Here is a 72,089-nt window from a genome sequence, read left to right as displayed (position 1 = left end):
AGGTCACCGTCGATTGCCCCTCCTATCGTTGACCTCGTGGGAGGCAGCAACCCTATGAGTACCGTCCTGAACTCCACAAGCCCTACTTCCTTTCAACCTCAGGTTGCCTAGGAGGAACGTGTTGTTGGCCCTTATACCTCGGACATACCTCGCTTCATCCCGAATGTTGAAGTCTCTGTGATTGATCGTCTAAATGACCCGTATGTAGCTCTTCGAATGGGAAGGGGCATGCTGCTTCCGGAAGATGTGCGGTATTACCATGGTTTGGACCTAGTCAACGTTGGAACTTGGATGACTCATTGTATACTTCAGGTTTGTTCTCTTTCGAAGCTTCTGTCTTTTGGTTATGTGATTCTTGTTTTGATCATAGCTTTCTTCTTTTGATAGGTGAACACCATGGGGCAGGTACTACTGGATCGGGTCACCTTGGAATAGAGAGAGAAAGTAGAGCTGTTGTCTAGTGTTGTCGTGTTGCAGTTGCAGATGCAGAGCTTTTGTCTTTTGGTTATGTGATTCTTATTTTAATCATACCTTTCTTCTTTTGGTAGGTGAACACCATGGGGCAGGTAATATGGGATCAGGTCACCTTGGGCTAGAGAGAGAAAGCAAAGCTGAAGTTTAGTGTTGACGTGCTATAGTCTTAGATGTGAGAAATCCAGTTCAGTGCTAATGAGGACCGTCAGCGATTTATCGAGCTGAGCGGAAAGATGTAGCGCAAGTTGGACGAGGCCAGGGAGACCATTGCCGCCAGGAGTGCCGACTGGAAGAGAGGCGGACTAAGTATACCGAAGACATCCGCCGAGTAGAATTGGTTGTTTGACAGTGTATGCCCTTAGCTCCAATCAGATTAATGTACATTATGTCATTTATTGTAAATGAATAAAGTACATATATGATTCATGTTATTATTAGTGTGTTTCTGTGTGATACCCTTAATTTGGACACTTATGAGACTTGTATTAGTTCATAATTTTCATAGCCATTGGATAGATCTGCGGAGATTTATCCTGCCAAGGCTGACACTGATGTGCCGCCAAGTTGGTTGGGGTGGCTTGTCTCAACAACTAGGGTGAGAATTGAGGTGCACGCAGTGTGGGTTTTCTTGAAACCCTGAACTAGACCAAATTCTAGTATTGCCTTGGACCTTGGAGATAGATGGACAAACCTGGAATGTTACACCTGACCCCTACACTCAATTATGGTACTGCACTAGGTGTCAGATTGGGCTGTATTTGATATTCCAATTAGTGAGATCCTTAGAGGGGGTCAAAACCTAGGTATGTTGGGATAGTCCGAGAATTTACTTGAGTAGGTGATCATAGTGATAGGATCAACCCCTTTGTCGGACAAAGTGAATAATTGGGGAATGCACTCTCTCTGGTGGAAACCTAAACTGTCGTAGTGGATTTCAAAAGTGTTTGAAATTTGTTTTTGCAATATATATATACGGTTTCAAATTGTTTGCAAAAAGGTTTTAATTCCCAGGATCCATGTGAGTAGAGAGTGCAACACTGTACCTTGTAGCCGAGGGAGAGGTCCTCTCTTGTCGGGCAGTGTTTGATCATTAAGGGTTGAGCGGTTAAGTGTAAGACCATTGAGGGTAGTACCTGATGGGCTAATCTTGCATATGCCCACTGTCCTTGGGTTTTCATAAGGTGGTTGGACCTAATGACCATTTAGTGTAAATGTTGGGCCCATTAAGAATCCATGGTGATGGACTCAGGGGTTCACTATGTCCTACAGTGAATTCGACCTGGCCTTGTAACAAAGGCTGGTCTGAACCCATGTGGCTGATGTCTAGATCGATGGTCGGGTCCCATGCGATACAAAGAGAGCCAAGTTAGATAGCATATTAAAGGGTAAGTGAGCAATATGACTTAATGGGCCTAAATCCCATTTCGAACTGGGCTTAAGTCAGTTAATTAAAAGGGGGCGAAATCTGATTTATAACCTGATTAGGATTAGCTGAAGGATAAGATAAGTGTTATCCATTTAAGAGTCTAGATCCAATTATCAGATCTGGATCAAGAAACTCTCTCCTAATTGGATTAGGAGGCTGATCCAAAGAAGTCTATAAATAGGGGAAGAATTCCTCAGTTTAAACTCACTCAGCAACCTGCAGAATTCTCCCTAGTTCTTGCCGCCCCTACCTAGTTCAATTTCCACCTGTGAAACTGATCAAGAAAGGATCTTCATATTGTTTCTTGCTAGAAGAAACAATCTGAAGTCATGCTCACCAGCCCTTGTTCGATTCTTACTGAAGAATTCAAGTTCTTGTTGAAGAACCATCCTACTGATCCTGCTTCACCATATACTGTGTCATCTGAAAGAATGGTAGGATCCATCGTATGGATGCCAAAAAGGTTGCGAAATGGGTGGCTGAATTTAAAAAATTTCCTACCTCTCTTCCAAATGAGAATCGCATTCCCTTATTTTAGAATCTAATATTCAAGGATCTACTCGAACCAAACCAGACCAGATTTGGACCAAAGATCAGGGGAAGGGTTATACCTGATACAAAGAATCAAAATCTCCCAACATCGGTGTTCACGCCCAAAGAAAGATCCAAGATCTGCTCCCGCTGAAGATGACACAGCGATAGTGGCACAGAACCAATAGTGTACGTCTCACGTACCGAACTCTTCACAAGAACTCATTGGAGGCTTAGAGCACCAAACCAAATCAGCCTTTCAGCAAAGACTGATATCAAGAACAGACTTCTTGATTCTCCCTTCAATGGAGTTTGAACTATGCAGCAAGGTGGCGACGGCTGGAGGAGATCCCTATGCTGAAAGTGGCATGAATGCATTTTTCAGCTTAAGGAGGATGAGATCCTATCTCAGATTGCAAAGAGTGTTCACTGCAAAACCCTAGGTCGAATTCTTGTAATTCTCTGTAGGGTTTTCTCTACCTAGTCGCTGGTGGGAAGGGGCCAGTATGTTAATTCCCCATTATACAAACGGGCATGGACTAGTAAGGTATTTCAGGTCGGCAGTTGGTTGGTGCAAGATGTTGGCATGTCGCTGACATTTGTCACAATTTCATACGAGCTCGATTGCATTTTCCTTTACCGTGGGCCAATAGTACCATTGTCGTAAGGCCTTTTTAGGCGAGTGCCCTGCCCCCAAGTATCCTCCGCAGAGCCCTTTGTAAATCTCGTGTAACACTTGGTCTGCTTCATCTTAGTGCAGGCAATGCAGGTAGGGGAGTGTGAGTGACCTTCTATATAGATGCTTACCTATGATCATGTAGCAAGCTGCTTGTCGTTCCATCCTTCATGCCGCATTTCGCTCCTTTGATAATATTCCATGGCGTAGATAATCAACAAGCGGATCTATCCAGCTCGGTTCTACTGTCATCACTTGGATAACCTCTTTTGCTGCCCTTTTCTATAGTTGGGTGTGGTAGGTCTTCTATGTAGACTGTCCTTCTCATCGAGTTGATTGCACTATCCAACTTGGAGAGTGTGTTGGCCTCAGTGTTTTATGATCTTGGGATCTGTTGGATGTACTAAGAGTGGAAGATGGGTTGAAGTTCCCTTACTTTGGCTAAGTAGGCTGACATGGCGGGCTCCCAAGCCTCATACTGTCCATTCACTTGGTTGAACACAAGTTGCGAGTCACTGCATACTACAAGGTATTTAGCCTCGACTTCCTTTGCTAGTGATAGCCTAGCTATGAGTGCCTCATACTTGGCTTCATTGTTCAAAGCTCAAAATAAGAACCAAAGTGTGTATTCCATCATTACTTCACTAGGTTCGTAGAGGACTAACCAGCTCTGCTTCCGCTCTGGTTGGACGAGCCATCCACGTGGAGGATCCAAGGCTCCTCGCCCTAGGCAGAGCTCTCCCGAGCTTGGGCGGGTGCCGTGCTGGTTGAGGCCTCCGAGGTGGTTACTAGGTCAGCAACTTTAGGGGTCAGTTAGCTGAAGGTACACTTGGTGATGAAGTCATCTAGGACCTGCGCCTTGATTACTAGTCGTGGCTTATACCAGATGTCATACTCATTGAGCTCGATTGCCCACTTCGTAAATCCCCCTGAGACCTTGGGCTTTTGAAGGATTTGCCTCAAAGGCCAGTCGGTCAAAACTACGATAGTGTGAGCCTGGAAGTAGAGCAAAGGAAGAATTCCAAATCGTCAGCCTGAACCGGAACTCTAATGAGGAGACTTGCTTTTCCTTATTGGCGAGTTGCTTCGTCGGCTTCTCTATGATTGACTTCTCTTTGGCGACTTGCTTCTCTGCTTTGACTTACTGCTTCATGCTTCTTCTTTTACCGTTTTCTCTTTCTAGACAACTTTGACCGGATCCCATGGCTTCTTCTGCTTTTATGAATTTATATGCTACTGTGAGGAATTTTTCCGTAGTAGCCGAGGGTTTAGTTCCATTTCCTAGCATAGGTCTTGGTGACGTAAGCCATTCTTGGCCGTGGTGAGTTGTATTGCTGGGTCTATGGGTGAATTCGAGCCGAGTTGTATTGCTGGGTCTCTTAGGTTGGTTATTAAATGGAGCTTGTGAGACATCTCCCACTACTCCTGAGCTCTCCTCATCAAGAACAACTTCCTGACGGTGATTGTTCAGGATGTAATATTCTTACAAGAAATGGGCATTTCGACTACAAAACACATTCTGTTCTCCTGGGTCATAAAATAAATACCTTATAGAGCCTTTTGGGTAACCTACAAATAGGCAACAGTTGGTCTAAGATTCCAATTTGTCAGCACTTATTCTTTTAACATGTGTCGGACAACCCCAAATCTTCAAGTGTCTTACACTTGGTTTCTTATTGGTCCAAAGCTCATAGGGAGTTTTCGGAACGGATTTGGTTGGAACCCGATTCAGCACGTATATCGTACTCTCTAATGCGTAACACCAAAAGGATGTGGTTAATTCCGAGTGTACGAGAAGTGATCGGACCATATCCAATAAAGTCTGGTTCCTCCTTTTTGACACACCGTTTAATTGTGGTGTAGTAGGAGGAGCTAGTTGTGATACTATCACATTTTCCTTTAAGTAGTCCCTGAATTCGTCAGAAAGATATTCGCCTCTTCGATTTGATCGAAGGGCCTTAATGTGTCTCCCTAACTTTTTCTCGACCTCTTGCCTGAACTCTTTGAACTTTTCAAAGGATTCAGACTTGTGTCTCATTAGGTACACTTAACCATACCGAGAGTGATCATCGGTGAATGTTATGAAATAAGCATGCTGGTTACGTGCCCTAACATTCATGGGACCACATACATCAGTATGTATAAAGTAAAGTGTGCCTGTTGATCTTTTAGGCTTACTGTTAAATGGCCGTTTCGTCATCTTAAGGTTCACAGGTTGGAAGATCTTCTACAGTTAGAAAATCCAAAGGACCATCCTTTACCAACCTTGTGATACGATCTATATTAATGTGGCCAAGTCGGTAATTCCACAGGCACGTGGGATTAACTGTATCACGAGTTCTTTTCTTGGGGGGTTATTATCCGGTGAAGTTTTGGTTTTATTTGTTTCTAGAGAAGGATGGAGAACATAGAGACAATTCTCAAGTTCTCCATATGCGTGGAATTTGTTATTTCTTTTGATAGTAATCATATTACTAAAGAGAACAAAATATCCATCTACACACAGTTTTGGTTTTAGTTGCAACGCTTGCAGAAGTCCACAAGTAAAGAATCACTTCACCGTCACTCAGTCTTCTGCTTGTCCTGAACCCCGACAATGTGTTGCATGCATGAGTAGAAGCCCCAGAGTCAATACACCAGGAAGCAAAAGTCACTAACATATTGGTTTCTATGACAAAGGATTTGAAATTATCTTGTTTCTTGGTCTCTAGGTATTGACAGTTGCTCTTCCAGTGGCTGGCCTATTTGCAGAAGTGACAAGCATCTGATGCTTGTCCTTCCTCTGCCTTTTAGGCTTGCTAGTTTTCCTCTGAGGTTTATTCTTTGCCTTCATCTTCTTCTTGCCTGATTTTCCACCTTCAACAAGCATGACAATGGGCTCATCCTTCTTTATTAGTTCGTTAGCCCTCTACAACATATTGCTGAGTTTTTGGATGTTAATATTTAGCTTGTTCATATTGTAATTCATGATGAACTGATTGAAGGAAGGAGTCAAAGAGTTCAGGATGACATCAACTTTGGTGACATGATCTAACCCAAATCCAAGAGCCTCCAGTTCATTGATGTACCTCATCATCTTAAGACAATGGTCATGAACTAGTTGGGTCTTAGACATTTATGCGGTCACAAATTGTTTTAGGACCTTCTGATGAATAGAATGAGTCTGCTCCTCATACATTGTCCTTAGACTATCCAAGATATCTTTGGACAGTTCGATTTGATCGAATTGTTGTTGTATCTAATTGTCTAAGGAGACTATGATATAGCACCGGGCAAGAGAGTTCTTCTCCTCCCATTCTTGATATTTCCTCTTGCGAGCCTCAAAGCCTATCACCCGAACGATCCGGAGTAGGGTTCTTAGCAACCTTGTCCAATTTCTCGAACGTTAGGACCAGCATAAGGTTATGATACCAATCAGCATAATTTGGGCCCTTAAGCCTATTGTCGTCCAACAGTTTGGCGAATTGTTCGTTTGCCATTTATGATAAAGTCAAATCAAATATTAGTCAACAACCTGATTTGATTCATGCTATCTACATAGATGTGGCTTTTAATTTATGTTCCATTTTCATTTGTTCATCTCTAAGATTTCCCTCCTATCTCAGAGACAAAGACTACAAACTTTGTCTCTGGTAATGTGGGAAACCACATAGGGTGCATGGAGCCAACTGTTTCAATTGTATAACCCCACTACCTTCTACAAAGGATCACATCCACTCATCTCATGAGCTTTCCCTTTGGCCTCTGTCAAAAGGTTCATTGCCATTTTAGGTTAAACCTTTCTGTCAAATGAGTGTTTACCCATCATATCCGTGAACACCAAGGTACCGTGAGAGAGTTTTCCATTTTAGGATAGGCCCTTCCCACATCGGTCTATGACGCCCCTATCATCTTATGAAACAATCCAACAGATCCAGAAACAAATGGATATCCCAATTTTATGGTGCATTTCCTTATTACTGAAGGACCCATTTTCATGTTAATGATGGAAGGCCTTTAGAGAGTTCATCATATGAATCTCCCTATCACATGCACTCATATTTTAGTGGAGGGAATGAAATATTATGCCTTAGTTTTATTTAGGTCAAACCAAAGTCGCTCTCACTGACTTTCTCAAAGGTAGGTTTAAATGGGCCCTAAACGGTTAGGATTCCACACGGTTCCTCTTTGGGAGGCATCTGATGTAAGGCCCACCAAATGGGGAGATCGTCCAATGATCTTATGGACACCATGGCAATGATGTGCATTCAGCCATGGTGTGCAAAAGAGACATTATCGGAATAATCATGGATCACAGCACATCACACATCCATACAACACTTGCATGAAATAAATTGATCCAATTAATTAGAATATCTGTAAAACCTTAATTAATTAGATTAAATCAGTATCAGCCCAACAGAGCCCATAATGTTATCATATGACATTATTTAGGTACATGGGCTGTACTGCAAAAGGCAGTTCGGCCCATGTAGCTAATTTAGGGTTGATTCAGTCATTATCATATTAAAATTAGGTTTTACAGAGGTGGGCCGAATTAAAGATTGAAGTGGGCCATCAACTCTCTGGCCTGAATCAAAATAGGGTTAGAAAAACCAATCCCATCGAATCAACAATTCGGTCCTACCAGTTTGGACCAAATCTGGTGTAAATCGGCCCAAGTTTTGGTGTCCAGTTCAAGATTTAATTCAAGAATAATGATATGAAAATAAATTAATTCAAGATAATCAAATTATCAAGAAACTAAAATCAGAGGGATGCACTGTGATTTTCTTGGATATCTTGCAAACTTGCAAAGCATAGTTAATCGCAGATTGCAGAATCGATATCTACAAAATCATAGATCGCAGAACTTGTTTCTGCAAAAATTTCTTCTTCTCTGTTGCGCGCTCCAGCGATCTCCAAATGGAATTAAAATAGAAAAACCTAATTTTTCTATTATTACATCACCTCAAATTCCTATATAATTTGTCTAAAATAAAAAAAAATTATTTACAGACCAGAATTGAATAGAGTAGAAATCGTAGGGTGTACCAATCTTGGCACCATAAAGATTCATTCTCCATCACGTGTGCAACCCAAAAATTCAAGAAAAATTCATAGAACAATTCTATAAATATCAAAGAATAAAAAAGATTTATTTTGCAGATCATCTGCCCATAATCTGGGAACCAATTCCCAGAAAAAGCGCTAACTACGCAAATCGGGTAGAACACCTTCTGCCCATATGTGCAGGTTAAGATATTTAGAAATCTTCATATTTTCAAGGTTCGTTCTTGTAACCATACCGGACTAAATCTGAAACCATATTAAGGGAGGGATATACCTAATACAGAATCCACGCAAGAATGCTCCACCCAACGTAGGTGTTCACGCCCAAAGAGAGTACCAAATGCTCCCTCCACTAAAGATGGCACAACTTAGGGTGAGGCAGGATCAGCAGGTAGTTCTTCACCAAGAACTAGTGATTCTTCAACAAGAATCGAATAGGACAGTGAGCACAACTTCTAGATTGTTTCTTCTCACAAGAAACAATATCAAGATCCAATCTTGATCGAATCCAAGAACTAGAGATCGAACAGGACGGGGTGGCAAGAGCAGGAAGAAAAAAAGCAGAAGGCAAAAGCAGTTTAACTGTGTTGTCTTCTCTCTATATTCAGCAAATGTGTCTTTGGAGGTTCACCCTACTCTTTTATTTATAGCCTTAAAGAGACAATTTCCTAATCCCATTAGGAGTTTCCTAATCCAAATCTTTTATTTGGATCTGCACTCTTTAAGTGATAAGGATAATCCCTTATCTTATCTGCAGATAAAGATCAGCCTTCCTAATGAAATTAGGAGTTCCTTTGATCCAAAATATTTATTTGGATCTGGACTCTTTAAGTGAATAGGATAATCCTTTATCTTATCTGCTGATTCAAATCCCAGATCCGCCCCTATTTAATTAATCTAATTAACCCAGTTCGAAATGGGCTTTTAGGCCCATTAAGCTTTTAGGCTTACTTCCTATTTATTGCTGGCTAGCTTGGCTCTCTTTGTTTAGCGTGGGACCCTATCATTAATCTACACATCAGCCACATGGGTTCAGCCTAGCCTCTATTACAAGGCTTGACCAAATTTATTGCTGAGTATAGTGAACGCCTGAGTCCATCACTATGGGCTCTTAATGGGCCCAACATTTACACTAAATGGTCCTTGGGTCCAGTCATCTTATGAAGGCCCAAGGACTGTGGGCAGATGCAAGATTAGCCCATCAGGTATAATCCTCAATGGTCTTACACTTAACCTCTCAGCCCATAATGATCAAACATTGCCCGACAAGAGAGGACCTCTCCCTCGGTTGTAGGGCGCAATGCTGCACTCTCTACTTACATGGATCCTAGGAATTAAAACCTTTTGCAAATATTTTGAAACCATATTATATATATATGTATATCTCTATATAAATATATTGTGCAAAACAAATTTTAACGGTTGAAATCAACTGCTGTCAGTTTAGGTTTCCATCAGAGAGAGTGCATCCCTAATCATTCACTTTGTCCGACAAAGGGGCTGATCCTGTCAATATGATCACCCACTCAGATGAATTCTCGGACTGTCCCAACATACCCAAGTTTTGACCCCCTCTAAGGATCACACTGATTGGCATATCAAAGACAACCCAATCCGACACGTAGTGCAATATCATAATCGAGTCTAGGGGTTAGGTGTAACATTCCAGTTTTGCCCATCTATATCTAGGGTCTAGGGCGATACTGGAATTCTGGTCCAGTTCAGGGTTTCAAGAAAACCCACTGCATGTACCTTAGGTCTCACCCTGGCAGTTGAGACAAGCCACCCCATCCAACTTGGCGGTACATCAATGTCAGCCTTGATAGGATAAATCTCCCTAGATATATCCAACGACTGCGGGGATTCTAAACTAACATGAGTCTCATCTGTGTCCAGTTTAAGGGTATTACACAGAAACACACCATAATAACACGAATCAAATATATACTTTATTCATTTACAATAAATGTCATAATGTACATCATGCTGATTGGAGCTAAGGGCATACACTGTTTAATAGTTTTTAGAGGGTTGGTTGCATGAGGAAGCCATAGGTATCAATATATGAAATTATAGAAAGAACGAGAACTTAGCTTTTTGTATCGTTGTTCCCACAGATGACACCAATTGATGTAGCACGATCTGGCTGCTCTCGCGTGTCTGATGACTTGGATGCTTGCCTTGTTAGGGGCCAAGTTGTGCTAGGCTGGGCTGTTTTGTTCTGCAAGAGAGATAGAGTTAGAGTGCTCGGGTTGTTTTTACCCAGGGTGGGCACTTTGATGCTTAAGTTAGAGAGTTGTTTGAGAATTCTTTTGGAGATAAGAGAGTTTGATAGCTTAATCGTGTGTACCTTCACTGGTAAAAAAGAGGTCTTTATATAGATGTGAGAGACCTAGGCCTTCTTACAACATGCCTCACATTCTTATGGAGCCGTTTCCGCTCTCAGGAGAGTAATTACATCGGTTACATATTCTATGCGGGGGTTACGGTCGTCTGAGTAATTTTGATGCGTGCGATGCGGTAGGCCGACCTAACGGTTGATTAATAAATGCTCTAGAGATCTCGGGTTGATAACGTATCTATGAGACAAGTCAGTTGGCTTGTCTTGTAGGTCGCCACAGGTTCTTACAGCTCGGCCACTCTGAGGTAGGTCGACATATGCTTGGAGACCTGTTAGCCCGACCCGGTCGGGGTAGTAGAGGTCAACCTGCACGAGGTGTTTTAGGCTGACTTGCCGAGTTGGTTTGCTTACTCAGTGCTGAGGTATCGCTTGAAGCGCACGCGTTGTGTAATTCAGAGGACCAAATTACCCCTCATCAGAAGACCGCGTGTCTTGCTGATGTGGTGGGCTGTAATTGTGACAAAACAAAATGATAGCCTATGCATCTTCACTTAAGAGGAGACATTGCTTTCGTCCTCACAAAGGCGCTGCTTCGCACGACACTGCTGTCCACAACCGGTAAGTCCGCCGTCAACACCACTAATCTTTTGTTTGAAACTGAAAAGTTTGTTCGTTCGTCATCGATTTCTCAACTGATGAAACTGTGGTTGTTTTTGCAGACCTATATCTTGTTACTACTTCTTTGCACTGCGAATTTCTTTTGGTCATCAAAGGCATGTATGCCGGTTACTATTCATTGTAAAGCTTCCTTTTCGCTAGAAAAGGGATGGTGAGGAGCTATGGTGGTGGTAAGAAGGCTTAAGCATCGCAAGGTGTGAGAAGGGAATGAAAGGTGGTATTTCCAGAGTAGATGAAGTTGATTCTTGATTGGGTGCCTTACATTGAAAGAGCAGCCTTTTTGTAGGCCAGAACTGCTTCATGAGCAGTGTCGAAGGTCCCCATCTAGTGCCTCTCCTTGGTCATAGGGTTTTTGATCTCAGTGGCATATCGGCCCCAAGCTGGTGCCTGAGACCGTGAAACTTCCTAGCTCCACTTGTTTCCTAAGGCCTCTCAACTCAGTCAATTGAGGTGTGGATCGTTAGACTTGACACTAGCGTAGAGAGAAGAAACCCATTTGAGCTGACCCAGTTTCTTCGATTTTGAAGGTTTGTCCTAGGTTTTGCCCATCAACATTGTGGAAACAATTAGCAGTGAAAGAAATGTGGTTTAGTAGGTGGGTTGGGGATGTGATAAGGAATGTGAAGGGAAAGGGTGATCCATTATATGGATGGTTGAACCATACAGGGAGGATGGGCAAAATTTCAAAAATTTCCTTTCACCCTTATGGGAATCCTATTCTCAGTTTTAGAAACTACATTTTCTTGGAATCATTCTTGAACAAAACCAGATCAAATGTGAAACCAAACATTAGGGAGATGAATACTTGATACAGAATCCATGCAAGTAGCTCCCAACGTAGGTGTTCACACCCAAATAAGTCACCAAATCCCGCCTCCACTAAAGATGATAGCTTAAGATGAGGCAGGATTAGCAAAGAGGTTCTTTAGCAAGAACACCAATTCTTCAGCAAGAATCACGCAAGGGATGTGAGCACGACTTCAAGATTGTTTCTTCAAGCAAGAAACAATATCAAGACTCAATCTTGATCACGTCCAAGAACTGGAGATCGAACAGGGTAGGGGTGGCAAGAGTAGAGGGAGAAAAACTGCAAAAGAAGAATTCACCTACTGAGGAATTCGCCCCCTCATTTATAACCTTTTTAGGATCAACTTCCTAATCCAATCAGGAAGGGGTTTCTGAATCCAAATCTGTATTTGGATCTTGACTCTTAAGTGGATAAGACTTTTTTTATCCTATTGCTGATCCTAATCAAATTATAAATCAGATTCATCCCTTATTAATTAATCCAATTAAACCTAGTTTGAAATAGGCTTTAGGCCCATTAAGTCTTAAGGCTCACTTCCCTTTTAATTGCTGGCTAGTTTGGCTCTCTTTGTATGGCGTGGGACCCTAACATTGATTTTCACAAAAGGCATATGGGTTCAGCCTATCCTCTGTTACAAGGCTTGGCCAAATTCACTACTGAAGACAATGAGCCCCTGAGCCCATCAATATGGACTCTTAGTAGGCCGAACATTTACACTAAATGGTCTTTGGGTCTAGCCACCTTATGAAGTCCCAAGGACTATGGTCTTAAGTGAGATTAGCCCATCAGGTAAAAGCCGTAAGTGGTCTTACACTTAACCTCTCAGCCCATAATGATCAAACACTGCCCGACAAGAGATGACCTCTCCCTCGACTACAAGGTATAGAGTTGCACTCTCTTCTCACATGGATCCCGGGAATTAAAATGTTTTGCAAACATTTTGTGAAACCATTATATATATGCATATCTCTCTATAAATATATTTTGCAAAACAAATCTCAACAAGTTTGAAATCAAGTATTGGTAGTTTAGGTTTCCATCAGAGAGAGTGCTATACCCGATCATTCACTTTGTCCGACAAAGGGGCTGATTCTGCCACTATGGTCACCCACTCAGATGAATTCTCAGACTGCCCCAACATACTCAGGTTTTAACCCCCTCTAAGAATCTCACTAGTTGGTATATCAAAGACAACCTAATCTAGCACCTAGTGCAGTACCATAATCGAGTCTAGGGGTTAGGTGTAACTTTCTAGTTTTGCCAATCTATCTCCATGATCTAGGGCATAACTAGAAATTTGGTCCGGTTCAGGGTTTCAAGGAAACCCACACTACATGTGGTTCAGGTCTCACCATGGTAGTTGAGACAAGCCACCCCAATCAACTTGGTAGCACATTAGTGTTAGCCTTGGCAGGATAATGCTCCGTAGGTCTATCCAACAATTGAGAACATTATAATCTAACACGAGTCTCATTAATGTCTAGTTTAAGGGTAATACATAGAAATACACCAGATATAACATGAATCAATTATGTACTTTATTCCTTTATAATAAATGTCAAAATGTACATCAATCTGATTGGAGATGAGGGCATACATTGTCTAATAGAACGAGAAAAAAGAGACAGAGGAATGCCAAGGAGATGTTGTCGAGGGCGTAGAGAAGTGATAAAGAAGGAGATAGAGAGAGGGACAAAAGAAGTCATTCTACTCCGAATGTGTGAATGAGAGTTGGTGGGACTTTTTAAAGACTTTGATTTGACCATGGAACACAAGGAAAAGGGTATTTTGCAAATGTCACTCATTCAAATAAGATTAATGGGTTAACCAGAACATACTTTGTAAGAGTTACAGTGGATTTCTTCCAAGTCTCCAATGATTTTTTGGTTAACTAGAACATACTTTGTACAAGGATTGCTTAGGGACACCATTGTTAACACAATTGGTAGAAATAATAAGCTACAATGGTACAAGACTGCAGTAAAAGAATGCCAAGAAACAAGAAAAAAATAACAGAATATCTGAAACTGGAAGCACAAGTCCAGTATGGCCACTAATAAATCTTGTGAAGATGTATGTTAGTGCCAAAACTTGGCTAGTGATGGGTAGGTGAGTGCCACTAATAAATCTTTGTCTCAAATATTATCATACATCCTCAAGCTACCTTGGCAAGTCCAGTATGGCATCCACTAATAATTCTCAGATCATTGTAGCAATACATTGATCTGTTGCAGCTAGCATAGAGGTGAAGTGAACAAAACAGAACCACATGCTGCTCTTGCATGTAGGTTTTCAAAAAGAGAATTATAGATATGTACTTGTGAAATCAACTTCTCTGATCTAGCATGTAGATTTTCAAAAACATCCATATTTCTGCTATTCCAAATTTACCTAATAGTCTATATTTCTTTCTCAGTAGTTTGAAGAAGTCCGTGATTTGACAACCAGTCCTCCCCTATTTTGTTTTGGAACTTCTTCATGAGTAATCTCTATTTGAGCATGACACCATATACTATCCTTTCAAATTAGACAGTGGAAAAAAATAAATGATGGAGAGCCTATTTGGGCTTTGAAAGGTTAATGTTTGATTTATAAGGTGAGAAATTCTTTTTTTTTTTTATAACTTTTTATCTGTGCAGATAAATCTGGTAAATCTGAAGGCTGTGGAAGGGGCTGGATATGGGTATAGAAGATTAATCTAAGCATGGCCTTGGACTCTGGAGGCTACTAGAGTTAGAAAAGCAGCTATTTATAGGCTTTTGGACTGTCTCTCCATCTTAAATTCATCAATACATGCTTTTTTTTTGAAGAAAGTAAAGTGAATTTCATTAGAATAGAACCAAATTACATAATACAAGAGGCCCCGAAACCATAAATCTGGGGACCAAGAAGCCAAAAAACAATACAATTAGAAACTGCCAGTGTTCAGCTGGGCTCTCAATACCCTTGGTTGAACCCCTAAAGCAACAGCATTCCAAGAGATTAGTTTTTCCACCCATGATAGCTGCCTAGAGGAGAAGAAGTGGTTCCAGATTTTATTGGAGATAGGACAATGCAGAAATAGGTGGCTGCTGTCCTCCTCCCCTTGATTACAGAACACACAAGTAGAATCCTGCAGCTGCATACCTCTCCTCTCCAGATTTTTCTTGGTAACACACTTATCCAGAGCCACAGCCCAGATCAAAGCATTGAGCTTTAAAGGGACAGTCTGGTTCCAGACTTTATCAGCAGGGAAATCAGCAAATTTATCAGTTGAAAGGATCCTGGCAAACGAAGTAACAGACCATCTGTGCTCCATGACCAAACCCAAGAACCTTCTTTTGATAATTCCAGAGACTGATTAGATAACTTCTCCAACAGCCCTGAAACTTGATCTAGTTCCCAGTCCTGGAAATGCCTTCTGAAAGAAGGGCCCCAAAGGCAAGTGTTGTCTCTAACCTCATAGCAGTCAGCAACCAAGGTTTCTTGGTTTTCTGCCATGACTGTCTCTGTGGAGGCTACTGGAGTTAGTGGAAGACCTTTCCGATTTCTTAAATTCACAATAAGGAAAAGCTTGTCTATCTATCATTTTTGACTATAGAAACTGCTGCAATCTCTTACACCTTGCCATATAATCAAGAATCTCTCAAATACCTAAAGCTTTTGTTTTGACGCAAAAGTAATCTCACTACTGATTAGGTTTTACTGTTAATGATGGACTATTTTTGTTCTTGGAGGACATCTCTGTAAACAGGTAATGAAGAAAAGCATTTTATTCTCACATTAGTATAACAGGTTTTAGATGTTGTATATGCATGAGCAGGGTATGAAGAAAGTAATTGAAGGATAATAATAATCAGATTATTTTGTGCTTTGAATCAAATTTGGGAATGGTGTATTCTCTATTGTAATTCTTGCGTAGCCTGAGGCAGAATTCAAAAAAAAAAAAAAAAAATCAATACCAGAATACTCTAAAAGGAGCCCATTTGATTCAGCCCAGCTATGACTGTTATCATTTAGAGGTTGCTTTTTTTTAGGAAATTACAGGGGAAAGCTAATAAATTGTCCTTGAAAGTTGGAAGTTGAAAGTTGAAGCTTGGATTCCTTTTAGGGAAGAACGACCTTGACTTCCTATCTACTCCAAATGCCTGCACAAGGGGAGCCAAGTCAGTCTTAATTCTTCTCTTCTGTAATTAATGCATACCAGTAAACATCATTACTAGTTCATTTGTATAATAATCATTATTTCCAATATATTTCATCTGTAAAAATGTAAACAATTATTATTATTCAAAAAAAGTCTCTTATAAACCCATCTAAGAATGGTGAAAAGTTCAAAATCTTTTACACAAACATTGGTGAAAAGTTCAGAAGGATTGGGCATGGGACTTTCATGAAATCATGAGAAAGACAGATTGAAGGGAAACTCTGAAGCTGAAATAGAAGGGGAAGGGAAGACAGCCTCTGATTCAGGGGTTAGGAAATCCGACACAAAAAGAAAGAGAGGGGTGGAGGAGAAAAATAAAGCCTATAACAGGAAGAAAATAATCAAGAAAAGTGGGAAGACAAGTCGGGAAAGGGTGAAACAAGGGAGAAGGATTCAAGGGGTGAGGCAGATTGGAAACAGGAAGAAAACGAAGAGGTGGAAGAAAGGCAGGAGTCAACAGTGGGGAGAGGAGAAGGAAGGTGGGCATAGAAGAGTTGGCTGAAAGACAGATTGAAGTAGGCAGAACCTTAGGTCTGTTTTTCCTGGGAGGAGAGGAGGTGGTGGGGAAGGCTATTGATCGGTACGAAAGGTCTAGAAGGGAGGAGCTAGAAAAAAGGGTTGGCTGGGGAATTTCTGAAGGAGGGGGAAGAGGGGGATGGGAGATTAGTAGGTCCGGTGGAAGAGGAATAGAAGGGCTGTTGTAGGGGGAAGGGAAGGTGAGGAAAGTGAAGCTTTTATCATGAAATATGACGGGATTGAGAGTTGGGAAGAGGTGAGAAGTGGTTAAAAATCTTTTGAGAAAATACAGTCCAGATGTTGTACTACTGCAAGATACAAAGTTGGAGTCTTTTGATCTAAGGTTAGAGAACAAGATTTGGGGGTCAAATAGAGGAGAGTGGGCCGAGCTGGTGCAGTTTTTTGTTAGGGGGTATGGAACTGTATCCCATATGCAATTTGCAGGAGCATTTGGAAGGAGAGGAGCAGTAGGACTTTTGAAAACAAAGCTTGCAGCATGGACAAGATGGTCGCGGCTGAGGGCAGATCAGTGTTAGAATGGTTGCTGATACTTCCAGAATTCAGTCTGCTAGAGGAGGATTCTGGAAATAGTTTAGGAGAGTTCCTGCATTATCAGATTTGTAATCTGGAGCTTGTTCTTTATTTTGGAAGTTGTGATGACTTGTCACTCTCTTTTGTAACTTTTTTATTCTTTAATGATTTTTGTTTTACTTGTCAAAAATGAAAACATGAGAAAACAAGTTGCATGGATAACAAAACCAGGTCAACAATAATTTCAGCCATTAGATCTGCTTTTTATGCAAGATCCACTGTTGGATCTAAAAAATCATGCATTGGTTTCAAGTATGAATAATTAGGACTATTAGATCAATTCCATTGCACTTAAACACTAAGAAAAAATATTATACTGAATCGTGCTACCTGTTGTCTCTTTAAATACCCCACTAAACAACCGTTCAGCAAAAAACGTTTATTTGTGCTGATGTGGCGAGTGACTTTATGGACCGTTAAACACCCAATCAAACAGCCAAATGAATAAATGTTTAAAGTGGCGTTTATTGAGAAAACGCCCCATCAGGCACGGAACCAAACATTATAGTCTCTCTCTCTCTCATTCCGTAATCTTTATTTGCAGTGTGAAATGGCCGACAAGCCTAGCCGAGGTTTGGTGGTGTATGGTGACGGATTGGCTGGTATTGTTTCTCCTTCACACGCCCATCTCCACTCTCTGGCCTCTCGTGGCTCATGCGGCTTTTTAGCCCTCAAAGACTACCCTCGTACAGGTTCGTCCGCATGTGTTCCTCACCCGTTCACCATCTCCCCCCGTTCCCTCTTTCTGTATACAGTGATGATTGTGTATTCCAAAATTCCATTAAAGCTCATTACCTGCTCTAGTGGGTTTTATTAATTCATTAATCATGTAGTCTATAGCTGAATTTTTGGAGCTTGAATTTTTGGAAAATCATTTCCTTAGAAGATTAAAACCTATTCGCTTGCTTGTAAACTTTGCTCCCCTGGTGCTTTTGATGGGGATTTAGGGTCATTTATTTCTTCCTTTTTTCCTCTCATAGTCATTGAAAAACTTCTTGTGGTTAATGATTTTGAAGAAACATGCTATTATTTATCAATTTGTTCATGCTTGTGACAATTATCATAATTTAGATACAGGTTGGAATGTCGTGATTGTGAGTATCTTAATCAGCTCTTGGATCTAGTGCTTAAAAGTTGAATAGAAGATTTGTTATATTTTGTTTCTAGGATGCCAAATGTCACATTTGCTTGATGGTTTATCCGCCATTTTGGGATTCACCTGAACTCGTATTGCAGAAAGCGATGATGAGAGAGTGGTTTGGGAGTTGGCACAACTGCTGGATGCCCACAATGCTTTTATTGGGAGTGTAAGTTCCATAGCTTAGTACTATATGAATCAATACCAGTGCCTGAATACGATAGCTGATTTACATGACTTTTCAGAAGGGAGGGAATGCTGCCACTTTTGAAAATCAGAATAAGCCTTTGATACCAACAATATCAGAGAGGTAAACTTGATTTTTTATTTTGGTATATATAGAAGTAAAATAAGTACCAAAAAAATATAGAAGTAAAATTGATATCAATTTTTGTATTATTGGTGCTATCAGTTGATCATGGCTCTATTTGGGTTTACTATTTTATAGACTGTACAAAGAAATAAGCTTCTTTATGAAAATTCAGGTTTATGGGGATGAAAGCTGCTATTTTCACAACCAATGCAAGAGTGAGATCCTTTGGAAGAAACCTTGGTTTCACTGCTTTACAATTTGATGAGTTGATTGATGACAATATTTCCCTCAATAATACCCCTCAAAATATCCTCTCCTCTAAGTTACTCAAATTGCTTGGATTTGAAGAAGGAAAGACCATGGAGAGAGGTGATTTTGATTTAGTAATTGTGCATATTGGACATGGGGACAAGGAAAATGAACTACAGAAGAAGATCCTAAGTGATGAAGTAGAATGGATCAATGCTCTGGTTGGTGGGTTCTTCCAGATGCCACAACTTGCATCTGAAGTTGGTTCACGGATACTCTTCTATCTTGTGATGAGCTATGGTACTGTCTCTGATGATGGGGATCCCAGTTTATCAAATTTTATTTCACAAAAGGAGACGGACTCTGATCTTTCATCTCTTATCCCTCTCCAAAGTTACACCATGAAAGCAGGGGAGCTACTAAGTGACATCAGGCAAGCAAACTGTAGAACTTGATTCTTTCTTAAGTTTAGTTGCAATATAAACCTATACTGAGTTAATAAGGATTATGTAGGCATCATTGTCCTATGCTATGTGCACAATGGCAGGAGGCTGTAACTCGGAAGGATATGGCTGAGGTCTTTTCATTCAATGAGTTCAAAGAGGTAAGCATTTAAATTTTCTTTCAATCAGCAATTTTCTCCAGTTTATTTATTATTTCCTCTAGAAGTACCTCAACTTAATTTAAATTGGGTTAGTACATGAAGTTAGTTGCATATAAGTAAAGAAGATCTAAGAAGTATACTTTTTTCTATGTTTCAAGGGGCCTTTGATATTGACACCTAGGTTGTAATATGGTATGGTCTTATTATGTTCTCATATCTTTATCCAGATTTGCATTTATGTAAATTTAGCAAAATATGCACTCACCTGCATATGTTTCATATCTTTGTGAGTCTTTCAGTTTATTGAATCTTTATGAGAGCTCTCAACATCATTAGTTAGTCCAGCATGCACAGTGGGAGGAAAGCGACGAGGAAAGGTTCGTAGAAGCTGCAAGATGGAGGAAAGCGATGAAAATTGAAGCAAAAGGTTTTATTTTTGAAGAGATAAGGATCAGAGGTCTGCAAAGCTTGAAGATTAGGGAGACAAAGAAAGCCACAATACCGCTGGAAGGTCTTGAAGTGACCGATTGGATGCAGAAGTTTGTTTTGGGAGAAAGTTGTAAAGGTAAACACGTGAACTTAATGGAGTTCAACTTAGATGGAAGAAAGAGATATGAGCTGGAATGTAAAAAGAATGCAAAAAGATGCTACATAACTCTGCAGGAAGAAGAAAGAAGCAGTTAGTTTGCTTCCTAGAAGGTAGAAGGGGTCATGGATGGAAGGTAGTGGCAGAGTTACTGAGTGACTTTTCTCAACAGCTGAAAACAGTACAAATAGAAGCTGTAGCAAAGGAAAAGAAAGTGGGTAAACAAAAGAGAGAGGAAGAATCCAATGATAGGAAATGGATGGTTGCAGAAAAAGGAAGAAGAAACTGTAAATTGGTTGCAACAGGAGGAAAGGAGGATTGGGGGAAGAAATTTGTGGTGGAAACTTCAAGCCCACCAAAGGATTGGAGGGGTATTGTGCAGGACTCAAAGAATTGAACCTGCCAAAGCCGATTGTGATTAGACCTCATGAATCTTGTAAAGCTCTAATCGATCTGGGTGAAGTTGAAGTAGATATTTGAGCTTTAAATATTCATTCAGAAGGGGCTTTCATAGTCTCAAAATGGTATCCTCTCTCCAACACTAAAAGTTTTGAGATTGAGGATAATGTAACAGTCCGACTGCTTGGGTTGCCTTTCAATCTTTGGAAGGAGGAAGTATTGCAGTCAATAGCTATAACCTGTGATGCAAGACTAGATGGTGTCTTTGATTTTGATCTTCATTCAGTTGCATTGAATCTAGGCGGAGTTAAACTCAGTGACATTCGAAGGAAGATAGAGGTTGTTTCTGATGGTTTAGCACACCTTGCTTGGCTTGTTACTTCCATTGAAGCTCAACTATGGAAGGAGGGATGAAGGGACAAAATAGGCCTATTTATGTGGGTTGCAGGGCAGAGCAGTTACTACAAAAGAGGCTAAGTCAACTGAGGAAACCAAGAAAAAAGAGAATAACATTAAGAATTGGGGAAAGTCTGCATGGCATGATTGGCAGAGAGGTGGCAGATCCTATGTTTAGACGGTGACAGGAGGCTTAAAAGGAGACAAGCACACAAGAAGTTCAAAATTCAAAAGGAGCTGAGCAAAGGTTGGTTAGAGTTCAGGTTTCAAACCATTCTTGTGAGCCGGTTCAGTTTGGTTCAGTGAACCGAGGCCAATCACGTGAATCTTTAAGTGAACACATGACTTTTAAAGAGGTTGGGGACTGGGCCCAGACCCATCTGAAAACAACAAGCCTTTAGTTATGACTGGGCCAACTGTTTTAAAAGGGGTGGACCCAAGCCTTAATAAGCCACGTGCCTCTTTAAGTGGGCACGTGACCAAGGGAAGAGGGGAGATGATGGATGCAAAAGATGGCCTATCATTGTCCCCTTTGAGCAAGACAAGCCAACCACCGCTTGCAGGAAAAAATTTCAGCCTCAATGGAGCAGAAAATCCGAACTGGGAATGGGTTCCAAGCTATAAGAAAAAGGTCAACTACTTGGAATGGCGCAATCCAAGGTTTAAGAAGCACCCGATGACAGTGGAGACAGGGTGTTCCTTCATTCCGGAGACGGAAAATTAGAATGTTATGGACCCTTTTTGTTAGACAGTGTATGCCCTTAGCTCCAATCAGATTGATGTACATTATGACATTTATTGTAAATGAATAAAGTACATATTTGATTCATGTTATAGTGGTGTGTTTCTGTGGAATACCCTTAAACTGGACACTTATGAGACTCGTGTTAGTTTAGAATGTCACAGCCGTTAGATAAGTCTGGGGAGATTTATCCTACTAAGGCTGACACTGTTGTACCGCCAAGTGTTGGGGTGGCTTGTCTCAGTTGCCAGGGTGAGACCCGAGGTTCATGCAGTGTAGGTTTACTTGAAACCCTGAATCAGACCAGACTTGGTGATTAGTGGGCAAAACTGAAAATTTACACCTGACCCCTAGACTCGATTATAATACTGCACTAGGTGTCGGATTGGGTTGTCTTTGATGTGCCAATTATCTGAGTGAGTGATCATAGTGACAGGATCAACCCCTTTGTCGGACAAAGGTAATGATTGGGGATGCACTCTACCTGATGGAAACCAAGACCGCCGACAGTCGATTTCAATCGTTGAAATTTGTTTTGCAAAATATATTTTATATATGGATATAAATATATATATATATATATATTATGGTTTCAAATTGTTTGCAAAAGGTTTTAATTCCCGGGACCCATGTGAGTAGAGAGTGCAACATTGTTCCTTACAGCCGAGGGAGAGGTCCTCTCTTGTCGGGCAGTGTATGATCATTATGGGCTGAGAGGTTAAGTGTAAGACCATTGAGGGTAATACCTGATGGGCTAATCTTGCATCTGCCCACAGTTCTTGGGTTTTTAGAAGGTGGCTTGGCCCAGGGACCACTTAGTGTAAGTGTTGGGCCCATTAGGAGTCCATGTGATGGGCTTTAGGGGGTTCACTGTCTTTTCAGTGAATTCGGCCAGGCCTTGTAATAGAGGCTAGGCCGAAACCATGTGGCTGATGTGTAGATCAATGTTTGGGTCCCACGCCATACAAAGAAGCCCAACTGAGTAGCAGTTTGGAAGCAGTTTGAGCACTTAGACTTATTGGGCCTAAAGCCCACTTCGAATTGGCCTAATTTGATTAGTTAAATAAAGGGGCGGATCTGGGATTGAATCAACAGATAGGATAGGGTCTTACCCTATCCACTCAGAGAGTCCAGGTCTGAATTCAGATCTAGAAACCTCCTAATGAGATTAGGAGAGAACTGATCTAATCTACAGATAAGATAAGAGCTTATCCTTATCTCTTAAAGAGAACTCCTTATCCAAATACATATTTGGATTAAGAAACTCCTAATGAGATTATGAGCTCTCTTTAAGGCTATAAAAGGAGGAGGGGGTGAACCATTCAGATCATCCTAGAAATCTCAGAGATCAGATCTCAGAGCACCCAGAGGAAGACAACAACAGTGTGACTGCGCCATCTTCTCTCTGCGATTTCCTCCAGTTGTCGCCACAGCCAGTTCGATCTCCATCCTTTGTAGGAGCGATCAAGAAGTGTCTTGATATCAGTCTTTGGAGAAAGGCTGATCAGAAGTCGTAGTCGTGCTCACTTCCTCCATTGGATTCTTGCTGAAGAATTCGGTTCGTTGGACGGACCCTGTTGATTCTGCTCCACCATACGCTGTGTCATTTTCAGCGGGAGCAGTCTTTGGAGTCTTCCTTTGGGCGTGAACACCTTCGTTTGGAGATATTGCATCTTCGTATCAGGTATATCCCTCTCCTACTGTTTTGGTTCAGATCTGGTTCGGTTCTTGGTTCAAGATTGATCATTGAAAAATGCAGTTTTTCTAAAATAGGGAATGTGATTCCCAGATGGAAGAGAGAGAATTTTTTGAAAATTTGCCCTACCTTCCTGCAGAGTTCGGCCATCCATATGATGGATCTCTCATCCCTTCACTTTTTAAGGCCGTGTGACGGAGGAAGAAAGTAGTTCGAAATCAGATTTTGAAGACTCCTCAAGTGTTGGAAGTGTGGACTTTATAAAAACCAAATCACTTAGTGTTGATGAGAGCTTCCCCACTGAGCTTTTATCTTTGGAAAATGATGACATGGAACTTACAGATTTAGTCCAGAAGAAGCCCTCGCAAACTCTTTCTTTACCTAAGGAAGCGGAGAATACCACAATTCTTATAGAGGAGAGGCAGGGGATACCGGTTCCCAAATCTTCTCCTAGTTTGCTAGGGCAGCCCGGCATTGATAGAAGATTAGAGGAACAAGACACATCTCGGTCACCGATCATAGAGTCATCAATCAGGGGACAACTCCTAAAGGAAGATTCTGTTGCAAGGACTAATACAACATTGGTTGAACACAATGGGAACCCACAATCACCTCATTTGGAAGGATTAGCCATGACTTTGCCCCCTCTTATTGGTTTTTCAGCGTCATCGCTCACTTCCCACAAACTTTTGTGTAATCTTGTCAATTCGTTTTTTGGTACTGAGTGGGTTCTATGCCTAGAATAGGTACCTTAGCAACCATCTTGAAGCATCAGCCATGGATGGAGAGTATTTAATTGGGGATAGGAAGGTAAAGAACAAGAGGAAGAGGTGTGGAAAAGGAAAATCCAGGAAGTGGAGTTAGAGAAGATATGGAATCAGATCTGTGTGTATTTGGAATAGTACAAGAAAAAAGAGGAATTGATAGAAAAGTATGAATCTCAAGAAGGTTTAGTAAAGACAGGGGTTCAAAGTAGCAAAAAAGCTGGAGATGATTTGGGGACAGATTTGTGCTCTCCTTGAGGAGTATAGGCAAATAGAGGAATCTTTGGAGGAAAACCAAGGAATATTGGAGAGGCGAAACATAACAAAAGCAGCCTTGAGCAAATCTAGAACAATTAACAACCGAAGGAAGAAGAAAAGATCAGAGGTGGAAGGATCCTTGGTGCTTAGATGGTTCCCTTGCTGAGTCTTTTCCTCTTCTTTTTCAATGTGCCTCTAACCACGAAGCATCTGTAGCAGAGTGTTGTAGCTTGGCTGGAGATTCTGTTACTTGGACCCCTTTCTTTAGAAGGAATCTCTTTGATTGGGAGCTTGAAGAGATAGTGGAGATGTTGACCTCTTCTTCAGAAGCAAAAGGTTGACCTGCTCTCAGAAGACAAGTGGTACTGGAAGTGGAATCCGGATGGTGTTTTTTCTATCAAATCCTTGGCCTCTAAGCTTTGCAGATTGGGTATCATTGATTTTCCAAGTACTCAGATTTGGAACCCTATAAGTCCATCTAAATCCAACTTTCTGATTTGGACAATGGCCCTCGACAAATGTCTTTCTAGATCTAACCTTGTGAGGCGGATTTCAGCACCTTCTTATGGGGCTTCAGGAGGTATTGCCACTTTTTGGAGAGAGGATGCTGTGGAGGTATTGGAGGAGCTGATAGGTAATTTCTCAGTGTCATTAAAATTCAGAATGGTAGAGGATGGACTTACTTGGGCACTAACTAATGTGTATGGACCAAGCAATTATAGAGAAAGGAATGATTTTTGGGAAAAACTTTATGGGATTCAAGGGCTTTGGGATGGTCCGTGGTGTTTGGGGGGGATTTCAATGTAATTCAGTTTACGAATGATCAAATAATCCCTAACAGGTCATTGCAATCAACATATAGAGATTCAATGATTTTATTAATAATTGTGAGTTGAAGGAACTCCCGTTGTAGCAAGACCTCTATACTTTGTCCAACTTTCAAGAGATACCAACCTGCTAATGTGTATGTACCTTTTCAAGGAAATCTGGGAAAACGAGTGTGCAGATTTGATAACTAGAGCTCTATCTAGAGTCACATCTGACAATTGCCCCATTGGCCTAGGATAGGAGCCTTTTAGGCAAGGACCCCGACCCTTTAGGTTTGAAAACATGTGGCTGACTCACCCGGATTTCGTGAAGAAGGTTGAGGAATGATGGGGAGAAGAACTAAGGGGGGTGAAGTGGAAAGGGGTAAGATTTCACAAAAACTAAAAAGATTCAGAACACATGTAAAGGATTGGAATATAGAGCATTTTGGGAGAATAGAAGAAATGAAATCCTCTTTTATGACCCAAATAGAGGATTTGGATGCGAAGGAATCCCAAAGAGTCGTAAATTATCAAGAAAGAGATCAGAGATGGAAACTGAAAAGAGATCTAGATGAGGTCATCTTGAGAGAATAAATTTCTTGGAGGCAGAAATCTCGATGTAAGTGGTTCAATGAAGGAGATGGGAACACTAAACTTTTTCATGAACTAGCAGCGAATGGAAGGAGGAGGAAAAAACCTAGTATCCAAACTGGAAGTGGATGGGCTAGTCCTTGATTCCCAAGAGAGGATAGCCAATTGTTTTGTTGACCCTTTCAAATCCATCTTGAGAAGACACCTAGGACCTAGAGTGGAGTTGGAAGGTGTGATTTGGCAGAGGCTTCCGGAAGAGAGTAGAAGCTGGTTGGAAAGGAATTTTGAGGAGGAAATTAGACTTATGTTTCTCTTATGTTTCTTAGGGATTAGAGCAAGAAATGTGGCATTTACTCCGAACTAACCTTATGTTTCTCTTCAAACTCTCTAAAAACCTCAAAGACACACATATGGCTGTTGCAGAACGAGTTTTGTGTTATTTGAAGGGAACTCCAGGAAAAGGTGTCTTCTTCTCTAGGTATGGACACGTGAAGCTAGAGGCTTACACAGATGCCGATTGTGCTGGTAGTATTGATGATAGGAGATCTACATCGGGTTTTTGTGCCATGGTTGCAGGGAACATTGTCTCTTGGAGGAGTAAGAAACAATCAGTAATAGCCAAGTCTTCAACTGATGCAGAGTACACGACAATGGCACATGGAGTTTTTGAGTTGTTATGGCTCAAGTTACTTCTAGAGGAATTGGGTATTACACATGATAAGCCCTTAATGCTTTATTGTGATAATCAGGCTGCGATCAACATAGCTCACAACCCAGTTCAACATGACAAGACAAAACATATTGAAGTTGATTGACATTTTATAAGATAAAGGGTAGCTTACAGGGAAGTTTGCCTTCCTTTTATTCTCTTAAAGCAACAGTTAGCAGATGTTTTGACCAAGGGTGTCCCCAAGGCAAAGTTACAATATTGTGTAAGCAAGCTGGGCATGATTAATATCTATGCTCAGCTTGAGGGGGAGTGTAGAGATAATGGGCCAAATGGGCCTTAGTTTCTTTCTTTTTCTTTAAGTTATGTTTATGACTTGTGTTAGTAGGTAGTGGGCCTTTGTTAAGGGTCTGTTTTCTTGTTTTTTATTGTTGTCTTTAGTGATGGACGCCCTACTAAGGGCACTCATGTAATTGTCCTTTTTTTTTTTACAACAAAAGAATAAAAGAGATCACTGAGGGCTAAAGAGAGGTTTTAGAACAACTCTCTCTTCATCTTCCTTTTCTTCCATCTTCTTCCTCCATAACTTCTCTCTCTCTCTTCAATCTCCTTCTTTTCTCCTATTTCTTTTCATTTAATTCATATTCTTGTAGTTGTGATTTACAACTTCACTAAAGGAGAATTGCTAAAAGAGCTCCATGGTTTTTAGCCATTGTATTGCCTTATTCAGAACACAATCCTTCAAATCAAGGTTGTTCCTCTCATTTTCTTGGAAGAATCTTGCATTTTTTTTCCTCCCATAAGGTCCAAAGCAAAGCTACCCGAGCACATCTCCACATGACTCCTCTTTTTTTTGGGCCAAGAGAAGGTAGAGTGGTCAAAAATCATGTGTGCATCTGTTGGTAGATTGCAACTACACCCAAGCAATGAAAGGAGCCAAACCCATAACTCTTCTGAGAATGGACAAGAAATCAAAGTAATAGCAATCCTCCCCATGAGCTCTATAGAGAACACACCAGTTGGGAGAAATGAAGGGATGTGAGATCCATCACATGGATGCCTAAAAGTTGCGGAATAGGGTGCGGATTTCAAAAATTTCTCTCCCTTCAATTGGGAATCGTATTCCCTATTTTAGAAAAATCATATTTTTCAAGGATCAATCATGAACCATAAACCGAACCAGATTTGAAACGAAACAGTAGGAGAGGGATATACCTAATACAGAGAAATAATATCTCTCAATGGAGGTGTTCACGCCCAAAGAAGATCACCAAAGACTGCTCCCACTAAAGATGACACAGTGGATGGAGGAGCAGAATCAGCAGGGTCCGTCCAACGAACCGAATTCTTCAGCAAGAATCCAATGGAGGCAGTGAGCACAACTTCCTATCAGCCTTTCAACAAAGAGTGATGTCAAGATCCAATCTTGATCACTCCTACAATGTTGGAGAACGAACTGGTAGTATGGCGGCGACAGGAAGGGATCACAGGGAGAAGGCGCAGTCACACTGTGTATTCTTCTCTCTGTAATTCGAGATCTGGTATCTCTGGAATTTCTTGGATGATCTGGATTGTTCGCCCCCTTCTTGTTTTTTACAAGCCTAGATCAGCTCCTAATTCTATCAGGAGTTTCCTAAATCAGATCATTATCTGAATTTGGACTCTCTTTAAGTGATAAGGATAAGACCCTTATCTTATCTACAGATTAGATCTGCCTTCTCCTGATCTTATTAGGAGGTTTCCAGATCTGTATTCAGATCTGGTCTCTCCGAGTGGATAGGGTAGGACTCTATCCTATCTGCTGATTTAATCCCAGATCTGCCCCATCTATTTAAATAATCAAATTAGGCCAGTTCAAAATGGGCTTCAGGTCCAATAAGTCTATGTGCTCAAAATTGCTTCCAAACTGCTGCCCAGTTGGGCTTCTTTGTATGGCGTGGGACCCAAGCATTGATCTACACATTAGCCACATGGGTTCGGCCCAACCTTTGTTACAAGGCCTGGCCGGATACACTGTTGTAGACAGTGCACCCCCTGAAACCCATCACATGGGCTTCTATTGGGCCCAACACTTATATTAAGTGGTTCCTGGGCCAAGCCACCTTATAAAAACCTAGGGACTGTGGGCAGATGCAAGATTAGCTCATCAGGCATTACTCTCAGTGGCCTTACACTTAACCTCTCAGCCCATAATGATCAAACACTGCCCGACAAGAGAGGACCTCTCCCTCGGCTGCAAGGAACAGTGTTGCACTCTCTGCTTATGTGGATCCCGGGAATTAAAACCTTATGCAAACATTTTAGAAACCGTAATATATATACTTTTATATCTCACATAAAATATATTTTTGCAAAACAAATCTCAACGATTGAAATCGGCTGTCGGCAGTCTTGGTTTCCATCAGAGAGAGTGCATCCCCGATCATTACCTTTGTCTGACAAAGGGGTTGATCCTGTCACTATGATCACCCACTCAGATGAATTCTCAGACTTTCCCAACATACCTAGGTTTTGACCCCCGCTTAAGGATCTCACTGATTGGTACATCAAAGACAGCCCAATCCGACACCTAGTGCAGTATCATAATCGAGTCTAGGGGTCGGGTGTAACTTTCCAGTTTTGCCCATTAATCTCCAAGGTCCAGGGCAATACTGGAAATCTGGTCCGGTTCAAAGATTTAATTAATCCTACACTGCATGTGCCTTGGGTCTCACCGTGGCGGCTGAGACAGGCCACCCCAACCGACTTGGTAGCACATCAGTGTCAGCCTTATCAGGATAGGTCTCCCCAGACCAACCCTCCGGCTATGAACATTCTAAACTAACACGAGTCTCATTAAGTGTCCAGTTTAAGGGTATAACACAGAAACAAACCACAAGAACATGAATCAAATATGCACTTTATTCATTTACAATAAATGTTAAAAGTACATCATTCTGATTGAAGCTAAGGGCATACAAAGACTGTCTAACAGCTCCCACTAGCACTTAGGTCCAATCTGGTATAATCTAGAGTCCCATGCTTTCCACGTGTTTCTCAAACACTTCCTGTGATAGTGGCTTCGTCAATGGGTCTGCTACATTTTCTGCTGATGCTACCTTCTGAATCAGGACGTCCCCTCTACCAACAATCTCTCGCATTACGTGGTACTTCCTCTTGATGTGCTTTGGCTTTGAGTGGGCTCGTGGCTCCTTAGCTTGAGCAATTGCTCCATTGTTGTCACACAACAATGGGATGGGTGATGTGCTGGATGGAACTACTCCCAACTCATGAACAAACTTCTTCATCCACACGACTTCTTTGGCAGCCTCGCTTGCGGCAATGTATTCGGCTTCGGTTGTGGAGTCTTTGGTGAACCCCTGTTTGCTGCTTTTCCAGCAAACAACACACGATCCTATCATGAAAACATATCCAGATGTAGACTTTCTATCATCTGGATCCGACTGGAAATCGGCATTAGTATACCCTTGGATCTGTAGTGAGCTACCATCGAATACAAGACAAAACTCTTTTGTCCTTCGAAGGTACTTGAGTATGTTTTTCACATCAGTACAGTGCTCCTGCCTTGGGTCGGCTTGGAATCTGCTTACCACACTCACTGCCTGAGCAATGTCAGGGCGAGTGCACAGCATGGCATACATGATGCTCCCTACGACAGAGGCATAGGGAACGTCCTTCATGCCCTTAATCTCCTCAGAAGTCTTGGGAGACATCTTCTTGGAGAGAGTGACTCCGTGCCTGAAAGGAACATTTCCTTTCTTGGAGTTCTCCATGCTGTATCATTTGACTATTTTGTCAATGTAAGTAGATTGGGATAATCTTATTATCCGCTTCGATCTATCTCTATAGAGTCGAAGACCTAGTATATAGGAGGCTTCTCCAAAATCTTTCATGGAGAATTGCTGTGAAAGCCATACTTTCACCGTAGTTAACATTCCTACATCATTCCCAATGAGTAGAATGTTATCTACATATATAACCAAGAAAGTAACCTTATCCTCACTGGATTTCCTGTAAACACAGGGCTCATCCGGATTCTGCTTGAAGTCAAACGATTTGACAGCAGAGTCAAAACGGATGTTCCAACTTCTAGAAACTTGCTTAAGTCCATAAATGGATCTGTTAAGTTTACACACCATGTGTTCTTGACCAGCAGCAATGAAGCCTTGCAGCTGCTGCATATAGATATCTTCAGTAAGATCTCCATTCAGGAACGCAGTTTTGACATTCATTTGCCAAATCTCATAGTCATAGTATGTTACTACAGCTAGCTGGATCCTAATGGATTTAAGCATGGCCACAGGCGAAAAGGTTTCATCATAATTGATGCCCTCTTTCTGAGTGTACCCTTTCGCCACCAGACGAGCTTTGTAGGTCTCAACCCTACTATCGGGGCCCTTCTTCCTCTTGTAAATCCATTTGCAACCAATTTCTTTTACCCCGGAGGGCGGATCTACTAGAGTCCAGACTCCATTGGTCTCTATTGAGTCCATTTCAGCTCTCATGGCCTCCACCGACTTCTGGGAATCTATGTCCAACATAGCTTCCGCGTAAGTCACTTTATCCTCTTCACTAGTCAAGGTTTCCACCAGGTAACTATCTTGGTGGCCTGGATACCCGAGTGGATCTTCTAGGTTGGTCACTACCTAGAACTTGTGGGACATCTCCCACTGCTCCTGAGCTCTCCTCATCAAGAACTACTTCCTGACGATGGGTGTCCAGGATGTAATCGGTATCCAAGAATTGTGCATTCTGGCTGCAGAACACTTTCTGCTCACTTGGGTCATAGAATAGGTAACCCACATAGCCTTTCGGGTAGCCTACAAATAGGCAACGACTGGTCTTGGATTTCAACTTGTCTGCACTCGTTCTTTTAACGTGTGCGGGACAACCCCAAATCTTCAAGTGTTTGACACTTGGTTTTCTTTTCGGTCCAAAATTCATATGGAGTGTTCGGAACCGATTTGGTTGGAACCCGATTCAGCACGTAAATCACAGTCTCTAATGCGTAACCCCAAAAGGATGTGGGTAACTCTAAGTGTATGAGAAGTGACCGGACCATATCCAATAAGGTCCTATTCCTCCTCTTTGAAACACCGTTAAGTTGTGGTGTAGCAGGAGGAGCCAACTGTGATACTATCCCATTGTCCTTCAAGTAGTTTCTGAATTCGTCAGAGAGATACTCGCCACCTAGATCTGATCGAAGGGCTTTAACTTCTCTCCCTAACTGTTTTCTCGACCTCTTGTCTGAACTCTTTGAACTTTTCAAAGGATTCTGACTTGTGTCTCATTAGGTACACGTAACCATATCGTGAGAAATCATCGGTAAAGGTGATGAAATACATGTGTTGATTGCGTGTCCTAACACTCAGGGGACCACATACATCATTATGTATAAGGTCAAGTGTGCCTGTACATCTTTCAGGCTTACCGTTAAATGGCCGTTTCGTCATCTTACCTTGTAGGCAAGGCTCACGAGTGGGAAGATCTTCTACAGTTAGAAAATCCAAAGGACCATCCTTTACCAGCCTTGTGATTCGGTCAACACTGATATGGCCAAGTCGGTAATGCCACAGGCACGTGGGATTAACTGTATCACAGACTCTTTTCTGGTGGATTTCAGCCGACGCAGTTTCGGTTATGTTAGTTTCTAGAGAATGTTGTAGAACATAGAGATCGTTCTCCAGTTCCCCATATGCGATGAATCTGTTATTTCTTTTAATAGTAATCATATTACTGAAGAAGACAGAATAACCATCCGTACACAGTTTTGGGAAATCAAAGTTAAATTTTGCATATAAAGACAATCTTTGAGTACAATTGTTCATTCTCTAAAAATAACTCCACGGTTCCTATGGCCGCGGCTGCAACACTTGCAGAAGTCCCCAAATAGAGCGTAACTTCTCCCTCATTCAGCCTTCTGCTTACCTTGAACCCCTGCAGTGAGTTACACTAATGAGTTGAAGCCCCGGAGTCAATACACCAGGACACAGAATCTACCAATAAATTGGTTTCTATAACACAAGATTCGAAATTACCTTTCTTTGATTCCAGGTAGGCAGGACAGTTCATTTTCCAGTGGCCGGTCTTCTTGCAGAAGTAACAGGCATCCGATGCTTTGTCTTTCTTCTGCTTCTTACCCTTAGTGGCTTTCTTCTGAGGCTTCTTTGCCTTTCTCTTTTTCTTGCCTGTCTTGTTAGTTTCAACAAGCATAGCTATAGGTTCATCCTTTTTAATTAGTTTTTCCGCTCGTTGCAACATGTTGCTGAGCTCTTGTAAGCTGACATTTAACTTGTTCATGTTATAATTCATGATGAACGGATTAAAGGAAGGAGGCAAAAAATTCAAAATGAAGTCTATCTAGGTCGCAAGATCCAGCCCGGATTCAAGAGCTTCAAGCTCATTGATGTAGTCCATCATCCGAAGACAATGGTCGTGAACTTGTTGCCCTTTGGACATTTGAGCGGTCATGAACTGTTTCAAGACCTTTTGACGAGTAGAACGATTCTGCTCTTCATACATCGTTCTCAAACTATCCAATATGTCCTTGGCGAGCTCGATCTGATCGAACTGGCTCTGTATCGGATTGTCTAATGAGGCAATGATGTAACACCAGGCAAGGGAGTTTTTCTCCTCCCAGTCCTGATAGTCTCTCCTTCGGGCCTCAGAAGCCCTATCACCCGGACGCTCCGAGGCGGGATTTTTAGCCACTTTGTCTAACTTTTCGGAGGTTAGGACCAGCATAAGGTTCCTATACCAGTCGGCATAGTTCGGGCCCTTCAGCTTGTTGTCATCAAGAAGCTTTGCAAATTGTCCGTTTGCCATTTTTTGATAAAAAAACAAACATCAGTCCACAACCTAATTTGATTCATGTTCATTACATAGATATGCTTTTAATCTACGTTCCATTCCCATGTATTCATCTCTGAGATTTCCCTCCCATCTCAGCGACGGAGACTAGGAGTTGTCTTTGGAAACGCGGGAAATCACATAGGGTGCATGGAGCCAACTGTTTAAGCTGCATAACCCCACCAACTTTCTGTGAATGATCATATCCAGTCATCATATGAGTTTTCCCTTTGGCCTCTGTCAGACAAAGTTTAGAGCCGTTTTTAGGTAAACCTTTCTGTTCAGTGAGTGCTTATCCATCATATTCGTGAATGCCAAGGTACCATGAGAGAGTTCCCATTTTCCGGTGAAGCCCCTCCCACATCGGTCTATGACGCCCCTATCATCTTATGAAACACTCAGACAAGCCAAACAACAAATGAATAAACCATTTGTCTGGTGTGTTTCCTCATTACTTAAGGACCCATTCTCATGCTAATGATGGAAGGCCTTTAGAGAGTTCATCATATGAATCTCCCTATCACATGCACTCGTATTAGCTGGAGGGAACAGTAATTACGCCCTAATTTGGTCTAGGTCAAACCAAAGTGGCTCCCACTGACTTTCATAAAGCCAGATTTCGGTGGGCCCAAATCGGCTAGGATTCCGCACGTATCCTCTCCAGGAGGTGTGGGGCCCACCATTGAGGGAGGTCATCCAATGACCAAAAGGGACACCATGGCAATGATGTGCATTCAGCCATGGTGTGCGGAAGAGTCACTATCAAAACTGCATAGACCAAATTCTTATGGTTCATGCTCGAAGCACATCACACATCCATACATCACATGCAAGGATAAATTGATCCAATCAATTAAATATCTGTAAAGTCCATTTGAAGCCCATTTTAATCTATAATATTAACCATTAATATTATCTAGGTATATGGGCTGAATTAGGATTGATCAGTTTGGTCCTTATAGCTTTATCCGCGAAGTGGGATTTTTGGCAGTTTTAACAACTTAAAACTGGGCCTTTATAGGTTGGGCCGAATTAAACACTTAATTAATTATCAATACTTAGGCCCATTAGTGGGAAAAAAAAGGGGTTGACATTCAGCCATGATCGAACCCTAGATTCGGTCCAACCAGTTTGGACCAATCTGGTTCGAATGGGGCTAGGGTTTGATCTTTAATTAAAGATTTAATTCAAGAATTAATCTGAAATTAATTACTGATAAAAGATCAAGCAAGAATCAGTCAGATAGGGCTATTCGCACATTCCATCCTGCAAAACAGAGGTTAGATCCCAGTTTGCAGTTTCTCAAACTGCAAATCGCAGATAGCGATTTTCCCATCTGCGGAATCTGCTTCCTGCGCCGCCAGTTTCGATCCAAAATAAAATAAACAGAAATCCTAATTTTCTATTAATATTACATCAGATCGAATCCTATACATTCAGTCTAAAAAATAAAAAAAAAAAATTATTTACAGACCTGAATGAATGAATAGAAACTGCAAATCACAGGTTCACTACGCCAATTAAGATTTTGATCTCCCGTTGTACGAATAGCCCATAAATCAAGAAAATAAGAAAGAACAATTCTAAATAAATTCCAGATTTATAAAAACTAAATTCAAATCACTCGCCCATTAACTGGGAACAAATTTCCCAGAAAAACTTTAAACTACGCAAATCGGGTAGAAGACCTTCTGCTTATTTGCGCAGGTTTCAGATCTGGTTTGTTTGGTTCAAGACTTGAACCTGGCTCTGATACCCCTAAAGGGATGTAAGATCCATCACATGGACTGAGAGGTTAAGTTAAAAGTACATATATATTTTATATGTACATCAATCGTTGCAGCCGAGGGATCCATATTGCAAAATATATAGTTAAAAGTACATATGTATTTAAGCATATATATGTCCAGTTAAAAGTACATCAATTGTTGAGATTTGTTTTGCAAAATATGTTTTATATGAGACATAAAAGTATATATATTATGGTTTCTAAAATGTTTGCGAAATGTTTTAATTCCCGGGATCCATAAAAGCAGAGAGTGCAACACTGTTCTTTGCAGTCGAGGGAGAGGTCTTCTCTTGTCGGGCAGTGTTTGATCATTATGGGCTGAGAGGTTAAGTGTAAGGCCTGTAAGGGTAATACCTGATGGGCTAATCTTGCATCTGCCCACAGTCCCTGGGTTTTTATAAGGTGGCTTGGCCCAGGGACCACTTAATGTAAGTGTTGGGCCCAATAGAAGTCCATGTGATGGGTTTCAGGGGGTGCACTGTCCACAATAGTGTATTCGGCCAAGCCTTGTAACAAAGCCTGGGCCGAACCCATGTGGCTGATGTGTAGATCAAGCTTGGGTCCCACGCCATACAAAGAAGCCCAACTGGGCAGCAGTTTGGAAGCAGTTTTGAGCATATAGACTTATTGGGCCTGAAGCCCATTTCGAACTGGCTTAATTTGATTAGTTAAATAGATGGGGTGGATTTGGGATTAAATCAGCAGATAGGATAGAGTCCTACCCTATCCACTCAGAGAGACCAGATCTGAATACAGATCTGGAAACCTCCTGATAAGATCCGGAGAAGGCTGATCTAATCTGTAGATAAGATAAGGGTCTTATCCTTATCACTTAAAGAGAGTCCAAATTCAGATAATGATCTGAATTAGGAAACTCCTGATAGGATTACGAGCTGATCTCTTTAAGCTTGTAAAACAGGAAGGGGGCGAACCATCCAGATCATCCCAGAAATTCCAGAGACCAGATTTCGAATTACAGAGAGAAGAATACACAGTGCGACTGCGCCTTCTCCCTGTGATCCCTTCCTGCCGCCGCCATACTGTCAGTTCGTTCTCCAACATTGTAGGAGTGATCAAGATTGGATCTTGACATCAGTCTTTGCTGAAAGGCTGATAGGAAGTTGTGCTCACTGCCTCCATTGGATTCTTGCTAAAGAATTCGGTTCGTAGGATGGCCCTTCTGATTCTGCTCCTCCATCCACTGTGTCATCTTCAATGGGAACAGTCTTTGGTGATCTTCTTTGGGCGTGAACACCTCCATTGAGAGATATTGTTTCTCTATATCAGGTATATCCCTCTCCTACTGTTTCGTTTTAAATCTGGTTCGATTCATGGTTCAAGATTGATCCATGTGATGGATCTTACATCCCTTTAGGGGTATCAGAGCCAGGTTCAAGGCTTGAACCAAACAAATCAGATCTGAAACCTGCGCAAATAAGCAGAAGGTGTTCTACCCGATTTGCGCAGTTTAAAGTTTTTCTGGGAAATTTGTTCCCAGTTAATGGGCGAGTGATCTGAATTTAGTTTTTATAAATCTGGAATTTATTTAGAATTGTTCTTTCTTATTTTCTTGATTTATGGGCTATTCGTACAACGGGAGATCAAAATCTTAATTGGCGCAGTGAACCTGCGATTTGCAGTTTCTATTCATTCATTCAGGTCTGTAAATAATTTTTTTTTTTATTTTTTATTTTCTAGACTGAATGTATAGGATTCGATCTGATGTAATATTAATAGAAAATTAGGATTTCTGTTTATTTTATTTTGGATCGAAACTGGCGGCGCAGAAAGCAGATTCCGCAGATGGGAAAATCGCTATCTGTGATTTGCAGTTTGAGAAACTGCAAACTGGGATCTAACCTTTGTTTTGCAGGATGGAATGTGCGAATAGCATTATCTGACTGATTCTTGCTTGATCTTTTATCAGTAATTAATTTCAGATTAATTCTTGAATTAAATCTTTAATTAAAGATCAAACCCTAGCCCCATTCGAACCAGATTGGTCCAAACTGGTTTGACTGAATCTAGGGTTCGATCATGGCTGAATGTCAACCCCTTTTTTTTCCCACTAATGGGCCTAAGTATTGATAATTAATTAAGTGTTTAATTCGGCCCAACCTATAAAGGCCCAGTTTTAAGTTGTTAAAACTGCCAAAAGCCCACTTCGCGGATAAAGCTATATGGACCGAACTGATCAATCCTAATTCAGCCCATATACCTAGATAATATTAATGGTTAATATTATAGATTAAAATGGGCTTCAAATGGGCTTTACAGATATTTAATTGATTGGATCAATTTATCCTTGCATGTGATGTATGGATGTGTGATGTGCTTCGAGCATGAACCATAAGAATTTGGTCCATGCAGTTTTGATAGTGGCTCTCTTCCGCACACCATGGCTGAATGCACATCATTGCCATGGTGTTCCTTTTGGTCATTGGATGACCTCCCTCAATGGTGGGCCCCACACCTCCTGGAGAGGATACGTGTGGAACCCTAGACGATTTGGGCCCACCGAAATCTGGCTTTATGAAAGTCAGTGGGAGCCACTTTGGTTTGACCTAGACCAAACTAGGGCGTAATTACTGTTCCCTCCAGCTAATATGAGTGCATGTGATAGGGAGATTCATATGATGAACTCTCTAAAGGCCTTCCATCATTAGCATGAGAATGGGTCCTTCAGTAATGAGGAAACACACCAGACAAATGGGTTATCGATTTGTTGTTGGGCTTGTCTGAGTGTTTCTTAAGATTATAGGGGCGTCATAGACCGATGTGGGAGGGGTTTCACTTGAAAATGGGAACTCTCTCACGGTACCTTGGCATTCACGAATATGATGGATAATTATTCACTAGACAGAAAGGTTTACCTAAAAACGGCTCTGAACCTTGTCTGACAGAGGCCAAAGGGAAAACTCATATGATGACTGGATATGATCATTCACAGAAAGTTGGTGGGGTTATGCAGCTTAAACAGTTGGCTCCATGCACCCTATGTGATTTCCCGCGTTTCCAAAGACAACTCCTAGTCTCTGTCGTTGAGATGGGAGGGAAATCTCAGAGATGAATAAATGGGAATGGATCGTAGATTAAAAGCCATATCTATGTAATGAACATGAATCAAATTAGGTTGTGGACTGATGTTTGTTTTTTTATCAGAAAATGGCAAATGGACAATTTGCAAAGTTTCTTGATGACAACAAGCTGAAGAGCCCGAACTATGCCGACTGGTATAGGAACCTTATGCTGGTTCTAACCTCCGAAAAGTTAGACAAAGTGGCTAAAAATCCCGCATCAGAGCGTCCGGGTGATGGGGCTTCTGAGGCCCGAAGGAGAGACTATCAGGACTGGGAGGAGAAAAACTCCCTTGCCCAGTGTTACATCATTGCCTCATTAGACAATCCGATACAGAGGCAGTTCGATCAGATCGAGCTCGCCAAGGACATATTAGATAGTTTGAGAACGATGTATGAAGAGCAGAATCGTTTTACTCGTCAAAAGGTCTTGAAACAGTTCATGACCGCTCAAATGTCTAAAGGGCAACAAGTTCACGACCATTGTCTTCGGATGAGGGGTTACATCAATGAGCTTGAAGCTCTTGGATCCGGGCTGGATCTTGCGACCCAGATAGATGCCATCCTTAATTTTTTGCCTCCTTCCTTTAATCCGTTCATCATGAATTATAACATAAACAAGTTGAATGTCAGCTTGCAAGAGCTCAACAACATGTTGCAATGAGCGGAAGAACTAATGAAAAAGGATGAGCCTGTAGATATGCTTGTTGAAGTTTGCAAGACGGGCAAGAGAAAGCGGAATGCAAAGAAGCCTCAGAAGAAAGCCACTAAGGGAAAGAAGCAGAAGAAAGACAAAGCATCGGATGCCTGTCACTTCTGCAAGAAGACCAACCACTGGAAAAGGAACTGTCTTGCCTACCTGGAATCCAAGAAAGGTAATTTCGAATCTTGTGTTATAGAAATCAATTTATTGGTAGCTTCTGCGTCCTGGTGTATTGACTTTGGGGCTTCAACTCATGCGTGTAACTCACTGCAGGGGTTCAAGGTAAGTAGAAGGCTGAGTGAGGGAGAAGTTACGCTCTACTTTGGGACTTCTGCAAGTGTTGCAGTGGCGGCCATAGGAACCGTGGAGTTAATTTTTAGAGAAGGAACAATTGTATTCAAAGATTGTCTTTATGTACAAAATTTAAGAAGAAATTTGATTTCTGTCTCAAAACTGTGTGTGGATGGTTATTTTGTCTTCTTTAGTAATACGATTACTATTAAAAGAAATAATAGATTCATCGAATACGGGGAACTGGAGAACGGTCTATATGTTCTACACCATTCTCTAGAAACTAACATAACCGAAACTGCGTCGGCTGACATCCACAAGAAAAGAGTTCGTGATACAGTTAATCCCACGTGCCTGTGGCATTACCGATTTGGCCATATCGGTGTTGACCGAATCACAAGGTTCGTAAATGATGTTCCTTTGGATTTTCTAATTGTAGAAGATCTTCCCACTTGTGAGCCTTGCCTACAAGGTAAGATGACGAAACGACCATTTAACGGTAAGCCTGAAAGATGTACAGGCACACTTGACCTTATTCATAGTGATGTATGTGGTCCCCTGAGTGTTAGGACACGCAATCAACAGGTGTATTTCATCACCTTTACCAATGATTTCTCACGATATGGTTACGTGTACCTAATGAGACACAAGTCAGAATCCTTTGAAAAGTTCAAAGAGTTCAGACAAGAGGTCGAGAAACAGTTAGGGAGAGAAATTAAAGCCCTTCGATCAGATCGAAGTGGCAAGTATCTCTTTGACGAATTCAGGGACTACTTGAAGGACAATGGGATAGTATCACAGTTGGCTCCTCTTGCTACACAACTTAACGGTGTTTCAGAGAGGAGGTATAGGACCTTATTAGATATGGTCCGGTCACTTCTCATACACTCAGAGTTACCCACATCCTTTTGGGGTTACGCATTAGAGGCTGCGATTTACGTGCTGAATCGGGTTCCAACCAAATCGGTTCCGAACACTCCATATGAACTTTGGACCGAAAAGAAACCAAGTGTCAGACACTTGAAGATTTGGGGTTGTCCCGCACACGTTAAAAGAACGAGAGCAGACAAGTTGGAATCCAAGACCAGCCGTCGCCTATTCGTAGGTTAACCGAAAGGCTCTATGGGTTCCCTATTCTATGACCCAAGTGAGTAGAAGTTGTTTTGCAGCTGAAATACACAATTCTTGGAAACCGATTACATCTTGGACACCCATCGTCAGGAAGTAGTTCTTGATGAGGAGAGCTCAGGAGCAGTGGGAGATGTCCCACAAGTTCCAGGTAGTGACCAACCTAGAAGATCCACTCGGGTATCCAGGCCACCAGTCCGTTATGGTTATGACCAGGATAGTTACCTGGTGGAAACCTTGACTAGTGAAGAGGATCCCGTGACTTAGGCGGAAGCTATGTTGGACATAGATTCCCAGAAGTGGGTGGAGGCCATGAGAGCTGAGATGGACTCAATGAAGACCAATGGAGTCTTGACCCTAGTAGATCCGCCCTCTGGGGTAAAAGCAATTGGTTGCAAATGGATTTACAAGAGGAAGAAGGGCCCCGATGGTAGGGTTGAGACCTACAAAGCTCGTCTAGTGGCGAAAGGGTACACTCATTAAGAGGGCATCGATTATGAGGAAACCTTTTCGCCTGTGGCCATGCTTAAACCCATTAGGATCCTGCTGGCTGTAGCAGCATACCATGCTTATGAGATTTAGCCGATGGATGTCAAAACTGCATTCCTGAATGGAGATCTTACTGAAAATATCTATATGCAGCAGTCGCAAGGCTTCATTGCTGCTGGTCAGGAACACATGGTATGTAAACTTAACAGATCCATTTATGGACAAAAGCAAGTTTCTAGAAGTTGGAACATCCGTTTTGATTCTGCTGTCAAATCGTTTGACTTGAAGCAAAATCCGGATGAACCCTGTGTTCACAGTAAATCCAGTGAGGATAAGGTTACTTTCTTGGTTTTGTATGTAGATGACATTCTACTCATTGGGAATGATGTAGGAATGTTAACTACGGTGAAAGTATGACTTTCACAGCAATTCTCCATGAAAGATCTTGGAGAAGCCTCCTATATACTTGGTCTTCGACTCTATAGAAATAGATCGAAGCGGATAATAGGATTATCCCAATCTGCTTACATTGACAAAATAGTCAAATGATACAGCATGGAGAACTCCAAGAAAGGAAATGTTCGTTTTAGGCACGGAGTCACTCTCTCCAAGATGTCTCCCAAGATTTCTGAGGAGATTGAGGGCATGAAGGACGTTCCCTATGCCTCTGTCGTAGGGAGCATCATGTATGCCATGCTGTGCACTCGCCCTGACATTGCTCAGGCAGTGAGTGTGGTAAGCAGATTCCAAGCCAACCTAGGGCAGGAGCACTGAACCGCTGTGAAAACTATACTCAAATACCTACGAAGGACGAAAGAGTTTTGTTTGGTATTCGATGGTAGTTCACTACAGATCCAAGGGTATACTGATGCCGATTTCTAGTCGGATCCAGATGATAGAAAGTCTACATCTGGATATGTTTTCATGATAGGATCGTGTGCTGTTTGCTGGAAAAACAGCAAACAGGGGTCCACCGCAGACTCCACAACCGAAGCCAAATACATTGCCGCAAGCGAGGCTGCCAAAGAAGCCGTGTGGATGAAGAAGTTTGTTCACGAGTTGGGAGTAGTTCCATCCAGCACATCACCCATCCTGTTGTTGTGTGACAACAATGGAGCAATTGCTCAGGCTAAGGAGCCACAAGCCCACTCGAAGTCAAAGCACATCGAGAGGAAGTACCACGTACTGCGGGAGATTGTTGTTAGAGGGGACGTCCTGATTCAGAAGGTAGCGTTAGCGGAAAATGTAGCAGACCCATTGACGAAGCCACTATCACAGAAAGTGTTTGAGAAACACGTGGAAAGCATGGGACTCCGGCTTATAACAGATTGGACTTAAGTGCAAGTGGGAGCTGTTAGACAGTCTTTGTATGCCCTTAGCTTCAATTAGAATGATGTACTTTTGACGTTTATTTTAAATGAATATAGTGCATATTTGATTCATGTTCTTGTGGTTTGTTTCTGTGTTATACCCTTAAACTGGACACTTAATGAGACTCGTGTTAGTTTAGAATGTTCACAGCCAGTGGATCGGTCTGTGTTATACCCTTAAACTGACACTGATGTTCCACCAAGTCGGTTGGGGTGGCCTGTTTTAGCCGCCAGGGTGAGACCCAAGGCACATGTAGTGTAGGATTAATTGAATCTTTGAATTGGACCAAATTTTCAATATTGCCCTGGATCTTGGAGATTAATGGGCAAAACTGGAAAGTTGCACCTGACCCCTAGACTCGATTATGATACTGCACTAGGTATCGGATTGGGCTGTCTTTGATATGTCAATCAGTGAGATCCTTAGCAGGGGTCAAAACCTGGGTATGTTGGGACAGTCTGAGAATTCATCTGAGTGGGTGATCATAGTGACAGGATCAACCCCTTTTTCGAACAAAGGTAATGAGATATAAAAGTATATATATTATGGTTTGTAAAATGTTTGCGAAAGGTTTTAATTCCCAGGATCCATAAAAGCAGAGAGTGCAACACTGTTCTTGTAGCCGAGGGAGAGGTCATCTTTTGTCGGGCAGTGTTTGATCATTATGGGCTGAGAGGTTATGTGTTAGCCTGTAAGGGTAATACCTGATGGCTAATCTTGCATCTGTCCACAGTCCCTGGGTTTTCATAAGGTGGCTTGGCCTAGGGACCACTTAATGTAAGTGTTGGGCCCAATAGAAGTCCATGTGATGGGTTTCAGGGGGTGCACTGTCAACAACAGTGTATTCGGCCAAGCTTTGTAACAAAGCCTGGGCCGAACCCATGTGGCTGATGTGTAGATCAATGCTTGGGTCCCACGCCATACAAAGAAGCCCAACTGGGCAGCAGTTTGGAAGCAGTTTTGAGCACATAGACTTATTGGGCCTGAAGCCCATTTCGAATTGGCCTAATTTGATTAGTTAAATAGATGGGGTGGATTTGGGATTAAATCAGCATATAGGATAGAGTCTTACACTATCCACTCAGAGAGACCAGATCTGAATACAGATTTGGAAACCTCCTGATAAGATCTGGAGAAGGCTGATCTAATCTGTAGATAAGATAAGGGTTTTATCCTTATCACTTAAAGAGAGTCCAAATTCAGATAATGATCTGAATTAGGAAACTCCTGATAGGATTACGAGCTGATCTCTTTAAGCTTGTAAAACAGGAAGGGGGTGAACCATCCAGAACATCCCAGAAATTCCAGAGACACCAGATTTCAAAATACAGAGAGAAGAATACACAGTGTGACTGCGCCTTCTCCCTGTGATGCCTTCCTGCCACCGCCATACTGCTAGTTCGTTCTCCAACATTGTAGGAGTGATCAAGATTGGATCTTGACATTAGTCTTTGCTGAAAGGCTAATAGGAAGTTGTGCTCACTGCCTCCATTGGATTCTTCCTAAAGAATTCGATTCGTAAGACGGCCCTTCTGATTCTGCTCCTCCATCCACTGTGTCATCTTCAGTGGGAACAGTCTTTGGTGATCTTCTTTGGGCGTGAACACCTCCATTGAGAGATATTATTTCTCTGTATCAGGTATATCCCTCTCCTACTGTTTCGTTTCAAATCTGGTTCGATTCATGGTTCAAGATTGATCCTTGAAAAATATGATTTTTCTAAAATAGGGAATGTGATTCCCAGTTGAAGGGAGAGAAATTTTTGAAATTTGCCCACCCCATTCCGCACGTTTTAGGCGTCCATGTGATGGATCTTACATCCCTTCACCAAGTTGATTCCCTCTATGCAGCTTTTTTCCAAATTTATTTTCAGGTTGGAGATCCTCTCAAAAGCTTTTATTAGATCTTTCAAGTTTGCCACCTTCTCACTACTACCCCCCTCACAAAAAATCATTTGGTCATCTACAAACTAGAGATGGGTGACTGGGACTTGTTTCCTCCCTATTCTCTAACCCCTAATTACATCTTCCCTATCAGCCTTGGTAATGATTCTACTAAATACATCAGTTATTAGAGTAAAGATAAATGGTGAAAGTGGGTCCCCTAGCCTCAGGCCCCTATAAGCTGGAAAGAAGTCCTTCACCACGCCATTGACCAAAATTGAACAGTGACATGAATTGATACACCCAAACATCCATTTACACCACTTATCCCCAAACCCACAAATTTTCAAAACCTCAATTGGGAACTGCTAATCCACTAGATCATATGCCTTTTCAAGGTCCAATTTACAAACAAAACCCCTTTGTTTAGTTCTTTTCATCTCCTCAACACATTTATTCGCAATTAGGATTTGTTCTGTTATTTATCGCCCATGAATGAAAGCCCCTTGGGCTTGGCTAATAATGGAGGGGAGAATTTATTTACTCCTAAAAAAAACACTTTAGCCAGGTTTTTGTAAACACTTGTCACCAAACTAATCGGCTTGAAATCTTTAGGGTGGCTAGCATCGGTTTTCTTAGGACTAAGAGCTAAGAAAGTGGCATTAATTCCAGGGCTTACTATGTGGTTATCTACAAATTCCTTAAAAACATCACACAAGTCATCTTTCAGCACCTCCCAACAGTCTTGGTAGAAAGCCATTGTAAAACCATCCGGGCTTGGGGCCTTAGATCTTTCCATTAGAAAGACTATTTTCTTTATCTCTTCTTCCTCAATACTCCTTTCTTGCCACCTTACCTTTTCTTTTCATCCAGCCTTGGCCATTCCAATACTTCCACTACTACTATTTCATTCAAAGGCCTTGTAAAAAGTGATTTGAAGTGATTCACAAAGATCTTGGCTATGTCAACCTGGTTGGTTATCACCTCCTCATCTAGCTCTAACTTAGTCACAAAATTCTTCCTCCTTCCATTTGCTAAGTCATGAAAAAAATGGTATTCCCGTCACCCTCCTTAATCCACCTATGCCTAGACTTTTGCCTCCAGTTGATCTCCTTTCTCAAAAGCACCTCTTCAAGATCCCCTTTTAGTAGTCTTCACATTTCTCTATCATTCTTAGACAATATAATTTGGGATTCCTTCTCATCCAAATCTTTTATTCGAGTTATCAACTCATCTTATGTTCCTCCAATCTCTCAAAGTGATCCCTATTCCACTCTTTAATCTTAGTTCTTCATCTCTTCAGTTTTTTGTGGAATCTTACCCCCTTCCAGTTGACCACCCACATTTCCTCTCCCCACCACTCTTTCACCTTATTCACGAAATCTGGGTGGGTTAGCCACATATTTTCAAACCTAAAAGGTTTAGGTCTAGTGACAAAGGATTCGGGCCTAATTTGATTGGATAATGATCAAAGGTAACCCTAGGCAAAGCTCTAGAAATCAAGGATACCCAAGGCCTCTCCCAATCTGTGTTGAAGAGGAATCTATCCAATTTGGAATAGAGGAGATTCTTGGAAATTGGACCAAGTAAATTTATCATGCAGAAGTGGAATTTCCTTCAATTCACATTCTTCAATAAAGCCATTAAACTTTCTCATGCTGGTTGTGATTGTTCTATGAGGGCTGTTAGTCTCACACAACCATGGACCTTCAATTCACACCATGGACCATCCCAAAGCCCTTGGATTACATAAAGCTCCTACCACAACTCATTCCTTTCTCTATAAGAGTTATATCCATAAATGTTGGTTAGAACCCATACAAATCCATTCTCCACATTCTTGAACTTGATGGAGACTATAAACCTGCCTACCAGTTCCTCCATTGCTTCAATCTCTTCCTTCCAGAGTGTGACAATTCCCCCCGAAGCTCCCCAAGAGGGACTGAGGTCCATCCTACTCCCCTAGATCTCCAAAAGATCCTAACCCAACTTCTATCTAAATCCATTAGCTTGGTTTCTTGTAGTAGCATGATATCAGGTTTTTCCCTTTTGATTAGATCTTTGATCACTCTCCTCTTTCTTGCGCTTCCTAACTAATGGTTTTCATGGAGATAGTTTGAAACTAGGAACCCAACAGATTTTCCTCAACTTCCTTAGTTAAGGCCCCTCCTATCCCCCCTGCCACTAAACTCTAAATCTCCCTCTATTTCTGCCTCCAAAATATTTCTTCTCTCAAGAGGACATCTTCCAACTCCTTTACTTTCATTCTCACTTTACTCTCTTGCTAATTCATAGATCTTGGAGCCTCCTTTTCATCTAGTTCTTTAGTCTAGGGCAATAGAATGGCTTTTTGTTTTTCTAATCTCCCTAATTGGTCCCTATTCAACTCCTTTAATTTGGCTCTAAGTCTTTTCAATTTCTTATGAAATCTAACCCCTTCCATTTTCACCCCTTTCAATCTTCATTCCACTAGTCTTTGGTCTTATGCACGAAGTCCGGGTGTGTTAGCCACTAGGGTGAGTAAACAGTTTATTTGGTTAAAAACCAAACTGAATATACTGAACTTTTTAAAATCAAAATTTTAAATGAAAAACCGAACCAAAACCTAAATATTTGGTTCAGTTTTCGGTTATTTTGGTTAAAACCGAATTTCATCACTATATGTGTTTTAATATATCTTATAGATATTATATATGTATTATATTAAAAGTATGTATTATACAATATATATAATAAACTATACATTTTAATATATAATATAATGCAATATAATATATATTATACATATTATATATGTATCATATGTTAATATATATTATATAGATAATAAAGTTTGGTTAATTTGTTTTTTAAGTTAACCGAATTTCCAAACCTGAAAAGCAAAACTGAAATGAAATTTTATAAAACTGAAATAACCAAATCGACAAAATCGAAACCGAAATTTTTGGTTTGGTTTTTCAGTTTTAACTGAACAATGCTCACCCCTATTAGCCACATATTCTCAAATCTAAAGGGTCTTGGTCCATTTACAAAGGACTCATGGCCTAGTTTAATGGGACAGTGATCAGAAGTAACTCTAGATAGAGCTCTAGCCACTAAATCTGTCCAAGGGTTCTATTTCCCTTGCCAGAAATAGAAGCAAGCGAACCAACAACAATGAAACTTTATCCCTACTAAAACACAAAATATAAGAAAAGAATAGTTATGAAATACTAGTCATATGATTCGGAGCTTGAGTCTATTATCCAGGAAATACTCTCCTTACCTGTCATAGAGGCATGATTTGTAGTACTAGTACCTGTATGAGCATAGGTAGTTGTATGTCTCAGTCTCTCATAAGACTTGTAATTGTGGCTAATCCCCAATACTACCCTTGAGTTGACTAATATAGCAACTATACCTCTCTACCTCTACTCTGTCCATTGCAAGTGTCTTTGATGATGGTAATCATTGGAGAACGGAGAATAGGATGCACTGTATCAAATTGGGGTGTAGCTTCCAAGAAGTCTCCGTGGCATGTACAGGTTTCCTTGCAATGTTCACATACCAAGTCCTTATCTTCCTTCTTCCTATCTCCAATATGTTTTGGCCTACTAGATGCCATCGCTGTAGCATCTATCTAGGTGATCTCAACATTAAACTCTACTCTCCTCACTATGTGGATTAAGGAGTAGCGCTGTGCTATAGTCAAATCATGGCAAGTGAGAATATGATGCCTCGTAATCTGGATTGAGCCTGGATAGAAACTCAAGTACTCAATTCCTCCCAACCAGTGCATTGTGAGTCTTAGTGTCCTTATCACACCACTGGACAGTCTCCAAATGATCAATCTCCTACCAAAGAGCCAAAGAGCCTAGAGAGTAGAGAATATAATTCCAATGATGCATCTCCTTGCTTCTAGTTCTTTACTTGCATCTTTCACTGGTAAGCCCTAGCCACATCCAAGGGTTGAGAATAAGTAAAAGTGACTATATAACTGACATCCTTTGTAGTCTTCATTCACAAATAACTTCTAACATGTGGCTGCATAGAATTAATCAACATGGATATTGGTTAAGTTGTTAACCTATGATGTAACCCAACTTTCTAGGCTGTCCTATCCCAATCTTCATTGATTGAGCCCATTCCAGGAGTCTGTGCTTCATTGTAGTAATCACACCACTATTCTTTGTCCATGGTACATCTAATCAGGGTCCCACTCTTTGGGCTAGCCTTCTGATCACTACTAAATGCTTCCATGCCTTTTCAAGCATATGGAAAACACAACATACCCAGAATAAGCCACTCCTGGGATGAAACAATCCCCAAACAGTCTACTAGAGGCCCTTTCAGAGCAAAAAACATCAATCTGGGACCAGGAGAAACACAAGAACCTGCTGATCTCTATTTTAGGTCAAAAGAAGTTCAACTAGACCCAACTGCCCCAATAAAATAGGTCATATACCTGTATCACCAGTTTTGTCTCAGCCCCTGAAGGAGAAACTAGACATCAAGCAATTGATCACTCCAATCTCTCCAGAGAGGCTCTTTACTGTAATTGATTTCTCTATTATGGTGATCTACCTTGAATAAATGGCAAGCACTTGTCCCAGAAGGCAAGAGCAAAACTGAACCAAAAAATGCCTACCTCTTATGTTTCTTGTTTTAAGGCAACTCCCCAAGATCACTTCTTGGGCAGGAAACAACCCCAAAAACTCCAAGAACCAGACCACTAGATGGGATTGATCAGCCCTTTTTACACTCCCATTCAGTCAGCTGATCCTAGAACTGCATGGAGTTCACTTCAAGAGGACTAAAAAGTGCCCTAATACCAACTTGAAATGTAAAGTACTCTAACGCAGTGTAGAAAATTGGTATAGAACAAGATTTGGATTGATAAAGATGAAGAGAAAAGAAGAAATTTTGAAAGAGGCTAAAAAGTGAGCTGCCGCCTCTCACACTTCTATTTATAATAAATATATGTACACTGCCAAAAATCCCCCTGGATGGGCAAATATAAGTAAAAAGAGTAAACAGCATAGAAAGACCATATGGGGCATTACTCAGCAGCTATAAACAATAAAAAATGAAAAATGAAAAAACTAAAAAGAATAGTTATCAACATCTCACTCATCAAAAAAAAAAAAAAGTTATCAACATCTCAACACATGTTGCATGCTTTCTTCCTATTCGATATTTATCTCTGTGCTCAGTGCTGCTTTTTGGTTGCATAATGGTTACATGTTATTGAATTTGTGGATTATTTTATGTTAGGGCTCTGTCTTAGTTCAGCTTTTATGCTTCTCACAATTCCTAAATAAAAGAACTTTTATGGTAATTTGTCCATGATGAAAGAAAATATATCCTTCGTCAAATTTGTCCTTTTTTGTTGAGATATATTGGCTTTGTTCTATCATAATTTCATTTGACTCATTTTATTTAATTTCATTTTACCATCAGCGTGGGGGGAATCTTGCTATACCGGCAGATCGGTTCTTGTATGAATTAGCATTCAAGCTGTGGAAGGCCCCTAAATATGGAGCATGATGTTTCCTGAAGTTGGATTTCTTTAATTATTATTTTTTATTGTTTTATGCATCTTTAGTTTGGAGTTAAACCCACCAAAAACATGCGTTTGGAATTAAAAGGATTTCAAGCGGTTTGTTAATATTTGGGTTGTATTCTCAAACATGTAATTGCAAACCGTTTCACATCTCATGAAAAAAACTAATAAATATACTATTTTTACTTCATTTCAAAGTTATTGTGTATTGTCTATATCTTGAGTTATTCTCACATAGATCGTTGGGCCCTTCTAATCTTCATACCTGTATTAATTTTGGTTCTAGACTCGACCTATTTGGTTCATTTGATGCACTTTCATAATCAAGATAAATTAATTTTTTGTCATTTAAGTTTCCCTCGATAGCCTTTACACAAGCACGAGTGGTGCTTTTGGAAGTAGAAAGCAGAATGACAAGGAATTATCAGCTATAGGAAGTTGGAACAAAGGTTCAAAGTATTGGAAACATCAAGTGTATCAGAAAGGCAATTTTTAGAGACGTATCGGGATACGTCTTAGATACACATGTGTATCGGAAAAAAACTAAGATACACAAATATAGTTGGAAACACTATAAATATATTAATAAATCATAAAAATACATCAACAATACTAAATATAAGACCTGAATGAGGTGTATATATATTAAATTAATATATTTTAATCGTTTATTAAGAAATATATTGAAGTTAATTATAATTTCATTAAAAATCCTATGCTTAACTATAATTTATAAATTATAATTCCTAAGTTTTAATATTTTATAGGATGGGAGAAACCCAACTCTCCTATCCAACCATAAAACATGCATTGACACAATTTCTAAGTGAAAATATAATTAATAATTATTTATTATTTATTTCCAAAAAATATAAAAAATAAATAAACATTATATAATATATTCAAAAAATAGTTATTAAAGAAATTTCAATTGCTTTGTAGATATGATAGATCAACCATATAATTATAATATATTCAATCATTGTGACCAAATGATAAAATATAATTAATTAATTTTTAATTGTAAAAATATAAAAATAACAAAATAATTATTCAAGAAGAAATTTCAATTGGTCAATGGATATGATAGATCATCCATAGAATTATAATATATTCAATTATTGTGATCAAATGATAAAATATAATTAATTATTATTTATTTTTTAATTATAAAAATATAAAAAATAAAAAAAATACTAAAGAAGAAATTTCAATTGCTCTATGGATATGATAGATAAATCCATAGATATAAAACATATTTAGTCTTTATAGGCAAAGAAAAAAAATTACATTTTCAATTTTTTTGTTAATTTATATTTTCCCCAAATATTTTCATGAAATTTCCATAAATCTATTGATAACACAAAAAATTGTGATTTTGAATCTAAGAAATGTAGATCAACATAAATTTAAACATTCAAGAAAAAATTATAAGATATTATAAAAAATTGAAAAAATTTACCTAATTTTTCCATATTTTTTTTCAAAATTTGAAAAATCTTCAAAAAAAGCTAACAATTTGTACTTGTTTCTTGCAATTTTTTTTTGCAAAACTAGCACTCTAGGAATGGAGTTTGGATTTTTAGAGTCATTTGGGGGTAAAAAAAGGCTTATTTCAAGGAAAATAAGCTTGTTTTCTCCCTTTATTTTTTTTACAGTTTTGGCCGTATCATTTTTGTTGATATGCTATTGATACCGATATGCCTTGATACACCCCTAATACGCCTCGATATGCTCTCGATACTCATGAAAAAAGGTGAGACGCCCAATTTCCATGCATATCCTGTATCTGTTTTTCAAAGATACGATATGATATTCCCCGTATCAAGCATATCGTATCGAAATTTTAAACCTTGGTAGGAACCATTGCATGGATCTTATTTTTGATTGAGGATTCTTAGGTCATGTGTGGTTACTGCTTTGGGCTTCATTATTGAATTCATGCTTATTTTAGGCAAGAATGGGTTACTACAAAGTGTTTGGATAATTTCTGCTTTGGCCTCGTTCTTTGAATGAAGAATGGGCCATCAGAAAAAAAAAATAATAATAATAATAAGGGAAGCCCGTGGCACAAGTGTGCCTCAGAGAAATATTTTTTATGGAAAAGTACAGTGCACCACACTGCAGAATTCTGAATTCAACTGAAATTCTACACAATTCAAAATGACAAACACCCCCACCCTAAAACACCAATACCCGCCCGTGTATTGGCATCAATTCCGATTTGGCACCTACCCCAACTGTACTGTGGGGATAAGAATTCTTAGGGTGTGTTGAACAATCATTCTCCCTTTTTTTATTCTCATTTTTTAGGGTGTTATCTATCGGTTCTTGTGATAATGTTCTATCCGTTGGTATTTAAGCTTGCAACTACTGCCACCAAGGGTGTTCTTCAAAAATAAAAAAAATTATATATATACTATGATATGGAAAATCACATCGTATCGAAAATCCCTGGCAATGCCACGTATATTACCGGATTTACTTTAGTAACCAGTAACTAATTATCTTATATTATTATTATTATTAAAATTTAAAATACCCAAAACTAAGAAGCCGATTCATCCATTACTCACACTCATCTTCTTCCGGTCTCCTCTTCTAGCCAAACTTCTCATAGTCCTGTTTAAACTTCTCATAGTCAATCAACAATGAATATCAAACTTAATCATCTCTCTTACTCCACAGGTATTTCTTCTTCTTCTTCAACTTGCAGTTATTTCCTCTTCCTACTCATATATTCTACCACCGACCACCGGTTGTTGATTCCATCTCCCTTCTCTTATTTTCTACCTCCCAAACAACTAATTACCGCCAACAGATGATTCCATCTCCTCATTTCTGATAGATTTTTTTTCGTGGACGCAATAAGCTCACCAAAGTCTTTGATTGCTGTTGCACGCCTCCATTGGCTTGGTTTTCTTGCCACAACATCAGAACCCAAGGTGATATAAAGAAGGTAAGTACCTTCCCTACTTTTGATTTGAATCTGCAGCTGTTGCTTTGGTTCGTACATATAGCCATAGGTGACTGAAATTGTATTTTTGTTTTTCCTTATACATTTAAGATTATTAGTGTGTTTTGGATCTACATGTTTGTGAACAGTTTCACTTCTTCCTGACTCAACTTTTTCATTCGAGAATGGACTTAGAATTGAATCTGGAACTGATTGAACCTGTTTAGTTTATGCATGGCTCCAAGAATGGTATGCATCAATCATTAATACCCATAAAACTGTATTTTATTCCTTTCCTAAACTAATTCCAGATCTTAAAGAAAATCTTTGATCTCCTATTACCTAACCAAAACTGCAACACAGTATAGTGGAATTTCCCAGTTAAAAGGCAAACTTTAGCCGTTATTAATTTTATATATGTATTTCTCTCGAAGTAGAAAGTACTTAAATTCTTTGTAAGTTTGAGTTTGGATCAAAAGTAAAAAGTCCTTTTTTTTTTTGCTGGAAAGTTACTTTTTAAAATTTGGCTCTACTATAGATAAGTTCCTTTAATCAATTAAATAACTGAAAACTAAGAAGTTACTAGAGTATTTTTAAATTTCAAAATAAATAGTAGGTGATCCAATTGGCCATTTCCTGACAGTTAGTAGGAAGTTGGTGGTGTTAGACAGTTTTGTATGCCCTTAGCTTCAATCATTTTGATGTACTTTTGTTATTTAGTGGAAATAAATAAAGTGCATGTTTGATTCATGTTGTTTGGTTTAATTCTGTGTAAAACCCTAAAACTGGACATTTGTAGAGACTCATGTTAGTTTTAAATGTTCACAGCCGTTGGATAAGTCTGGGGAGATTTATCCTGTCAAGGCTGATACTGGTGTGCCACCAAGTGTTGGGATGGCCTGTCTCAGCCATCAGGGTAAGACCCGAGGCACATACAGCATGGGATTACTTGAATCCTTGAACCGGACCAGATTTCCAGTCTTGCCCTGGACCTTGGAGATAGATGGGCAAAACTGGAAAGTTACACCTGACCCCTAGACTCGATTATGACACTTCACTAGGTGCTGGATCAGGCTGCCTTTGATATGCCAATCAGTGAGATCCTTAGTGGGGATCAAAACCTGGGTATGTTGGGGCAGTTTGAGAATTCATCTGAGTGGGTGGTCATAGTGACAGAATCAGCCACTTTGTCGGACAAAGGGTAATGATCGGGAATGCACTCTCTCTGATGGAAACCAAACTGCCGGCAGTTGATTTCAATCGTTGGAATTTTGTTTTTGCAAAATTAATATATTTACATATATATGTACGGTTTCAAAATGTTTGCAAATGGTTTTAATTCCCGGGATCCATAAGAGAGGAGAGTGCGGCACTGTTCCTTGCAGCCGAGGGAGAGGTCCTCTCTTGTCGGGCAGTGCTTGATCATTAAGGGCTGAGAGGTTAAGTGTAAGACCATTTAGGATAATACCTGATGGGCTAATCTTGCACCTGCCCACAGTCCCTGGGTTTTTATAAGATGGCTTGGCCCAGGGACCACTTAATGTAAGTGTTGGGCCCATAGGGTTCATACGATGGACTCAAGGGGTTCATTGAGATTTTCAGTGAATTCGGCTGGGCCTTGTATTAAAGGCTGGGCCGAACCCATGTGGCTGGTGTGTAGATCAATGCTTGGGTCCCACGCCATACAAAGAAGCCCAACTGGGCAGCAGATTGGAAACTAATTAAACACTGAATACTTAATGGGCCAAAAGCCCATTTCGAAGTGGGCTGATATGATCACCCATCAATGGGGCGAATTTGAGATTGAAGTTAGCAAAAAGGATTGGGCTCTTAGCCTTATCCACTCTTAGAGACCAAATTCAAATCAGATTTGAATCTGGTAACCTCCTGATAAGATCAGGAGTAAGCTAACTCTATCTGGGAAAGGGATTAAGATTATCCCCTATCCAAATACTGATTTGGATTGGGATAACTCCTAATTAGGAGATTTCTTAATCAAGAAGAAAAGAGAGGAGATTTTCGAATGAACCAAGAGAGGGAAATCAGATTTCGATCCAAGAGGTTCTGGTAAGCAAGAAAGGTTCCTGCGAATTGAGATTAGATCTCATTCTCTCCAGAAAAGAAAACAGTTCAGCCTTTTCGTTTCTGGAAATCTCCTCCTGCCGCCGCCATCTGCATTGTTGCAAGATTTGATCTTTGCAGAAAAGAAAGTCAAGAAACCAGTTCTTGACATCAGTCTTGCAAGAAAGACTGAAAGAATTCAGTGTTTAGTACATCCAAGGGATTCTTGTGAAGGATCCAGTGTGTAGGACGCACCCTGCTGGTTCTGTTCCATCCACAGCTGTGTCATCTTCAGCAGGGACAGATCTTGGAGCATTCTTTGGGCGTGAACACCAACTTTGGGAGATACTGCTTCTCCGGATCAGGTATAATCCTCCCATTTATCTTTTGGTACAGATCTGGTTTGATTAGGGTTCAAGTAGATCCTTGAATATTGTATTCTAAATTCAGGGAATATGATTCCCAGTTGGGAGAAGGTAGGAAATTTTTGAAATTCGCCCCACCCATTCCGCAACCTTTATGGCGTCCATTAGATGGATCCTACCATTCTTTCAGGTTTGGATCGGATTAGATGAAATCCTACCTTTATGGCGTCCATTAGATGAAATTCGCCCCACCCATTCCGCAACCTTTACGTCTAATTCAAACCAATAAGAACACAGACCAATTTATTTTGGTTTGGCCCAATTCAATAATTATAATGGACTGTCCAAATCCAATTTGATAAGGTTTGGATCGGATTGGATCCAAACCAAAACTGGTCGATTGACACCCCTACCAAGGGAGAGAAAGTTCAATGACTCCAATTTGTTGATGATACCCTTTGCTTCATTGATGCTGATGTGGAGCCAATTGGGAGTGCTCTTTGGGGTTCTCTGGTTTGAGGTAGTATTAGGCCTGAAAGTTAACTGGGCAAAAAGCAGGATAATCCCAGTGGGAAAAGTAGAAAATATTCAAGAGTTAGCTGAGGTCCTAGCCTACCAAGTTGGCTACCTGCCAACTATTTATCTGGAGCTCCCTTTGGAAGATAAATTCACATCATCTCTAGTGTGGGAGCCTGTGGTAGAGAGGTTAGAAAAGAAGTTGGCTTCATGGAAATCAAAATATCTTTCATTAGGTGGTAGGGATTCTAAAGTGCTCATTATCAAGTCTACCCTATCTCTTTTCCCAATGCCAAGGAAAGTGGCCCAAAAAGTGGAAAAGTTACAGAGTGACTTCATTTGGAAAGGGTAGGAAGAGGAGAAAAAGATTCATTTAGTTAGATGGGATCAGCTCTGTGCCCCTAAAAGAAAAGGTGGTCTTGGGATAAGGAAAATGAAGGTCTTTAATAAGGCTCTTCTGGGTAAATGGATATGGAGATTTGGTATAGAAAGAGATAGTTGGTGGAGAAGTTTGGTCATAGCCAAATATAACATAGACTATGGGGACTGGGTGACAACAGCTTCTGAGAATTCTATAGGATGCTCCATCTGGAAGGTAATTATAGAAATTTTCCCTTTAATGAATAGGGGTATTTCGATTAAGTTGGGAAATGGCCAAAAGGTTAAATTTTGGAAGGATGTATGGTGCAATAGTAGATCTTTAGAAGATTTATTTCCTCAGTTGTACTAGATTGCAAAGAATCAAGATAGCTTGGTAGCTGGTTGCTATGAGATAAAAGATAACATCCATGTTTGGTGCCCTTCTTTTAGAAGAAGTTTTTAGGATTGGGAGCTGGACCAAGTTTCAAATCTGTTGGAATTGTTGTCCAGCCAGTACCTAAACTTTCTCTAATAAGACTAGATTCGACAGAAATCTAAATATGGTCCAATTTATGGATGCCAACGGGTCAGGTCTGGGTTGGAATTAGTCAGAACTGGAACCGATCTAGCATGAAATGCTGGTGACCTAGACTCAAAACCGGACTTGATAGGGTTTGTAATTTTTTGACCCGAAATCGAATAGATCGGTTATCAGGACAAACAAACCTGATTATAATAAATAATAAATAACGAATAAATGTTTAATATATATTAAATATTCCATACATAATATCGGGTCAGGTCTGAATCAGACAATACAAACAGCCACCTCTGGTGATAAAGAAGTTAATTAGAAGGAAGTCCTAGTGATAGGTAAATAACATATTTGTAGTGAACTATTAGGTAGAGGTGTAAACGAATTGAATTTGAATTAGATCAAGCAATATTCGAATTTGAATTTGATTAAAAAATCTGATATTCGAATTTGATTCGATATTCGACAAATATTGAAAATTTATATTCGAATTTGAATCCAATTAAATATTCGAATATTTGATTTGATTCAAATTTGAATAATTAATTATTTTAGGTAATTAATCAATATATAAAATAAATATTTTATTTATAAAAATCATATAAATATATAAATTATTTATATAATTTAATTATTATATATATATGAATTATATAAGATATTTAAATATTTTATATATTATAATAAGAACTAAATAATTGGTCTGAGTCAGATATTTATCAAATCAAACCAGGTCATTTCCGAATTCTAATCCAATTAACTATTCGATATGAATAGGATATCCAAATTCGACTAATTCCATATTTGAATTATCTGAATCCAATTCGATTATGTCGAATCTCGAATTCGCAATCAGATTTTTGAATACCATTGACACCCCTACTATCAGGGTCACACCAACCTTAATTGGGGTAAAGTCTGAATCCAATCCAATTATAAATTAGAGGTGGATTATAACATCTAAATTCAATCTGATTACATAAATACATCATCCAAATGCAAGATAATTCAATCGAGTCTGGATTTTTGGGTATCATTGACAAGCCTAGGGATAGTGGCTTCTAGCTTTTCATGGAAAGCCCTATATAGGCATCCAATAAGACATGATAGGTGAATTGACAAGCCTAGGGATCGAGTCTTGGATTTTTGAGTCGAAGGCAGCATGGGTGGTGGAGCTGGTACTAATGTTGACGGTGGAGACGCTGTGAGCACTATGGAGTCCCAAAATATCTGACTTTCTTGTCTCTTCTCTTGGACCCCCCATGTACATATTGTATGCCAATCCTCCGAGCTCGGCTATCTTAGAAAAGTCCTATTTTTTTGTTATTCTGAGTAGCCATGTACTTTGCCCTTTTTTAATGAAGAGATCGGTTTCTTCTGTATATATTGTGCCTCCCTTTACACCTTTTATTTTCTATTTTAGAAAATAGGCTGTGTAGAACGCGAGTTGAGGTGACGAGGTGCACCAATTCCCAGGTGCCAAAGTAACTAGACTTGCAATTTTGGCTAAGTCAAAACGCTGCTAAACTGTATATCTCCTTGACTAAGTTGAATCGTTTCCAAGCTACCAATGTCTTTGGAGGTCAACCTAAGGGGCCTTAGAGCTTAAAGCAGTTTGGTTTCCTCTTGTTCATTTAGCGGTTTGACTAGGTCGTCGTAGCGGGCGGTCTATACTTTTGCACTTAGTATAATTCACAATTCTCATGGATGCAACTCAAAACTTTCAACTCCTCATAAATAACACCTCTTTAAGTTGTTGACGTTCCACACATGGGGTACCTACCTCTCCTCCAAGGTTTCGAGCTTGTATGTGCCTTCGCTGATCACCCTTAAGACTCTATAGGGGCCTTCCCAGTTTCGACCCAGCTTTCCTGTGTCGAGATCAAGCATCATAACTTTCCTGAGTACCAAGTTGCCAACTCGAATTTGGCGTCTCTTAAATCAGGCATTATAGTACCGAGATACTCATTGTTGGTATGCTGCAGGCTGCATGTAGGCCAAACCACAAACTTCCTCCACTAGGTTGAGGTTAGTCTGTAGCTTGTCCTCATTAGCCTCTTCCTCATACACCTCAAACCACAAGGTTAGCACTTCAATCTCAGTTGGGATGACAACCTCCATCCTGTACATCAAGTTGAAGGGAGTTTCTCCTGTTGCTATCTTGAGGGTAGTGAAGGAATGGAAAGATCCATCGAATGGATGCCCGGATAAAGCGGAATAGAATGGGCGAATTTAAAAAATTTCTTTCTTTCCTACAACTGGGAATCGCATTCCTTATTTTCGAAAACTAATTTTCAAGGATCAATCTTGAATCAAGAACCGAACCAGGTCTGAAATAAAACAGTAAGAGAGGGAAATACCTGATACGGAGAATTAGTATCCCCCAACGAAGGTGTTCACGCCCAGAAAAGTCACCAAAGACTTCTCCCACTGAAGATGGCACAGTGTAGGACGGAGCATAATTAGCAACATTCTTCACAAGAACTGGATCCTTCGCAAGAACCCACTGGACGACAGGTGAGCACAACTTCTTTTCAATTCTTTCACAAAGAACTGAAACCAAGATCACATCTTGATGACTCCCACATGAGTGGAGACGAACTGCTAATGGCGGCAGCAAGAAGGAGGTGGCAGAGAGAAATTGGCACAGTCTCACTGTATGCTGATTTCTCTCTTCTGTGTTGAATCTGTATCTCAGATGAGTGTGTTTAGAGGCTGTCGCCCCCTCCTCCTTTTATAATCCTAAAGGGATCAGCTCCTAATCCTATTAGGAGATGTTGATCCCCTTAAGTGATAAGGTAGAGTCCTTATCTAATCTGCAGATCATGATCAGCCCTCCTAATTTGATTAGGAGTTTCCAGTTTTGAGTCATATTCAAATCTGGACTCTTACTGAGTGGATAGGGACTTTCCCTTATCCTTTAAGGCTGGTCCACATCTCAGATCTGCCCCCATTCAAGCCAATCTAATTAGCCCAACTCGTATTGGGCTTTTGGCCCATTAAATGTATGTGCTCACTTAAGCCTTCCAAATTGCTGCTTAGTTGGGCTTTCTCTGTATGGCGTGGGACCTAAACTTTGATCTACACATCAGCCACAAGGGTTTGGCCCAGCCTCTATCACAAGGCCTAGTCGAATTCACTGGAAAGCTCAGTGAACCCCTTGAGCCCATCATATGGACTCTATGGGCCCAACACTTACACTAAGTGGTCATTGGGCCAAGCCACCTTGTAACACCCAAGGATTGTGGGCAGATGCAAGATTAGTCCATCAGGTTTAACCCTCAATGGCCTTACACTTAACCTCTCAGCCCATAATGATCAAACACTGCCCAACAAGGGAGGACCTCTCCCCCGACTGCAAGGTACAGTGCTCCACTCTCCTCTTACATGTCCCCCGGGGATTAAAACCTTTTACAAACAATTTTGGAAACCTATAATATATATTATATCACATAAATATATTTTGCAAAACAAAATTTCAACGATTGAAATCAACTGCCGGCAGTTTTGGTTTCCATTAGAGGGAGTGCATTTCCCAGATCATTACCTTTGTCCGACAAAGGGGCTGATCCTGTCACTATGATTACCCACTCAGATGGGTTCATGAACCATCTCAACATACCCAGGTTTTGACCCCCTCTAAGGGTCTCACTAATTGGCATATCAAAGATGGCCTAATCCACCACCTAGTGCGGAACCATAATTGAGTCTAGGGGTAAGGTGTAACATTCCAGTTTTGCCCACTAATCGCCAAGGTCCAAGGCAATACTGGAATTCTGGTCCGGTTCAAGGTCTCTAGCTGATCCCACATTGCCTTGAGTCTCACCCTGGTGGCAAAGATAGGCCACCCCAACCGACTTGGTGGTACATTAGTGTCAGCCTTATTAGGATAGGTCTCCCTAGATCGACCCAATGGCTGTGAACATTCTAAACCAACACAAGTCTCATAAGTGTCCGGTTTTAAGGGTATTACACAGAAACACACCATATAACATGAATCAAATATGCACTTTATTCATTTACAATAAATGTCAAAAGTACATCAAACTGATTGGAGCTAAGGGCATACAAAACTGTCTAACAGGTAGTTTAGTATGCCCATAGAACACTAGGTAGCTCATCCACCCACAAACCCTTAGCTCAGGAGAGTTGAGCTTTGATCATGTGGAGTATTGCCCTCTTTGTGGCTTTGGCTTGACCGTTCGCCTAGGGTGGGCCGCCATGGTGAAATTCTGCTAGATTCCCATCTATGCATACCAATTTTGGAACTTAATATGCTTGATTTACTTCCCATTGTCTGATATCAGCACCCTAGAGAGTCCAAATCTGGAGACGATGTTCCTCCAAAAGAAGTTCTGCACGTCTCGAGTTGTAATTGATACCGGTGGCTTGGATTCCACCCACTTTGTAAAATAGTCCACCACGACCACTAAGAACCTCCTCTGCCCAATCGTAGATGGGAAGAGACATGATATCTATCCTCCACTGTGTGAATGGCCACAGGCTGGTAAGGCACCTTAGGTTGACGGCGGGATGAAGTGGTATGTCCGCCTTCATAGTTGGTTAGTAATAACCTTGTTGTAGGGATTTCTAGGCCAGCGTTCTGGCCCCAAGTGTCCCCCATAGAGACCTTCATGGATCTCATGTAACACCGGATTTGCTTCTATTGGGCGCAAGCGACATAGGTTGGGGAGCATGAATGACCTGTGATACAGTTGCTCACCAATGGTCACATAGAGAGTTGACTGCTGCTCTACCCTTGGAGCTGCATTGTGTTCTATTGGTAGGGTCCCATGGCACAGATAATCAACGAGTGAATCTATATAGTTTAGTTCCGTGGCCAAGACATTAGCGACCTCTTCTGCTAGTTGTGCTTCTTTGTAATGGCAGGTCTTCAATGTAAACCATCCTCTTTTTAATGTCTGCTGCACTAGCCAGCTTTGATAGCGCATCGACCTTGGTGTTTTAGACCTTGGGATCTGCTAGATGTGCCAAGAGCAGAATTATGGGAAGAGCTCTCTAACCTTGGCTAAGTAAGCCAACATGCTAGGCTCCCGAGCCTTGTATTTCATGTTCACTTGGTTAACAATCAACTACTAGTCACTGTAGACGATAAGGTGTTTTACACCGACCTCCTTTACTAGTGACATCCTAGCTATAAGTGCCTTGTATGTGAAGGGATGAGAGATCCATCATATGGATGGCCAAACCCTGCAGGAAGGTTGGGCGAAATTTCAAAAAAATTTCTCTTTCTCTCTCTCTCTCCCATTTGGGAATCACATTCCCTATTTTAGAAATCTGCATTTTCAAAAGTCGTTCTTGAATCCAAAACCGGACCAGAGCTGAAACCAAAGGAGAGGAGAGGGATATACTTGATACGAAGTAACAGTGACTCCTAATGAAGGTGTTCACGCCCTAGGAGAATACCAAAACCCACTTCCACCGAAGATGGCATAGTGTGTAATGAAGCAGGATCAGCAGGATGACTCTTCACCAAGAACCATGATCCTTCAGCAAGAATCGAATAGGGGCTGGTGAGCACGACTTCAAATTGTTTCTTCAGGTAAGAAACAATATCACGAACCTTTCTTGATCAATTCCTTAAGAGGAAATCGAACTGGGTAGGGATGGCAAGAATATGAGAGAATTCTGTAGGTTGCTGTATTGTGTAACTGAGGAATTCACCCCCTTTATTTATAGCCTTCTCAGGATCAGCCTCCTATTCTAATTAGGAGAAAGTTCCTTAATCCAAATATGATATTTGGATCTGAACCCTTGAATGGATAAGACTCATCTTATCCTTCAGCTAATCCTAATTAGATTATAAATCATATCTTGACTCCTTTCAATTAACTAACTTAAGCCCAGTTCGAATTGGGCTTTAGGCCCATTAAGCTTATGTGCTCACTTAACCTTTTAACCTACTGCCCATTTGTCTCTCTTTGTATGGCATGTGACACAAACATTAATATACACATCAGCCACATGGGTTCAACCCTGCCTTTGTTACAAGGCCTGGCTGAATTCACTGTATGAGACAATGAACCCATGAGTCCATCATCATGGGCTCTTAATGGGCCCAACATTTACACTAAATGGTCATTGGGTCCAACTACCTTATGAAAACCCAAGGACTATGGGCAGATGCAAGATTAGCCTATCAGGTATTACCCACAATGGTCTTACGCTTAACCTCTCAGCCCATAATGATCAAACACTGCCCGATAAGAGAGGACATCTCCCTCGGATGCAAGGAACAGTGTTGCACTTTCTATTCACATGGATTCTGGGAATTAAAACCTTTTGCAAACATTTTGAAACCATAATATATATATATATATATATATATATATATTGCAAAAAACAAATTTTAACATTTGAAATCAACTACTGGAAGTTTAGGTTTCCATCAGAGAGAGTGCATCCTTGTTAGACAATGTATGCCCTTAGCTCCAATCAGAATGATGTACATTATGACATTTATTGTAAATGAATAAAGTACATATTTGATTCATGTTATTGTGGTGTGTTTCTGTGTAATACCCTTAAACTGGACACATATGAGACTCGTGTTAGTTTAAAATGTTCATAGCCGTTGGATAGATTTTGGGAGATTTATCCTACTAAGGCTGACATTGATGTGCCGCCAAGTTGGTTGGGGTGGCTTGTCTCAGTTACTAGGGTGAAACCCGAGGTACATGTAGTGTAGGTTTACTTGAAACCCTGGACCTTGGTGATTAGTGGGCAAAACTAGAAATTTACACTTGACCCCTAGACTCGATTATGATACTGCACTAGGTGTCGGATTGGGCTGTCTTTAATATGCCAATCAGTGAGATCCTTAGAGGGGGTCAAAACCTAGGTATGTTTGGACAATCCAAGAATTCATCTGAGTGGGTGATCAAAGTGATAGGATCAGCCCTTTTGTCGGACAAAGGTAATGATCGGGGATGCACTCTCTCTGGTGGAAACCAATGCTGCCGACAGCGGATTTCAATCGTTGAAATTGTTTTTGCAAAATATATTTATGTAAAGATATATATATATATATATTACGGTTTCAAAATGTTTGCAAAATGTTTTAATTCCCGGGATCCATGTGAGTAGAGAGTGCAACACTGTTCCTTGCAGCCGAGGGAGAGGTCCTCTCTTGTCGGGCAGTGTTTGATCATTATGGGCTGAGAGGTTAAGTGTAAGACCATTGAGGGTAATACCTGATGGGCTAATCTTGCATCTGTCCACACTCCCTGGGTTTTTATAAGGTGGCTTGGCCCAGGGACCACTTAGTGTAAGTGTTCGGCCCATTAAGAACCCATGGTGATGGGCTCGGGGGTTCACTGTCCATTACAGTGAATTCGGCCAGGCCTTGTAACAGAGGCTAGGCTGAACCCATGTGGCTGATGTGTAGATCAATGTTTGGGTCCCATGCCATATAAGGAAGCCCAACTGGGCAACCGTTTGGAGGCTGAATGAGTGCATGGACTTAATTGGCCTAAAGCCCAACTGGTCTAATTTGATTAGTTAAAGAAGGGGGCGGATCTGGGATTTGGATCGACAGATAGGATAGGGAATTATCCCTATCCACTCAGAGAGTCCAGATCCAAATAAGGATTTGGATAAGGAAGCTCCTAATGAGATTAGGAGGTCTGATCTAATCTGCAGATAAGATAAGGGCTTATCCTTATCTCTTAAAGAGAGTCCTGATTCAAATAAGGATTTGAACCAGGAAACTCCTAATGGGATTAGGAGCTGATCTCTTTAAGGCTATAAAAGGAGGAGGGAACGAACCATTCTAAACATCTCAAAAAAATTCAGATCTCATATCACAGAAAGAGAGAAGACAGCTACAATAAGACTGTGCCATCTTCTGCTCTTGTGCCCTCCTCCTGCCGCTACTACAGGACTCTTCTACAAATTTAAATCTATAGTAAGACTGTACCTAATCTGATATACTTCTATCTTATCCTATCTAGTAATCTCAATCTCTTATCTTTTTAGGATTACAATTGAAATTTATATCTGATAGGACTCTTCATTCTTGAATTTGAGTTGGGCTTCTTTAATAACTTGGGCTGCTACAGGACTCTTCTGCAAATTTGGGCTTCAGCTGTGGGCTGGGCTTTACTACGAAATTGTTCCGAATTTGGGTCCGATATTAACCTCGATGCATATTGAATCTATCAAAACCCAAAACATGAGAGTTGTGGGCCTTACCCTTATATTTCCAGTGAATCTTGAATCATCCAAATCGGAGTTCGGGATCGAGAGTTTAGCCCAGATTACTGAATGGTGCCGAAACTATGTAAAATCATCCAATTAGCCTTGTTTTCTTCCAATCGCCTTCTTGCTTGCCCTGAACCGAAATACAAGAGTAATGATTTCAATTGAGTGCTAAATTAATGTAAAAGAATGAATATTTGGGGATAAAAATAGGGTACTTTTTATTCTCATCAGCCTTCAGTCCGTTTTGGTTTTGAGCAGGATAGTTACCTGGTGGAAGCTATGACTTGTGAGGAGGATCCCGTGACTTATACGAAAGTTATGTTGGACATAGATTCCTTGAAGTGGGTAGATGCCATGAGAGCTGAGATGGACTCAATGGAGACCAATGGAGTCTGGACTCTAATAGATCCGCCCCCTGGGGTAAAAGAACATGGTTGCAAATGGATCTATAAGAGGAAGAAGGGCCCTGATGGTAAGGTTGAGACCTATAAGGCTCGTCTGTTGACGAAAGGGTATACTCAGAAAGAGGGCATCGATTAAGAGGAAACCTTTTCACCGGTGGCCATGCTTAAATCCATTAGGATCCTCCTAGTTGTAGCAGCATACCATCACTTCGAGATTTGGCAAATGGATGTCAAAATTGCGTTCCTGAATGGAGATTCTATTGAAGATATCTATATGCAGCAACTGCAAGGTTTCATAATTGCGGGTCAGGAACACATGGTATGTAAACTGAATAGTTCCATATATGGACTTAAGCAAGCTTCTAGGAGTTGGCAAGACTGATGTCAAGAACTGGTTTCTTGACTTTCTTTTCTGCAAAGATCAAATCTTGCAACAATGCAGATGGCGGCGGCACGAGGAGATTTCCAGAAACGAAAAGGCTGAACTGTTTTCTTTTCTGGAGAGAATGAGATCTAATCTCAATTCGCAGGAACCTTTCTTGCTTACCAGAACCTCTTGGATCGAAATCTGATTTCCCTCTCTTGGTTCATTCGAAATTCTCCTCTCTTTTCTTCTTGATTAAGAAATCTCCTAATTAGGAGTTATCCCAATCCAAATCAGTATTTGGATAGGGGATAATCTTAATCCCTTTCCCAGATAGAGTTAGCTTACTCCTGATCTTATCAGGAGGTTACCAGATTCAAATCTGATTTGAATTTGGTCTCTAAGAGTGGATAAGGCTAAGAGCCCAATCCTTTTTGCTAACTTCAATCTCAAATTCGCCCCATTGATGGGTGATCATATCAGCCCACTTCGAAATGGGCTTTTGGCCCAACATCCGGTTTGATCCGGAATGTTGACTACGGTGAAAGTATGGCTTTCACAACAATTCTCCGTTAAAGATCTTGGAGAAGCCTCCTATATACTAGGTCTTCGACTCTACAGAGATAGATCGAAGAGGATAATAGAATTATCCCAATCTGCTTACATTGACAAAATAGTCAAGAGATACAGCATGGAGAACTCCAAGAAAGGAAATGTTCCTTTCAGGCACGGAGTCACTCTCTCCAAGGGGATGTCTCCCAAGACTCCCGATGAGATTGAGGCTATGAAGGATGTCGTTCCCTATGCCTCAGTCGTAGGGAGAATCATGTATGTCATGTTGTGCACTCGTCCTAACATTGCTCAGGAAGTGAGTGTGGTAAGCAGATACTTAAGTACCTTCGAAGGACAAAAGAGTTTTGTCTGGTATTCGATGGTAGGTCTCTACAGATCCAAGGGTATACAGTTACCGACTACCAGTCAGGTCCCGAGTAGTAAGAATAACAGTCCACAACCCAAGCCGAACACATTGCCGTAAGTGAGGCTGCCTTATGAATGAAGGTGTTCATTCTGGAATTTGGAATTCAACACATCACCCATTCCACTGTTGTGTGACAACACTGGATCAACGAGAGATTGATGTTAAAAGGTAGCATCAACGGAGAATGTGGCTGGCCCCTTGAATAAGCCACTGACACAGAAAGTGTTTGAGAAACACGTGGAAAGTCTGGGACTCCAGCTTGTACCCGATTGGACCTAAGTGCAAGTGGGAGATGTTAGATAGCGTATGCCCTTAGCTCAAATCAGAATGATGTACATTATGACATTTATTGTAAATGAATAAAGTACATATTTGATTCATGTTATTGTGGTGTGTTTCTGTGTAATACCCTTAAACAAGACACATATGAGACTCGTGTTAGTTCAAAATGTTCACAGCCGTTGGATAGATCTGGGGAGATTTATCCTGCCAAGGCTGACACTGATGTGCCACCAAGTTGGTTGGGGTGGCCTGTCTCAGTTGCTAGGGTGAGACCCGAGGTACATGCAGTGCAGGTTTACTTGAAACTCTGAACCAGACCAGAATTCCAGTATTGACCTGGACCTTGGTGATTAGTGGGCAAAGCTGGAATGTTACACCAGACCCCTAGACTAGATTTTGATACTGCACTAAGTGTCAGATTGGGCTGTCTTTGATATAGCAATCAGTGAGATCCTTAGAGGGAGTCAAAACCTAGGTATTTTGGGACAGTCCGAGAATTCATTTGAGTGGGTGATCATAGTGACAAGATCAACCCCTTTGTCGGATAAAGGTAATGATCGGGGATGCACTTTCTCTGATGGAAATCAAAACTGTCGGCAGTCGATTTCAATCATTGAAATTTGTTTTTGCAAAGTTTATTTATATAAAGATATAGATATATATTACGACTTCAAAATGTTTGCAAAACGTTTAAATTCCTGGGATCCATGTGAGTAGAGAGTGTATTACTGTTCCTTGTAGTCGAGGGGGAGGTCCTCTCTTGTCGGGTAGTGTTTAATCATTATGGACTGAGAGGTTAAGTGTAAGACCATTGAGGGTAATACCTGATGGGATAAACTTACATATGCCCACAGTCCCTGGGTTTATATAAGGTGGCTTGGCACAGGGACCACTTAGTGTAAGTGTTGGGCCCATTAAGAGCCCATGGTGATGGTCTCAGGGGTTCACTGTTCATTACAGTGAATTTGGCCAGGCATTGTAATAGAGGCTAAGCTGAACCCATGTGGCTGATGTGTAGATCAATGTTTGGGTCCCATGCCATACAAGTAAGCCCAATTGGGCAGTAGTTTAGAGGCTAAATGAGCACATAGACTTAATGGGCCTAAAGCCCAATTCGTACTGGTCTAATTTGATTAGTTAAAGAATGGGGCGGATCTGGGATTTGGATCAGTAGATAGGATATGGAGTTATCCCTATCCACTTAGAGAGTCTAGATCCAAATAAGAATTTGGATCGGTAAGCTCCTAATGAGATTAGGAGGGCTAATCTAATCTGTAGATAAGATAAGGGCTTATCCTTATCTCTTAAGGAGAGGCCAGACTCAAATAAGGATTTGTTTCAGGAAACTCCTAATGGGATTAGGAGCTGATCTCTTTAAGGCTATAAATGGAGGAGGTTCAAGGGATGAGAAATCCATCATATGGATGGCTGAACCATGCAAGAAGGTAGGGTGAAATTTCAAAAATTTCTCTCTCTCTCATTTGGGAATCGCATTCCCTGTTTTAGAAAATCTGCATTTTCAAGGATCAATTTTGAACGAAAAACCAAACCAGATCTAAAACCAAAAGGTAGGAGAGGGAGATACTTGATACCAAGAAATAATATCCTCCAATGAAGGTGTTCACGCCCAAATAAATCTCCAAAGACTGCTCCCACTGAAGATGACACAGTGTAGGGTGGAACAAAATTAACAGTGTTCTTCCTAAGAACCGAATCCTTCAGCAAGAATACGATGGAGGCTGTGAGCACGACTTCAGATCAGCCTTTCTCCAAAGACTGATATGAAGAGCACTTCTTGATCACTTCTACAAGAATGGAGATCGAACTGGCAATGAAGGCAACTGGAGGAGAATGTAGGGAGAAGATGGCGAAGTCACACTGTTGCTATCTTCCTCTTTGTGATATGAGATCTGATCTATGGGGTTGAGAGTGTTTTGAATGGTTCGCCCCCTCTTGCTTTTATAGCCTTAAAGAGAGCTCCTAATCTCATTAGGAGTTTCCTAATCCTAATCTATATTTGGATTAGGAGTTCTCTTTAAGAGATAAGGATAAGCCCTTATCCTATCCGCAGATTACATCAGCCCTCCTAATCTTATTAGGAGTTTACAAATCCAAATCTATATTTGGATCTGGACTCTCTGAGTGGATAGGGATGATAACTCCCAATCCTATCTGCTGATCCAATCCCTGATCTGCCCCTCTGTTTAACTAATCAAATTAGGCCATTTTGAATTGGGCTTTAGGCCCATTAAGTCCATGTGTTCACTTACCTTCCAAACTGCTGCCCACTTGCGTTTCCTTGTATGGCATGGGACCCAAACATTGACCTTCACATCAGTCACATGGGTTCAGCCTAGCCTCTGTTATAAGGCCTGGCCGAATTCTCTGATATGGGCAATGAACCCCTGAGCCCATCACCATGGGCTCTTAATGGGCCCAACACTTACACTAAGTGGTCCCTGGGCCAAGCCACCTTATAAAAACCCAGGGACTGTGAACAGATGTAAGATTAGCCCATCAGGTATTACCCTCAATGGTCTTACACTTAACCTCTCAGCCCATAATGATCAAACACTGCCCGACAAGAGAGGACCTCTCCCTCGGCTGCAAGGAACAGTGTTGTACTCTCTACTCACATGGATCCCGGGAATTAAAACCTTTTGCAAACATTTTGAAACCATAATATATATATATATATATATATATATATATATATATATATATATATATCTTTGTATAAATATATTTTGCTAAAACAAATTTCAACGATTAAAATCGGCTGCCGGTAGCTTTGGTTTCCATCAGAGAGAGTGCATCCTCGATCATTACCTTTGTCCGACAAAGGGGCTGATCCTCTCTCTATGATCACCCACTCAGATGAATTCTCGGACTGTTCCAACATACTTAGGTATTGACCCCCTCTAAGGATCTCACTGATTGGCATATCAAAGACAGCCCAATCCGACACCTAGTGCTGTATCATAATTGAGTCTAGGTGTCACGTGTAACATTCCAAATTTGCCCACTAATCACCAAGGTCCAGGGCAATATTGGAATTCTGGTCCGGTTCTGGGTTTCAGTAAATCCTACACAGCATGTACCTCCGGTCTCACCCTGGCAGCTGAGAGAGGCTACCCCAACCAACTTGGTGGCACATCAGTGTCAGCCTTAGTAGGATAAATCTCCCTAGACTTATCTAACTGCTGTGAACAGTCTAAACTAACACAAGTCTCATATGTGTCAAGTTTAACGGTATTACACAGAAACACACTAACATAAATCAAATATGTACTTTATTCATTTACAATAAATGTCATAAGGTACATCATTCTCATTGGAGGTAAGGGCATACACTGTCTAATAACTCCCACTTGCACTTAGGTCCAATTTGGAACAAGCCGGAGTCCCAGACTTTCTACGTGTTTTCTCAAACACTTTTTGTGTCAGTGGCTTAGTCAATGGGTCTACCACATTCTCCGTTGATGCTACCTTTTAACATCAATCTCCCGTAGATCCATGTTGTCACACAACTGTGGAATGGACGATGTACTGTAGTGAAGATATAACCAGATGTAGACAATCTACCATCTGGATCTGACTGGTAGTCGGTATCAGTATACTCTTGGATCTGTAGTGAGCTACCATCGAATACCAGACAAAACTCTTTTGTCCTTTGAAGGTACTTAAGTATATTTTTCACAGCGGTCCATTGCTCCTGCCCTGGGTTGCCCTGGAATCTGCTTACCACACTCACTTCCTGAGCAATGTCAGGACTATTTTGTCAATGTAAGCAGATTGAGATAATCCTATTATCCTCTTCGATTTATCTCTATAGAGTCGAAGACCTAGTATATAGGAGGCTTCTCCAAGATCTTTCATGAAGAATTGCTGTGAAAGTCATACTTTCACCGTAGTCAACATTCCTACATCATTCCCAATGAGTAGAATGTCGTCTACATACAGAACCAAGAACGTAACCTTATCCCCACTGGATTTCCTGTAACCACACGGTTCATCCGGATTATGCTCACAGTCAATCTTTTTGACAGTAGACTCAAACTGGATGTTCCAACTCCTAGCAGCTTGCTTAAGTCCATATATGGATCTATTCAGTTTACATACCATGTGTTCCTGACCCGCAATTATGAAACCTTGCAGTTGATGCATATAGATATCTTCAATAGGATCTCCATTCAGGAACGTAGTTTTGACATCCATTTGCCAAATCTCGAAGTGATGGTATGCTGCTACAACTAGGAGGATCCTAATGGATTTAAGCATGGCCACCGGTGAAAAGGTTTCCTCTCAATCGATGCCATCTTTCTGAGTATACCCTTTCGCCACCAGACGAGCCTTGTAGGTCTCAACCTTACCATCGGGGCCCTTCTTCCTCTTATAGATCCATTTGCAACAATTGCTTTTACCCCGAGGGGCGGATCTACAAGAGTCTATACTCCATTGGTCTCCATTGAGTCCATCTCAGCTCTCATGGCATCTACCCACTTCAAGGAATCTATGTCTAACATAGCTTACGCATAAGTCACGGGATCCTCCTCACAAGTCATAGCTTCCACCAGGTAACTATCCTGGTCATAGCCGAAATGGACTAGAGGCTTGGAAACCCGGGTAGATCTTTTAGGTTGGTCACTACCTGGAACTTGTGGGACATCTCCCATTGACCCTGAGCTCTCTTCATCAAGAACAACTTCCTGACGATGATTGTTCAAGATATAGTCTTCCTCCAAGAAATGGGCATTTCGGCTGCAGAACACCTTCTACTCACCTGGGTCATAGAATAGGTAACCCACAGAGCCCTTGGGGTGGCCTATGAATAGGCAACGATTGGTCTTGGATTCCAATTTGTCCGCACTCATTCTTTTAACGTGCGTTGGACAACCCCAAATCTTCAAGTGTCTGACACTTGGTTTCTTTTCGTCCAAAGTTCATATGGAGTATTCAGAAGCGATTTGGTTGGAACCCGATTCAGCACGTATATCGCAGTCTAATGCGAAACCCCAAAAGGATGTGGGCAGCTCTGAGTGCACGAGAAGTGACCGGACCATATCCAATAAGGTCCTATTCCTCCTCTCTGAAACACCATTGAGCTGTGGTGTAGTAGGAGGAGCCAATTGTGATACTATCCCGTTGACCTTCAAGTAGTCCCTAAATTCGTCAGAGAGATACTCGCCAGCTCGATCTGATCGAAGCGTCTTAATTTCTTTCCCTAACTGTTTCTTGACCTCTTGTCTGAACTCTTTAAACTTTTCAAATGATTTAGACTTGTGTCTCATTAGGTGCACGTAACCATACCGAGAATAATCATCGGTGAATGTAATAAAATACACGTGCTGGTTACGAGTCCTAACACTCAGGGGACCACATACATCACTATGTATAAGGTCAAGCGTGCTTGTACATCTTTCAGGCTTAC

General features: G+C 40.8%; 1 protein-coding gene across 2 annotated transcripts; it reads left to right on the top strand.

Annotated features, from left to right (window-relative positions):
- The first annotated feature begins 17,747 nt into the window (after positions 1-17,747).
- Positions 17,748-49,810, top strand: LOC104589224 (rhomboid family protein). 2 transcript variants are annotated; one of them, XM_010247464.3, is made up of 6 exons: positions 17,748-17,971; positions 18,516-18,586; positions 18,663-18,727; positions 18,903-19,412; positions 19,493-19,583; positions 49,511-49,810. In XM_010247464.3, the coding sequence occupies exons 1-6, from the start codon at positions 17,830-17,832 to the stop codon at positions 49,595-49,597; spliced, it is 966 nt and encodes a 321-aa protein (XP_010245766.1). In that variant the 5' UTR covers positions 17,748-17,829; the 3' UTR covers positions 49,598-49,810. The 2 variants fall into 2 exon arrangements, with proteins under 2 accessions (XP_010245766.1, XP_010245767.1); XM_010247465.3 differs by lacking the exon at positions 17,748-17,971 and adding an exon at positions 17,972-18,082.
- The last annotated feature ends 22,279 nt before the right edge of the window (positions 49,811-72,089 follow it).

This window comes from Nelumbo nucifera, chromosome 3, assembly GCF_055504915.1.
Source record: "Nelumbo nucifera cultivar China Antique chromosome 3, China Antique-T2T, whole genome shotgun sequence".
In the NCBI taxonomy this organism is placed as follows: domain Eukaryota; kingdom Viridiplantae; phylum Streptophyta; class Magnoliopsida; order Proteales; family Nelumbonaceae; genus Nelumbo; species Nelumbo nucifera.
The sequence above is the reverse complement of the archived record's forward strand: the minus strand, read 5'-3'. Positions and strand labels throughout refer to the sequence as shown.

Bases quoted from the DNA above. Each gene is read 5' to 3' on its own strand.
- LOC104589224 (XM_010247464.3), top strand. From the start codon at position 17,830: ATGGCCGACAAGCCTAGCCGAGGTTTGGTGGTGTATGGTGACGGATTG. The intron at 17,972-18,515 runs GTTCGTCCGCAT...CTCGTATTGCAG, and splicing joins CAAAGACTACCCTCGTACAG to AAAGCGATGATGAGAGAGTG. The intron at 19,413-19,492 runs GCAAGCAAACTG...AGGATTATGTAG, and splicing joins GAGCTACTAAGTGACATCAG to GCATCATTGTCCTATGCTAT.